The sequence below is a fragment of the Populus nigra genome, chromosome 15, assembly GCF_951802175.1.
Source record: "Populus nigra chromosome 15, ddPopNigr1.1, whole genome shotgun sequence".
Lineage (NCBI taxonomy): Eukaryota > Viridiplantae > Streptophyta > Magnoliopsida > Malpighiales > Salicaceae > Populus > Populus nigra.
Window position 1 is genome coordinate 6986247 of NC_084866.1, and position 71365 is coordinate 7057611.

Genomic DNA, 71365 nt, shown 5'->3' on the forward strand with positions numbered 1-71365 from the left:
GCTCCAAATTTCCTTGATGGCTTTCATCATGATTATCTGCAGCATCATGAAAGTCATCGTGATTATCAGCAGTATCAAAGAATCCATTGTCTTCTTTATGAGTAGTTTCGCCTGAATTGTTATCCAGTGTTTCATCTTGGATATTATTGTTGTTGTCTGTATCATTCCAATCAAGGGAGGCTTGTATTGCCTCAGTATGAGTATCATCCCACGACCAACTTTCTTCTTCATTGAAAACAACATCATGGCTGACAATCACCTTTTGAGAGAGTGGATCATACAAGCGGTAAGCTTTGGACTCTTCACTGATTCCTAACAGAACACATTTTACACTTTTGTTGTCCAGTTTGGTGCATTTGTTATCTGGAACATGAGTATAAAAAAGGCATCCAAATACACGGAAATGAGTGACAGAAGGTTTAGTGCCACTTCATGATTCTTCTGGTGTTTTATTTCGAATCGCTAGTGTGGGACTTCTGTTGAGTATGTGTGCTGCCCAGTTGACAGCCTCAGGCTAAAAAGTTTTTGGAACTCTTCTACTGGTGAGCAGACTTCGAACCATATTCATGATGGTTCGATTTTTCCTTTCAGCCACTCTGTTTTTCTGAGGAGTATAACTTGCTGTGAGTTGGCGATGTATCCCATTAACTGTGCAAAACTCAATAAACTCAGTAGATGTAAACTCCCCCCCTCGATCAGTTCACAAACCTTTGATACTAGTTCCAGTTTCCTTTTCAACCTTCATTTTAAAATGCTGAAACATTTTAAAAGCATCAGACTTTTCAGCCAAGAAGAAAACGTGACCTTTCGACTAAAGTCATCAATGAATGTTAACACATATCTCTTATGACTGTTAGAGATAGGATTAATTAGCCCACATATATCCGAATAAATGAGCTGAAGTGGGTGTGATGCTTTCCACATACTAGCTCGCAGGAAAGAGCTCCTATGTTGTTTTCCCAATATGCAATCTTCACATAACAAGTTTGAATATTGCAACTAGGGTAATCCATGCACCATTTGTTTCTGCTGTAAAGTTTTAAGACCTCCAAAGCTCAAATGGCCATAACGGCAGTGCCATAGATGATTTAAATCGAGTGTTGGTGTGAACTGCTGATTTTGAGTTTGAATCTTGGCCAGCAGAATGAACATTCTATTTAGAGACATTCTTGTCTAAAAAATAAGACCCCTCTCTGGATGATACACCTTGCATGTATTGTTACGAAACAAAATTCCCAGACCTTTCTCCTATAATGGACCAATGCTTAAGAGATTGTTTTTCAACTCAGGAATATAGAATACCTCTGTAATGATTTGTGAAATTTGATTGATTTGAAGATGAATTTTGCCTTTTCCCACCACACCAATGCTGGAATTGTTTCCCAGCTTTACAGACTTACGAAAGCTCTCATCTATCTTTGAGAAAAATTCCTTGTGACCACACATATGATTGTTGCAACCTGAATCTAGAAACCATGTTATTTCATCAGGTGCTTTCTCGACATGAGCCATGAGAAGCATCTCCATCGTGTGATTGTCAATCATCTTCATAATGTGGTCGTCTTCTGCATCTGCAGAAATTTCTGATCCTTCATAGTAACTGCATAGCTCCTTGTCCAGTCTCTTTTTAATAAATTTAGGAGCCATGAAAAACATCTCCATCATGTGATCGTTATCTTCAAGAATTTCTAGTGTTTCTGGTCCTTTACAGTAGCTGCATAGCTCCTTCTCCAGTCTTTCTTCAATAAATTCAGGAGCCATGAAAAACATCTCCATCGTGTGATCATCATCTTCAAGAATATCTGGTGCTTCACTGCATAAATTCTTGTTTTCTTCAAGAATATCTGGTGCTTCACTGCATAACTTCTTGTCTTCACTGTACAACTTCTCTCTCTCCTCAATTTCAGTATATGCCATAAGCAGCCGTGGTTCGTCGTTGTGGCCTCAGTGAAATTGACTTGTGACTCATTTCTTCTTCCTTTCCTTGGACATTCATATTGGAAATGTCCAAGGTCATGACAATAAAAACACTCAACAAGAGATTTGTCAATACCTTGTCTCTCACGCCCATATCCCCTGCCTCGGAAAGAACTTCTACCACGACTTGGTTTGCCAAAATTATTGTCATGTGTGATCTGTAATGCTTGTTCTTCAACAATATAGCCTTGTATATGTTGGGCATGAACCAATAGGCTACTTTGCAGTTCGTCAATAGACATTGCGTCTAAGTTTTTGGACTCTTCAATGGAACACACCGTGTAATTGAACTTTGAAGTCATAGAACGCATAATCTTTTCAATAACTGTGACATCAGACATCTTTTCGCCATTGAAACACATTTTGTTCGTGATGGTGAGGGTTCGAGCAAAGTAGTCAGAAACAATCCCTCTTTCCTTCATGTGAAGAGTAAGTCTTTGTGAAAGGCTTGCAATTGTGCTCGTTTAACCCTAGCATTACCTTGAAACTTCTTCTTCATAGAATCCCCTATTTCCTTTGAGGTCTCTTTATCCAATATCGTCTCAAGGATTTAACGATCGATGGCTTGGAAGAGATAATTTTTTGCTCGTAAGTCCTTCAACCTCCGTTCTGCCACCTCTTTCATTTGTTTATATGAGAGATCAACATTATCTGCTGCAGCAGAAATTCCAGTCTCAACTAAATGCCAGTATTCTTTGGAGCGAAGAAAATTCTCCATCAACATGCTTCAATGATCATAGTGCCCAACAAAACGAGGGATTGCTGGTTGAACAAAACTCCCCTCACTTGTCATTTTAGCTACGGCTAAAGAAAGAAAGAAAAAATATTGACATAGGTTTCTAGCTGCGGCTAAAAAGAACAACCGTGTGCTCTGATACCAAATGATAAACTTGGTTTACTGAAATTATAAATGGATAATTTATTAAGCATCATTGGTGGCTTTATATAGCCATACAGAAGGTATCAACTAACAGAAGTAATAGAAAAAGCAAATAACATGGGTTGTGGCCAAAGACCAGATCAACGCCCTGATATTTAGAGATTATTGCTAACAGAAAACATAAAAAACTGAAGACTAAGTCTTCTCAGGTGACATGAAGTGGGGTCCACGTGAAAAAATATACGGTTAGCATTAACCAGACGTTTTAAAACAACTTTTAATTTTAATTTTAACCGCGGCCACAGCAGCAGATCCAAACACCCTTTTAAGTACGAATGTTATTACCATTGTCAAATTGAATTTTATTTCATAAAATAGAGTATTAATGTTGGGATTCTTTTTCAATGAGATATGCCTATAAAAATTAAATAAAAATAAATTATTAAATTAAATTCTAAATGAAGTCAAATTGAAAGCGGCAAAAAGTTGAAAAGGACAAAAAAGAAAGAAAGAAGAAAGAATGCTCCACAGAAATCCACAGGAAACTGTGAAGTAGACAATGCACCTACAAATTACAATAATTTATCAAACACAATTCGATTTTTCTTCTAAAATAGAATTTTATTTGAATAGTAACTGGTCTTGGAGACTATTGCTATGTTATCCCTTTTTATAATAATATGGTAAGTGGTTGTTTTTTAAAATTATTTTTATTTAAATTAATAATTTTTTAAATTTTTTTAAATTTATTTTTAATATCAACATATTAAAATAAAAAAATTTAATTATTTTTTAAAAAATGTTTTTATACACAAAAACATATATTTAACAATGAGGACAACAAACCCCAATTATTCTCATCTCATCTCATCTCATCTCATTAATTAATTAATTAATTAATTAATTAATTAATTAATTAAAAAGGTGGTTACACTTTGAACTCATAGGAGTATAGTTATTAAACTTATTAAACCCGGACTGGTTTGGTGGGTCGACATGGGACCCGACCGATCCGGGAGCTGGACCGGTCCGGGTTTCTCAAAAGACCGATCAATGAAATGACCTGGTCAAACCCGATCGACCTGACGGGTCAACCCGTGACCCAGGCAAGACCAGGTTTTTTTTTTTTTTTAAATGTGATATTTAAAACCTATTAGTATATATACTCTATATTTCTAAGAAAAATATTATGTTTTTTTAATGTGGGATAAAAAAATTTTTGGTTTAAATACTTCAACTTAAAAGGATAACATAGTATTCTTTTAATGTGAGATTTGAAACCCATTAATATATATACTCTATGTTCACAAGAAAAAAATTATGTTTTTTCAATGTGGGATTGAAAACTCATTAGTATATATACTCTATGTTTCCAAGAAAAAAGTTATCTTTTTTCAATGTGGGATTTGAAACATATTAATATATATACTCTATGTTCCAAAGAAAAAAATTATCTTTTTTTAATGTGGGATTTGAAACCTATTAGTATATATACTCTATGTTCACAAGTTAAAAGCTATGTTTTTTCAATATGGGATAAGAAACTTTTTTGGTTTAAATACTTTAACTTAAAAACTTAACATAATATTTTTTTAATGTTGGAAAAAAAATTTTAATTTTTTTTTAAACTTCATTATTTACAATATGTATAACCTATATTTACATGAATTTTTTTTTAATTTTTTTATATAAAATATTAAAATTTTAATTTGTTTTTATTTTTCAAGCTAATATGAATTGACTTATAAAATTTAAAACTCAGCTTCTTAATCCGATGAACCCCGAACCAGGTTTAACAACTAGAAGCAGTTTAGGAAAATGGTAGATTGCAAATCCATTATCCAAAATGCGACCTGTGATAACAAACAGACGATTGTGTCCCTGCGACAACAACCCTGAGTCACCGATCCATTCCATTTTTTGTCCACATTCAACGACTAGCTCTGAAACGGCATCCCACGTGTCACTAGTTAATGCATCCAGCTCCTTAGCTCGATCGTAACGAAAAGGGGCAGAGGAGGAAGAAAATATAAAAATCCCAAGCGTCTCTCTTACGCTCCCTTATTTAAAAGAAAGAAAGAAAGGCCATTGTCCATTTTTAAACCTTTCTTCCTTCGCTACTGCTCCGCCTCCTATTATTCTCACTTTCTCCGATTCTTTTTATTACTCATTTGTTTTTCGAAAGCATGGCGGAGGAATTCGGAAGATCTGTTCAAGACGGGCTGAAACTGTCAAAAAGGATATACCTGGGGAAAGACAGGGCGGTGACGCCACCCAAGCCACCGTCCCACATGGATAAATCACCAGTGGCCTATTTGCCAACGGCACCGATGGTTTATGCAGTTATATCAAACCCAGGGATTGTGGATAACCCGGATATACCAAGTTACCAGCCGCACGTGCATGGCAGATGTGACCCCCCAGCATTGATTCCTCTCCAGATGAACCGGATTGAATTGGAAGCGGATTCTTATCTGGATACTGCTTTTGTTAAAATCAGTGGATCATGGAGGGTTCATTGTGTTATGGGAAGTGAAAGCTGTGATTGCCGTCTAGCCGTCCCTATGGGCGAGCAGGTGTGTTTGGATACCTGTAAAGGATTTATCTTTTTGTGTTCGTTTCTCTTATTGGTTGTTGTTGTTTAAACATATTGTTTATTTTTTCTGGGTGAATTAGTGTTAGTATTTTTTTTTTGTTATTATTTAAAGCATTAGGCATAAAGGGTGTGTATAAATCCTTGGCCAATGCTATTGTTTTGATCTCTCTCAATAACAATTTTTTTCATTATTATTATTATTATTATTATTTGGATAACAGGGCTCAATTCTAGGTGTTGAGATTGAGGCTTCTAGAAAGTTGTATTATACGGAATTGGTTGCTATTGAAGATAGAAAAGATTTGGAAAAGGAAGTTAGGATTGAAAATGGAGGCTTTCTGAAGCCACATACATTTACCATAACGATACCCAAAGTAAGTTCTAGCCCTTATAATATGGATTAAACATGATTTTCTTTTTTCTTTAACATATATATATATATAATTCATATTTTGTTTTATCTGTCAAGGTTGACGGGGGATCAACGCTTTCCATTAAAGTTAGATGGATGCAGAAATTACTGTACCACAATGGGGAGTTCTCCTTGATTGTGCCATTCAGTTTTCCAGAGTATGTAACTCCTCATGTAAAGAAGCTACCCAGAAAAGAAAAGATACAATTGAATGTAACCACTGGTACTGGAACTGAAATTGTGTGCAAGACAACTAGTCATCCTTTGAAGGTGCATCTTTGACTATAGTCGCTTGGTTTTGTAATGCTTTTTAGATTTTTAGTATTATGTTAAGGTTGACGTGATTTTTTTTTTTTAAATTTTTTTACAGGAATTGAGGCGTGAAGTTGGAAAATTGGGTTTCTCATATGAATCAGAAGTTCTCACTTGGACAAATATCGACTTTACTTTCTCATATGCTGTAAGATTGACTTTACTTTCTCATGTCATTCATGCCCATTTAGTTTACATTTCTGTTTACCAGAGAAGGAAAGTCCACTTCTTGGAATATAAGATGCCAACATTCTTGGGATATGTAATTCTTGTGTTTAAATGCTTATCAGGTCTCTTTTAGTCATATATTTGGTGGAGTGCTTTTGCAATCTCCATCTCTTCATGATGTTGATCAAAGAGATATGTTTTGTGCCTATCTTTTTCCTGGAGGTCATCATAGTAGGAAGGTTAGTACAGCATGTACTCAATCTCTTTTTAATTTTAACTTCTTTTCCTTTTCTTGCCCTGTCTTTTGACTGAATATGCACTGAGCTTTGAAGGTACTATCTGATAGGTGTTCAGAAAGGAGATAGTGTTTGTTGTTGATATAAGTGGAAGCATGGAAGGAGCACCCCTTGAGGGTACAAAGATCGCCTTATCTGCAGCACTCACAAACCTTGATTCCAAAGATTCGTTCAACATCATAGCTTTTAATGGAGAGACTTATCTTTTTTCGTCATCAATGGAATTGGCCTCTGAAGATACAGTTGAAAGGGCTGTTGAGTGGATGAGTATGAATTTAATTGCTGGTGGTGATACAAATATCCTGGTTCCTCTAAAACAGGTCATCTTTCATTAATGATTTTGTGATTATTCATCTGTGTCCATGCTTGTATGATATATATGTCTACATGCTCCTAAATACAGATCTTAACATTAAAATGCCTGCCATCTTGTTAAATTAAATGTTGAAAAAATCTAGTACATAGCATTTTGATGAACAGATAAAAATGATTAGTATCTTTTGGCCTCAATTCGCCATGCTAAATTAAATTACTGTAACAACCTTCCTTCGATGAATGGTGTGTTCAATTTTAGTTTTGCCATGATTTCAAGTGGTGTGAGAAGCACTAGATTTTGCTTGTTGTATCTTGATATATTTGAACTTGATATTTCTCTTTTTTTCAGAGTTGTTTATGTTCTAAAAATCTTTTGAAATCAATTTGTGGATATCAGAATGTGCACTTCCACAGCATTTGGGGTTGTAGTTTATGCATCAGTCTGGAAAAAAAAAAGTATAACCACTTTTCACTTGCTTCATGCTTCCAGGCAACAGAAATGCTATCAAAATCTGGAGGCTCAATTCCTTTCGTCTTCCTTGTTACTGATGGGGCTGTTGAAGATGAAAGACACATTTGTGATATAATGAAAAGTCATATAACAGGCGGAGGATCAATACATCCACGTTTTTGTACCTTTGGGATAGGTAATGGTTTCTTATGCTTCATTGGTGGGACTGATGGCATATTATCAGCTACTTTTTTAGTTTATTATTTTATTTTTATTGTTCCCCTTGTTTCTTCGGGGGGCTCCATAGATGCATTTATAATTTCTTAGGATGTCATACTCCATCTCTGCGGAAAAAAACTTCCAATTTTGACTAGATTTGATTTATGTATTCTGAGAATTTCATGTAATTACCTTGAGATTTTGGAACATTACAGGTTCATACTGCAATCATCATTTCCTGCGAATGCTTGCAATGATTAGCAGGGGTCAATATGATGCTGCCTACGACATAGGTCAGTTTTTATACACTGGAGTAGAGTATCCTATTCTTTTAAAATTTTCTTTATTATTATTATATATTTATTTTTTGGTGTGGGAATCTGGAGAGGCTGCTGCATAATTGAGTGATATGAAGTTTTGGCTGTTGCGTATATCTGACAATTCGTGGAGGGATAGGTTAAAAGGCTTAAAAATATCTTGGTGTGAATTAGCCTGATTGTTTTGTCACACCATTTGATATCTACATATGATATGAGATCTCAATAGTTGAAACTTTGGAGTTTATAGTTATAATATGGTGACAGATAGCCTTGTGGTTTTCCAATTTAGTATTGGAACTAACATAACATAGATCTTGCACGCGTAGAATAGAATGCCTCACCTGTGTTTTTGAACTTCAGAGTTTTGATGCTAAAAATAAATTATCTAGTAAATGACAACAGATATTTGGAAATTCATGTCTTCTCATGTTAACAGCACTGGTAAACTGTACTTTTTGCCTTTTTGTGGTCAGATTCAGTTGAGTCTCGAATGCAAAAGTTGTTGAGCAGAATCTCATCTACAATCATTGCAAATATAACCATCAAAGCCTTTGATGATCTTGATGAAGTTGAGGTATGCTTTGAATTAATTCCTTTAGGCTATGCTTAGCCTTACTGCCTTAAGACAGTTGAGGTATGATTCCATGTGCATGTACTTGTTGTTCCTTGTCCCTTTTTTTCTCATGAAGTGACATGACAGAGTCTCAAATTTTATCTTTTCTAAGACACTTTTCTTTTTTAAACACTTGAAGTTACTTTTTGATGATTATTCTGCTAAAAAATCTGAAAAACGTGTACATTATTCAATTGATTCCATATGATACTATTTATCAGTTTCTGTTTCATATTATATCCATGCATTCTTTGTCATCTATCGTGTATGATTAATTTCCTTTACTTTCTAGAAAATTATTCAATTGGATGGTATGGATTTTATTTCACCTGAACTTGTATAAACTCACGTATTCTTCTGCAATTTGTTATAGGTATACCCTTCTCGGATTCCAGACCTTTCTTCTGATAACCCATTGATTGTTTCAGGGAGATTTCAGGGAAACTTCCCTGACACTGTTGTAGCTACAGGTTTTTTTGGAGATTTAAGTAATTTTTCTTTAGACTTGAAAGTACAAAAGGCAAAGGACATACCTCTTCACAGTGTAAGGCTCAGGACAGTTATCCTGTTCTGTATTTCTTTCCTATGTGTTTGATATATAATTTTGTAATTCATAATGTTGACATGGTGCATGGCTCCTGTTTGCCTGTGCTTCTCTCTAGTTCAGCCAATGTTGTGCATGTAAAGTGCGTACTGTGGTAGTAGGTTAACTAGCTGGTGGTGACCCACGTATGAATCTAATTTGCTGCTTCTAGCGATGAAATGCTAATTTTCAACTCCATGAATGTTTTAACTTGTTTCTTTTTTGTAATTCCAAGATTTCACTTATCATAAATTTTTACTTATTTTTCCAATTGACTTTTTAATGTATTATTTTTATGATTACTGTGACTTGGAAACCTGATTAAACCTTTTTCATGGATTTTTTGTTCTTTTACCATCTCTCTCATTCAAGACTATTGTAGTTTGGTTCACCTGGAAACCTGTACATAACATCACTGTTTCACATGCAAATAACTGCTGTTTTGGATTTTGCATAGTCAATTCTTACAGAGTTTATGTTCTGCAACAGGTTTCTGCAAAGCAGCAAATAGATCTACTCACTGCGCAGGCATGGTTTTCAGAAAATAAACAGCTTGAGGAGAAGGTCTGTGTTTTTTCTTCTTCCTATTCTGCCTGAAAAATTCATTTAGTAATGCTATTCAAGTCTGGAGATTCTGGCCATTTTGTTTATAAACTAGTATGAAATTTGCCTTGCTCTGCTGATTACCTAACTGAAACTCATACGTCCTATGAACTTATCTTTTGGCAAGCTCCTTTTATTAACTTATCAAGCTTCCATTTGCTAGTTAAGGGGGGCTTATTGATGTCATTTCCTTATTGTCAGGTTGCCAAATTGAGTATACAAACTGGTGTTATCTCGGAATATACTTGTATGTCATTACTTGAGACTGATAGAGGAAATCAAGCGGCAGAATCACCTGGAGGGCATAAGGTATGTGCTAATTTGGTGTTATTGCAAGTGTGTTGATGCACTTGTCTACCTTAGGGATCGCATCATATTTCGTAAGTGAAGACACCAAGTTCAGTACTCCCAACTGCTCTTGCAAGTCCCGTGAATTACCTCTTCTTTTCCAGCTGTATTATTGCACATGACTTTTATTTCAGTTCACGTGATGAATGAGAATGCATTTAAATCTTTCTAGCTTCACCCATAGGCAGTCAGATGGCGCTACGAATCTCCTCTTAGCTAGCTGCTCATTGACTAAACTACTAACATATAAATTGTCGAAACTGCAGTTTATGGTTCTTGTCTTGCCCAGTTAACAGTGTTACATGGATGGTGTTCCTTTCATTCTTATTCATCTGATTTTTATTCAACTTTTATATCATCTAAGCGTTAGTGTCTTCCAAAATTCATGTAAACAGTTACCACGGCAAGTTAATCCTCGGAAGGTAGACTCTCAAGGCCGGAGAAGAATATTTCTAAGGAACCTTGGTTTTGGTTTTGGCAATTTGACTGCAACGGCTGAAAACCTTCGTCCAGGAGCTGAAGAGTCAAAGTTGCCCGAGGCAGCAGAAATTATCATTAAGGCAGCTTCCAATTGCTGTAGCATAATGTGTAATCAATGTTGCTGTATGTGCTGCGTCCAGTGTTGCTCCAAGATAAACAACCAATTCGCAATAGTCTTAACACAGCTCTGCACTGCTGTAGCGTGCTTTGGCTGCATCGAGTGCTGCTCAGAAATATGTTGCGGAGGACAAGAAACATGATCTGAATCTCTTTTGTGAACATTACATATTAAATTTATTTTACCACGGCATATAATGATAATTGTTGAAAGCATTAATATCCGTATTCTCTCCTGAACTGGCGTTTGGACCCCCTCCTTGCTCAGCTCGGGAAAGCGCGGGTAACAACGGCAAGGAAGCGGTCCATGTAGTTGCTACAGATAACAACGCCTCTTCCAAGGGCGGCGTGGAATGGTCGAGAGCGGACCTTTTTGAAGCCATAGCATCCACAGAATCAAATGTCCTTGGAATTGTGTCGGAAAGATAATGAGAGACGGTCTCTTGCTTCATTTTGTTAAATAGAATTCAACACTGAATCTTTTTGATGGACACAAAACCATAATTTGTGAATCCACCGCTCCTGTGTTGCCTATTGCCATCATGGAAAGAAGACAGTGTTCATCACCAAGCAGACAGTATTCGCAAAACAGGCTGCCTACAAACAGTACATGCCGGGCGGTCCTTGAATTTCATTTCCTCCTATATCTGCCTCTCTACAACTTTCGTTCGTTTATCTACCCAGCGATGCTTAGACCAGCAATACTGACCCCAACAAAGGAGAAAAAAGGGGGGACACATATTGAGTTCTGGATTTGCCACATGAAGTAATAATATAAAAAAAATACTGCTATTTTATATATTTTGTTCTCCAGTAAGGTTTTCTTCTACACATTCTTCCACTTGCAATTCCGATGCTTCCTTATCTTTTGAACCCACAAATCTCTGGTGAATTTTTTCCTGGATCTTGGTAACCCCCTTCTCTACAGGTCCTATCGCTTGATTTATGGTCAACACAACATCTTTGACAACCTGCTTTTTAAGAAGAGCGTAAAAATAAAATCCAACAATTCAAGAATTTTAGTATTGAGGAGGGTTTTTCGTGGAGAGAAACTTACGCTTTGACCGCCTTCAAGAACTATGTCTTGAACACTCTCAGATACACTTGTTCCAGGAGCAGCAACCTGAGTTTCTCTCTTTTCAAACACAGCTGATTTCTCCTGGTCACCTCCCCCAAACTTCATCTCTGCTTTGGTTGTCTCGGTGGTTACCCTTCCATACCCAGAAACAGGAATAAAACGATAAGGTTCCGCTGAAAATACATATATATGAGCCACAGCTGCAATTGCCATCTGCCAAGTAATCAAAGGGAAACCATATAGTTGTGGAAACAAAAACAAACAGGCAAGGAATATATCATTATGCTTCTCAGGTCAAGATGGCTCAACAATGAGTTTTGTGGGCACCAAGTCTTCAGTGGTAATACTCAAGTACAGATGCAACTACTGCTTGCAATAAATGAATGGTACGAGTTGCTAGCTAGAAAAATTGTTTCCAAAACCATAGCAACTTACTTCTATGCAAATCAAAAAGTCTTGCAACCCTGTTCGGAGTTTTTTCACGTTTGGCAGAACTCCAAGGGCCCAAAGGAGAGCAATACCCAGGCCTTGCCACCAGGTGGCAAACACAATAGCCTTGAAGCTGATGAACTTTGCCAGTGGCTTTATTGGTTTTAGTCGTTCGTGCGTTACATTGTAGAACTGCACGAGGCAATATAGTGCCCACATCTGGCTGAAGTTGAGTACCACTGCTATGTATGGATACCTGCAAGAAACCAGAGTGGATTAGCTGATCCAAAAACCATCAAGGACTCCATTCCTGAATATCTAACAAGGCATCATCTGATAGAATAGGAGAGGAAAATAATTTCTCAATCTAAGGTGCCGGGGTATAATCTCTTATTAAGAGCGTTTCACAAACAGAAGTCACACTGATATAAGTAGAAGAGACTTGCATTCACTTTGGGAACCTAAAAATACTAAGGATATCGATTTGCATTAGAACATCAGAAGATTGAAAAAAGAAGAAGAAAAAAGGAGGCAAGTTAACTAGAAGATGACACAAGTAGTACATACCCGTAGTACCACTTGAATTCCCCATCACCGAAAACCCCAAAGAGCTCCAACAAGAATGCTAAAAATGCACAAAATGTCTTCAGAATCATCTGAACTAACCACAAGATATTAGACTCCAAACAAAGTCGTCATGATCGGATCATATAAACAGAAAGGTGACGTCGGTAACTTACGTACTGTACAAGACCAAATCGCTCTATTGTAAGCAAGTCCCTTCCTATAGCATATGGCCTGAAGAAAAAGCTGGTAAAAGATCTACTCTGTACAGCTTGATTCCCATTCCTCCGCTCCAACAATGTTATGCCGAGCTGCCCTCGCGATTCATTTTCAAGGAGTTCTATTACACTCCTTTCCCCACCTAGCATGCAATTTGACAAAATGCAAGCTCACACAACAAGTAACATCGCACACCAGATCAAGATCAAGCCAGATGAGGACAAAGACAATATTTTTGTTGCAATTTCTGAAATTTGTTCACTTCCCTGAAGTGCTGTCTAATTATCAGAATGGACATAATGATAACTAGACAAATTATAGCAAACAGGGAGACGGAAAGCGCACTGACAGAAGCAAATATAGCAACCAAAATCTCTAAAACAGCACAGAAAATATAGAGAGCTTTACTAACCTAAACAAGCAACCAAATAGCTACCAAATGAGTACAAAGCAAATGCTTCATAGCAATTTCTTAAAATGTCACAAGCAACAGACATTCTTGGGTTCCATAATGATAAAATCTGCACAAGTAAATAACCATAGAATTATTATCCACCAATTAAGGGCACAAAAATCACTAAATATGTAAAATAAAGTAACCATGATGCATGCCTACTATATAAAGATAGAACCTTACTGATTGTGTTGCATAGACAGGAACCATGAAAATAACTGCAACAATCCACTTTTGTTCCTAAAAAAAAAAAGTTTATGAATTCATGATTTAAATCATCAACTTTGCAGAAAATGGGCAAATTAATTTAATTAAAGAACAAACCGCAGGATTAGTGTAAGATTTAAGATGCTGGAAAATGAGATAGATAGAAAGCAGCACTGCTACAATTGCAAAACATCCTCCAATAACAACAGCTGGCTGGTGCAAATCTCTGTAAGTATCTTCATATCCTGCTGCCATTTCTCTTGCATGTTCCATTCTCTAAATTACATACCCACTATTGAAGTTTAATGCATGTATATAAAAGAAGGAAAAATACTGGATAGGTTTCCAAATGGATTTATTAACATTATCTTGTCATTTTTTAAGCCCAAATAAATAAAAGAATGGAGTAAAGCAGGAAGAGAACGGAACAGAAGGCGTTGGTTGCGCGCGGGACTTTGTAAACGTTTGCTTTTAAAGTCGACACGTGCACTTTGTCTCTCACTTGGCACTTATGGTTATGACACGTTGTTTTTCTATTAAAGAGAAAATCACGATTAGCTTTAGTATTTTTTGTTTTTATTTTCTTAATTCTTTTAAAAATTACAAGTTTAGTGGTAAGGTAAGAGAGATGCCAAAGATAAAATTATTTCGGGTATGGAATATCTTGATTGATTGTGATTCATGTAGAATAAATTGATTTGATATATGTTTTGGATGTATAATGGTAGTAAGGAATATGAAATCTTATGCTAAATACAAGTTGGTAACATAGGCATATGAAAAATATATGTTGGATGAATAATGGTAGTAAGAAATGTGAAATTGTATGCAAAATGTACATTGGTAAAATAGAAAATAAGAAATATATGTCGGAAGAAAAATTGTTAACCCGGAAAATAAACTTTTACATAAATTGAAAATAATATAGATGAAAAAAAAATGAGATAATTAATGTACAAATTCAAATAAATTAGATTACTAAGAGGGGGTTTAAAAATAAGAAAAGAGTTATGAACAAATTATAAAAGGAGAGGAAAGAATGAGCTAATGTATAAGTAAAGAATAATGAGACTATAAATACCTTATCCTCTTCTCCAAGTGGCCAGCTGCACAAGGTAAGAAAGAAGGGAGAGATTTCAGATTTTTCTCCACCAAAATTAAGGGAAAAACATCAAAAGTTTTAGGATTATACAAACTTTAAACTACTAAGTAGAGAGAACACACATTGACAAAGAAATTATTGAGGAAACAAGTGAAGAAATTGTGAGAAAAAAAGGATGAGAGGGTTGACTGCATACAAGAAATTGTGAGGAAAAAAGCTAAAACTCTTCAACTAAATTAACTTCTCATTCAATCCTCATTCTCGATCTAATTAACAAGAGAAACTTCTTATAATTCATACACAAATATATAATCAAGTTTCATTCTCATAAATTTAATCATTTAAGCCTTACTTCAAGAATATTGTTTCAATTTATTCAATATGATTCAATTCGACCCCTCCTTGGTTTTTAACCCATACATGGAGTTTTATTATAACTTTAAATTACGTAAGATCAGTTCCTTTTGAAAGTTAATATCCCTATCTACAATTTTTATAAGAGACTTATCCTAAATTTTATCACTTTTAAGTCCTAATTCTCTCTCGAAATTAGATGACGAAACTGTCTAGTTTTCAATCTATGAGTTTAACAAGCAACTAAGCGTTTTCATTTATCCTCTTACCTTTCAAAACAAGCATTGACATTCCATATATCTTATAACACCATTAAAACACAGTCTCCTAAAAACCAATTAATCCAATTCACATTTTATTTGAGATAGTCAAAACTCTTCCAAAAAAAACAACTTATTATACCAATTCACATACAAGTAAACTTTTTACTTATCCAAAATACATCAAAGGATAAAACTCATATTTAATTAAGAACTCATATTTATAAAACTCATATTTAATTAAGAACTCATCATCATTAAATTATCAACTCCTCTAAATTATCACTTGAATAATTGTATACACATATTCACTAAATTTCACAAGCATTATCATAATTGTATTAAACTCCAATTTATTTCCCTTTTTGACCAGCCATAGAGCTCCATTGTACTCTATAATTTTATTCATTAGTCAGTCATTTTATTTTTAAAACTACACATTCCTACACAATTATCATGTCAATTTAAATGAATTGAGTTCAAACCCTTTTCTTCTTAGTTTTGGCCGAACTTTCATCACTTCTTAATCGTTTCAACAATGGTTGGCTCTACCCATAGCCAAAACACCTAGATTTATTTTTTTTATTTGATATTTTGAGTTATTCTAGCATTATTCCAACCCAGTTATATCACAACACAACAATTCCACAATATCCCCAAATGTTATTAAGAACCCTAATTCCCCAAATTAAAGATTTTAAATCAAAATCAATTAACCTCATAAGAGCATTTTTAATGGGAAATGCTATATTAAAGAGCCAAATTGATAAAATGACTTTTTGAATAGTGTAAATATAGCTTTTTTGATTATGTGCATTCCAATGGTAAAAAGCTATTTAGAAAAGCCAATTATATTTTAATATATTTCATGTTAAATTAATTTTAATATAATTATATAACTAATTTAGATATTTTATATATAATATAATTATGATGTTATTAATTATATAATTAATATGAGTAATTTATAAAAGTAATATAAAATTAATGAAGTAATATGAAAATTAAAAGATATAATTTAAAATTTATTTATATGAATATTTTTAATTTTTAGTTTTATATGTTACTGTTAAAAATTTAATTTTTTAAAAGTAAATTCAAATTCAAACTTTGAAAAAAACCGCCAACATTTTAAATTTTGATTTTCAATTTTTTTTTTAAAAAATTCAAGCTTTGAAAAAATGACTACCAACATTTTAAATTTTAAAATTTTAAATTTTGAAAAAATGACCGCCAACATTCTAAGATTTCAAAATTTAAAAAAATAATCCATCTATAAATATTCTCATATAACTTAACATTTTTTCTCATCATTTTTTCTCTCCAATCTTTATTATATTTCATTAAAATTCATCATGAATCATTCTAATTTTAATTTTTATGATGCTTTTGATTTTGATGATGACACTCATGTGTTCGCTTTTCAAGTTGCTACCGTTGTGGTTGCTGAAGAAGAATCGAATAATCAAGGGCGGAGAACAAAGTATTGTGGCTCTATTCTTGGTCACAATATTGTCAATCGTAATAGAAAGAAAGGTGAGTTAAGGTTATATAATGATTATTTTTCTGAAAATCCTAAATTCACTGAAAGTCAATTTCGAAGAAGATTTAGGATGAGTCGTCGTCTTTTTCTTCGGATCGCAAATGCAGTGAAAGCTCATAATCCATATTTCAAACAAAGGACAAATGCTCTTGGTGTTCTTGGTTTATCTTGCTTTCAAAAGGTAACTGCAGCTCATAGAATACTTGTATATGGTATTTCTACAGATCTTACTGATGAATATCTTCGAATTGGAGAAACCACTGCGATAGAAAGTCTTAGAGCTTTCGTCAAAGCAATTATAGAAGTTTTTGATGATTGGTATCTAAGGGCACCAAACAAGGCTGATATTTGTCGATTATTATCAATTGGATAGCAGCATGTATTTCCAGGAATGTTAGGGAGCATTGACTGTATGCATTGGAAATGGAAGAAATGCCCAATTGCATGGCACGAGATATATACTGGTCATTGTCGTGAACCAACTATAATTCTAGAAGCCGTGGCTTCACATGATCTTTGGTTATGACATGCCTTTTTTAGAATGCCTGGATCATTAAATGATATTAATGTTCTTGCTAAAGGTCGTACTACTCCTGTCAATTATACAATTAATGGGCATGAATATACAATGAGATACTATTTAGCAGATGAGATTTATCCTAATTGGTCAACCTTCGTTAAGACAATCCCAAGGCCATTAGGAGCAAAGAGAAAATATTTTGCAAGTAAGCAAGCATGTGCAAGAAAGGATGGGGAGCAGGTATTTGGGGTGCTCCAATCTCGTTTTGCAATTGTACGTGGACTTGTTCGATACTGGGATGAAGAAACGATTATAAATATTATGAAAGCTTGCATAATAATGCATAATATGATTATTGAGGATAAAGGAGCAATGAACCTTGGATTTGACCATGAATTTGAAGTCAATTCCTTTACATCAGTGTCACATGGTGAAATACCAGAACTATATGATTTTCTTCAAACTCATAATCGAATAAGGGATAGAGTAACTAGCTCTCAACTACAAGAAGATTTGGTTGAATTTATGGGAATAATATGGCAACAAGTAGAATCATTAGATTTGAACTTCTTATGTCATCATATGTTTCAAGTTTTTTATGTTTTTTTTTCCATTATGGTTGTTATCTTTTAAGTTAATTAATCATATTTATTGTTGTTAAGTGTTAGAAGAACTTAAAAAAAGTATTATGAATTGAGACCACTTTTATAACAATATATTTAAAATATCCAAGAAATTTCTACATATTTAATTAAAAATACATTACATTAAACAATAAATCAATCTAGTTAATTAAAAATTTAAACCCCTCTTTTGCATAATTTCTAACTTTCTATTTTAAAATACGTTACAGAAATTGGATCAAAATTAAAAATATTCATTTTCATAATTTGTTCTTCTTTCTCAATCCTGTCCAATTCTTGTTTCTCTTGATTTTGTTGAATCATCATAGCTTGTTGCTCTAACATAATTTTTCTATCTTGTTTCTTCTGATCCTCAATTTCAACTAGAGTTTCCCTGAATTGTTGTAAGAGATTTGTTATAGTTACCTCCCCAACTTTATCTTTTCTTATTTACGTTTAAGTCATTCATTTGCAGCCTTCTGACCAATTGGTCTATTTTGATAAATCAATGGTTCACTATCTTCTCCTAAACTAACATAATCAGGGGTAGATGGAGCTGATGAAGCCAGACTTGCATTGACATGACTTTTTTGTTTGTTGTTTGACCTTTGATGTTGACTTGCACACTCAAATTGTCATTTGGGTTCTTTTCTTAAGATAACCCAACAATGTTCTAGTTGAAATCGTTTGCCAACACAAAAAGCATACATTTGTCGAGCATCATTAATCTGGTAAAAAAATTAGAGAAATTAAATAATGTTAAAATATGTGTTAAACAATTTAACATGAAAATGAATATTAAAATTACCCTTGATTCTTCGGTCATTCCGCTTTGCTAATGATTTTCAATTTGAGTAACAAATCCAACAAATTTACCGACTTCTCTATTTATTTCTTGCCATCTACTTGAGATGCTTATTTGGGAACGATTATTCAAGTTCCCTCCATTCTCTATAAAGTAAGTATGTACTCAAGCCCATAACTGTTTTGTTTGTTGTTCAACTCCTGTATTGGATCTTTGCTTGTATTTAACCATGCAGAAATAAGTAAATAATCTTCCTCTAGTGAGAATTTTTTACTTCTTTATGGTTTTTTTTATTGTATGGACATTTAAATTTGAGTATGTTAAGTCATCAATTAATTGATTAGAATCACTTGGTTGAGAGAGAATATCTTCTGATTTACTCATAAAAAAGTTGGTAAAAGAGCTTGGAAAATTTGAATCCATCTACATTAAAAAAAAACTCAAGTTAAAACCTTATAATAGATTGTAAAAGAAGCTCACATTCAATATCTAGCAATTTTGTAGTTTCTATACATGTGAATTAATAATAAGCATTGCCTCCTACTTGTTCTAACATTACAATTTGACCATTTTTGGGAACTAAAAGAGGATTAATATACTGGTTTAATTGTATTTTCAACAAGACAAAGTATAATTGACCTCAATTAAAACAGACAATCAAAAATAAATTTTAAATATATCACTCTATATTTTTATCAATATTAGCTACCATTATTACTTCCTCTCAATTTTGTCAAAGATAACAACATAAATAAAAATTGTCTTCCTTAACCCATATCAAAAACATAAAATAACAAAGAAATAAAAATCATCACAAATATTAAATTAACAACAAAAGGTCTAAAAAATCAAGTGATATAAAAGAGAAAATAAAAAAAGCTTTTAAATAAGCATACCTTTTAATTTCAGCTAATTAACACAACCAACGTTATTAATTAACCGGAAAATAATTGATTCTTATTTTTCTAAATTTGAGAGAAGGGTAAAGCACAATACATATAGGTGCTTCTTTCTTCCTCGTACATATATGTGCACTCGCGTGCACAATTTCATTCAATTCTCACTGTCCTCACTTTGTACCTTTTAATTGTAGAGTAATATCTCCACCCGGTTCAAATGCATTTTAATATCAACTTTTAGCTGACCACATCGGTTTTCATCAATTTAAATCTCAATATTTTTTTTCCTCTTACCATACTTTCATTTAAATTTATTTGTATTTCTATGTTTTTTTTAATTATTTTTCAGTTATTTTTTATATTTTTTTTTAAGTTGATACACCAACAATTTATTTCGATCTCAAAATCATCCCCTTAATTCAAATGTTTAATTTACTTAATTTGTACACTTGTTTTTTTTTTTTTTTTCTACGAGTTGGGGCCATCCTCCCAACAAACCAACCAAGTGACCTATCAATTGTATTGGTCTTTTCTTGGTGGGTAGGTAGCCTATCTATGAATAATTCAATATTATGACGTCGTTTAATATCCATTCATGTCTATTAAAAAGTAGTTCAATGTACATTTAGGCTAAAACACCAAAAAGAAAAGGAAAGAAATTTCAATTTTCAGTACTGATCAGATCATGATTGATTGCAACTCTCCACCAGTAATACCCACTCGGTTGCATCATGCATGCATGTCTCCTTGATGGAGATGATAACACCCACTCGGTGGCATCATGCATGCATGTCTCCTTGATGGAGATGATAACACCCCCTCGGTCGCATCATGCATGCATGTCTCCTTGATGGAGAAGATGCTTTTGCTAGCACGTGTACGAGGAATTAAAAATAAAGAAAAGAAACCAGGACAATATATTCCTCTTTAGGTATTAAAAAAAAGAAGAAGATTAAACTGTTAGTGATAAATTTAATTTCGGATGTGTATAGTTTCTTTTAACTGATTATTTAGAAATGTAAATTCAGTTTTGATACTCCAAAAGTATTCTAAAAATTATTTATGGATATAAAAAAATAATAATAACTCCTTATTCTTTTTTTTCCCACTTACATCCCTTTACTATGTTAGAATCATTAGTAAACCCCTTTTTTTTAATACATGAAGTATGATTGGGGCCCCTCTATTAGGTTGTTTTTTTTTTTTTTAATATTTTAGATTACATTGTTTTTTTATCAACCCCAACAAACAGGGTAAATTGTCACATGGGTAATGACCTGGTTGATTTGAATAATTTTTTTTAATCAAGTTTTTGATTTAATCATAAGATAACAAAAATAAAACATGAAATGAAAAGAAAAACAATAGAATAAAATTTAAAAAAAAAACAAAAAAAAGCATCCACCAATACATAAAAGGGTGGTTGGGAAATAAGGGACAATCACTTTTTGAACCTAAAAAGTGAATTTTCAATTGCACATTAAACAGTAAACAAACCCTCAGTTACACATAATAAAAGGGTATTATTCTAGTGAAATTCACAATGTTTTTTAGTTGCTTTGGTAAGTATAGTTGTAATTAAAGATGAAACTAGTATTAAATGAAAGTGAAGGGGTGTAAAATGTTAAAGGTGGCATTTCTTATCCAAGGTAGATGTATTAAAATAAAAAAGAAATTAGGGGTGTTAATCCGAATAAGGGATTTATTAATAATTTAATATAATATACCTATTAAATTAATTGATGGCATTGAACTGCGTTTTCTACTACCCACCTGGGCGTGTTTACTAAAGGCCCAAAATGCCCTTCCCTTCCCTTCCCTTCCCTTCCCTTGCAACACACTCTATTTCTTATTTGGTACTTGGCAGCATCTCACCCAAAAAAAAAAAAAAACCTCGTAGATCCATCAGCATGCACCACAGCAAAATCTCCCATTTCCATTTCCACCTCCACTTTCCTCCTTTCACAATAGCTATTCCAAATTACCAATATTAATCATCATCATCATCATGGTAGAGACTATTCCATCTCCACTCGCCAGTCGTTTCAATTACCAGAGGCTTCACCTTAAACGCTGCGTTCCTGCTTTTTTGTCTTCTCACAAAATCCTCTTCACTCTCCTTTGGATCGCTGCCTTCGCTTCCGTCTTTCTATGGCAACGCAATGCCGTCCGTGGTGGTTTTGCCGCTTTCTGGCATGGACCCGTCCGCCCCATCCCCAAACTGCGTCCTGTGGCTTTCAATTTGACCGATTTTGGCGCCGTGGGTGATGGCGTTACTCTGAATACCGAGGCTTTTGAGAGGGCAGTTTCAGCAATCTCGAAATTGGCCAGGAGAGGTGGTGGCCAGCTTAATGTGCCTCCTGGGAAATGGTTAACGGCACCGTTTAATTTGACTAGTCATATGACTCTTTTTCTTGCTGAGGATGCTGTTATACTTGGAATCCAGGTTACTCACTTCCTAACTCCTTAATTTATTTGCATAACCATAAATTTTTAATCTCACATTACTCATTTTAATTTTTTTTTTTTGGAAAGTTTAATTATTATCTGTTGATGAAAATCTTTGGGTTTCTAGCTATATTAGGCTTGTAAATAAGGGATGACATATTTAAAAAAGAAAAATGAAAGCTAGTGATTTAGATTTGTAGACCAAAATACAAGGAAATGTTAGATTGCTGTGGTGGTGACCGGGGTTGTGGGAGTTGAGTGGTTTAATATCCAAAACGGGCTATTTTAAGTTTTTCTCACTTTCTCTGTAAGGTTTATTCGTATAATAGGTTAGCGGTGTATTATAAAACACTCAAGTTTAATTAGTAGGTTTTTCTTGTCGAATGTGGTTTAAGTAGGGTTAACACTGTTCAAGAGTAGTTGTTTAATGTATTATAATCCTTGATGATCAGCTTTTGGAGGGTGCTATTTCTATTTCTAGTTGAATGGAATTTATGTAGAAGGACTGTGGATTAGTTTGAGTTGCTTGAGTTGTATACTTGGAGGGATTTTTTTTTTCTTATTTATGGTTGCGCGTATACATGAGTGAAGAATCATGAAGCACCTGAACTTGTAATAGGGTCAAAGAAATAATTAGAACTTAACCTTTTAACTGTCTCAAACCAGCTATTAGAATTGACCACTATGAAAATGGGCTGGTGTTGTAGAAAGGACTTGGAATTGAATCTCGTTTACACTACTGATGGGTGGGCTGAGGGAGAGGATGTTACGCCTTGTTGTCTAAACATCTGTTTGGAATGGGATGAAGGGATTATATTTAGCAAGTTCTATAATTATAGTGACAATGCATAGCCATATCCCTAAGTTTGTTATTGAAGCTCATCGTCCTTGGGAAGACAATAGGTTGCAAATATGAACTTTAAATTCCTTTTTCAGAATTCAGATCAGCCATGAACAGGTACTGTGAAGTTTTGAAGCTACTGCCAGATGGTCTGCACTATCAATTTGACAGCTTGCCAATAGCTGGTCTCCCAAATAGTTGGAAACTTAGGCAAACCCAGTATAGTTTTTATCAGAAGTTGCTTATTTAACTAGTTTATTTAGTGCTTGCTTATTTAACTAGTTTATTTAGTGCCCATTTGTCTACGCGGTTTGCTGCGTTTCAAACTAAAAGCATCATTTTTTATGCTTTTTGGCTTGAACCGCAGTTTTCACCGTGCAGACAAACAGGCCCTTATTTTTAGAACTTTCAGTCATTTTATTTCATTTTTAGTGATTTAAAGTTATGGCTCATTTTAGATGCATCCCCTTTTCTGATATTTGACAGGATGAGAAGTATTGGCCTTTAATGCCTCCATTGCCTTCATATGGGTATGGGAGAGAGCATCCTGGACCTCGGTATGGAAGTTTAATCCACGGTCAAAACCTCAGAGATATTGTTATAACAGGTCAGCCGATTCAACCTCTATCCAAAGTATGCTCAGACCTTAGTTCTGGCTTTTAACTTTGAATGTGAAACTACTCATGCAATGAATATCAGATGCACAGATATAAAGAGTGATCATGGAGATGGGCCTACAAAATGTTGCAGAAAAAAACAAAGCGAAGCAATTAAAATAAAATTGGAGAGTACAAAATGTAAAAACAATCAACAGGGTAGATAATTAATTGTTGTGGATCTGACTATTGACCAATCATATTAACTGACTATTGGTCATTTTGAGTCATATTTAAGCAAAGATGATGCGTGCTATGACCATTTCCTGCAATATCTGGGCATCATCACATAATGTCATTGATTATGCTGCTTTTCCACAGCTTTTCCACCCAGAAGTGTCTTTTACAAAATAATAGTGGGTCTCTCTTTTTTCTCACAGTTGCATTTCTCTATGTAGAATTCTCAGGTACTTTAAGCTACAAGATAATTTGGATAGAACAGTCCCTTGGATGTTAGATAAATTTGTCTCCATTTATTCCATGCCTATGTTTGGTGCCTTAAAAATTCCTCCACAAAGTAAGATGTAGCAAATAAAGACCTTCAACTTAATTGTTCCCCATGTAATACCACTTAATCACATCGCCATTGATGAAATTATTAATTCTTACTATTCAAGCAATTTTGTCATATCTTGAATGAGATGCAATATACAAAGCCCAAAATCAAACTGATGGCACCACTGTAGGAACAGTTAATATGATTGTTTGGTAGCAACCAATTATATGAAATTATGCATGCTATTAGTTCCAGTTTGAACACTTCATATAACAACGATCCAGAAGGTAGTTTCTAGCTTTGTTGTTATCATAGTGAACATTGAGTTCATAAACATTTATTATTTGAAATTGTTTTTTCTTGACCGCGAATGGTCCTCATCAAACATTTCTGCTGATCAACAGGACACAATGGTACCATAGATGGACAGGGTCAAACATGGTGGAAGAAGTATCGCCAAAAGCTTCTCAACCACACTAGGGGTCCCCTTGTGCAGATAATGTGGTCAAGTGACATTGTGTTTATGAACATAACACTACGCAATTCCCCATTTTGGACACTTCATCCATATGACTGCAAGAATGTAACAATTAGGAATGTTACAATTCTGGCTCCCATTTTTGAAGCCCCAAATACTGATGGAATTGATCCTGGTAAATATTTCTGACAATTGTAGTTTTCTGCCACTGTAATTTGTTTTCCACAAACTGACCCTACCTTTGATGTCAACTTAACCTCTAGAGATGATCAGCCTACTTACTAATATTTTGCACCTTGGATGAGATGCACTGCTGAGTTTTAATTATTATATATCAATGAAATGAAAGGGCTTAGGTTGGAAAAAGGGGTAGGAAACAATTAGTGTTAAGGTTGGATGTTGGAAAAATGGTCCATTGAAGAGGATTTGTTCTTTGTGTGCCCGTGTTTTTCAACTCACTGTCAAGCTGGTCTTGGATGATAATCAATAATACATTTCAGATATTGAGGTAACAGCAAGACTGATTGCATGAAGCGAATTTTTTTGAACTTTGATATTAAACTTCGGATCTCAATATCATTCTACCTTTTTCTTTTTATTTCTCTCAAACTGACTTCTTTCTTGTGTGTAAGTGAGCTGGAGCCCCATTTACCATTGTAATAGTTAATTTTGTTTGTTTTTTTTGTCATCTTTTTTTCTTTATTGATGTAGGACTATGATATAACCCTGCATGTCAGTAACTTGGAGTACTTTATCTCATATTGACTGGCTAAACTTCAAACCCCTTGAAATCATGTAGGTTGTGCCATCAAAACATCAAAAATGTTTCTTTTTTGTTCAACTGAAATGCAGTTTTGAAGATTGTTCACAATTTGTTCTTGCCATACTGAATGATGTGAACTTCAATTTTTTTGGGATAAATAGATTCATGTGAGGATATGGTAATTGAAGACTGTTACATAAGTGTGGGGGATGATGCAATTGCAATAAAGAGCGGATGGGATCAGTATGGAATTGCATATGGACGACCTTCAACGAATATTCTCATCCGTAATCTTGTAGTTCGCTCTATGGTCAGGTAAATATCTTAATAATTTGCTTCTGACTTGATGCATATCTTTTCTATTCTTGTTCTTGTAAGCTCTAGAACTAGCATCCTTGTATGTCTTCTACAAATCTTTGGGCCCAAACATTATTCTACCATGTCTTCTCTAGGCATCTCCCCTTGAATGATTAGAACCTTTGAATGTGTAAATTATATATATATATATATATATATATATATATATATATATATATATATATAATTCCACCCATTTGATTAGAATATTATAGAGGAAATGTGCACAAGCGGAGGCGCATGATTTATTCTAAATTGTACTTTTTTTGTTTACAAATATTATATGTACATCGATAAATTTGCTTTTCTTCGGAACTTTACTACTAAGGTTGCATTTGGTATAAGGTGAAAAATTTGTAAGCGAAATGTTAAGGGAGTAAAATTTAAGGGGAAAGTGTGAAGGGTGTAAAAATTATTAAAAGATGCTTTAATGATGTTTAGTAAGAGTTGAAAAAATTATGGATAATGGTGGACCCTAATATATATAAAATTGATTTTAAATTAAATGTGATTACAAAAAATAAAATAAAAATAATAGCATACATTTTTGGTTTAAAATAGAAATGGAAGAATAAACAAGAATAAATTAATTTTAAATTAAAAAAGAGAGAAGGGCACAAAAACAAAGAATTTTCACCCAAGGTTTTACTTCACCATAGTTTTGAACATTTCAATGGAAGGAGGTTACCACAAGCAAACAAGGACCATTTCCATTAAAAAAGAAATATGATTTGAGGTGCTATTACTACTTTTTTTCAGCAAGTTGATGCAAGGGAACCATGCATTTTTTTGTTTCTATGTAGGAAAGCAACTGATGATTCCTTAATGCAATTGCCTATCTGGTAATCTTGAAGGAACTGTTGTGTTGTAGATTCTTGAATGAACCGTTGTGTTGTAGAATTAACCTTTGTGGCTTTCAGCCATGTTAAAACTTCACTCAAGAAACTGCTGTGTAGAATTGTAAACTCAGTCGTGGTTGCTAGGCAACATGCAGTTTGAATGATTTTGGACCCTAGCTGACTTGTGCATTTAGGCTTTTATTGCAATTACTTGTATCATATTATCATTTATTAGGTTCTCGGCACCATTTAGCTGTCTTAGTTTGCCATAAATGCATGTGTTTTTCTTTAGATCGCAACTGAGATCCACCCTGGCTGAATTTTGTATTAGTGCCGGCATATCAATTGGCAGTGAGATGTCAGGTGGGGTATCAAGTGTTACCGTGGAGAACCTCCTTGTGTGGAGCTCAAGGCGTGCAGTTCGGATCAAGACTGCCCCTGGAAGAGGTGCATATGTTCGAAATATAACCTACAGGAACCTGACATTTGACGATGTAAGAGTTGGAATTGTTATCAAGACAGACTACAATGAACACCCTGATGAGGGTTATGATCCAAAGGCTGTTCCAACACTCCAGGACATAAGCTTCAGGGGAATCCATGGCCAAGGAGTTCGTGTGCCTGTTCGCATACATGGGAGCGAAGAAATTCCAGTTAGGAATGTGACTTTTCAGGATATGTCAGTGGGGTTAACTTACAAGAAAAAGCATATATTCCAGTGCGCCTTTGTTCAAGGTCGTGTTATAGGGACGATCTTCCCTGCTCCATGTGAAAACCTTGATCGATATGATGAGCAAGGAAAGCTGGTTAAGCTCTCTGTCTCCCAAAACATAACAGACATAGATTATGATTTTTGACACGTCAACACATCTCAACTCCCCCTAACCTTTCTGAAGGCCAATGACATTGTATGACTGTATCAGACAAGCCATACAGATGACGTTGGAGCAGTTCAGCTTCTTCTATGGTGTTCTAATGCCACCATGTTTGCGCCAATTTTATAGCTTGCTTCATTTGTATATACAGATTTTCATACATTTCCAAGGTTTGTGAAATGCATAGCATTACAATTACAATTACAAGAAAAACTAAATCGTGTGGTTGTTCTACTGTATATGACAAGCACTGTGCATGTTCTCTCAATGATTTCAAAAGGTTTTTTTTTTTTTTTTTCATTTTGGTCAGTGAACCTTTTGTTTTTCACCGATTGTATCCTTTCATCTTTATTTATTTTCTTGGACGATCTCTTCTAATTGAATGTTCTTGAGGATTAAAGGTGTGAATTAGATTTCTAAACTTGATTAGATGCCAGTTTAATGACAGTTTTAATTTGTATTATAAAGACAAGTAAAAGATAAAAACAGCATGAGAACCAAAAACAATCAATGTGGCGTTTATGAAATTCACGCTAAAAAGTGCTCTTTTGTCGACTGCTATTTTTTTTTCCAGTAAGCTTAAGCATTTTAATTTTTAATGCAAAATTTTATTTTGTGCACCTTTCATTCATTGAGTTTAGCAAAATTTTATTGTGTGCACCTTTCATTGAGTTTAAAAGATAATAGAGATCACCAAAAATTTGAGGAGACAAAAATAATTGGTTGAATATATTTTGGTAACAAAAAAAATTAATTATGATGTCCAAGAATTGTATTTGATGAGTTATTAAGGTGCTTTCAAGCCTTTATATTGCTATAAAAAATAATAAGCATTCGAGAATCTTTTTTATTTATGTTAATTTTTTATTTTTTGAATGATTAAAGGTTGGCGGAGGATATAAATGTGTTTTTTTAGGTATTTAGGGTGTTTCTTAGATATTTTTAATTGAAAATAGAATTGAGAAAATAATTTTTTGAATCTTAAAAGTTGGATCGTAACTTTTTTCTTTAATGCTCGTTTTTTAACTAGTACATTGTCTTTTAATGATTGAAGATGTATGGTTATTTTATGCCAATCATAACTTCTACTTCTATCATGCATATAGAAGCTTTGGACTTGGTAATGATTGCTTTTATTTATCTCCCTTTTAGTTTAATAACTTTAAGTTTATATGACTATATGTTAATTCAAGTCTTTTTATTATAATATGAGCTTTTTATTTTAAGTTATATATATATATATATATACACTAAATTTTGAGTGGCCTCATAGTTTATTTGCACCTTTAATACAACTACTCCCATTGTTATGATTGGACCAAGACAATCTTAAAGTTATGTAAGGGCATCACATATCTTCTGGTTAATTGTACCTATAAAACTTGGAATAATATGTTGTCTAGGAGTTATTGAATACAATCCATAATGATTTGGTCGTTGAAGATGTTCATTCTTGTTTTAGCAATTCTAAGATTTCTTTAAAAACTCTTAAATAGATTTTATTTTTTTTTAAATTATCTTCAGAGTATACTTTTATATTAAATACCCCTTATATAGTTATAAGATATGAGAGATAAGAGATTTATTTATTTATAGAGATTACCCTAATAAAGATGAGTCTTTATTAGAATTATTTTTAAAATTAGCACATGCTTCAACTAGTTTATCTACCCACCCTATAATACTCTTTTTATAAAAACATCATTGATATATAAGAATAAATGGGTGCTACTTCAGGGTTTGCATCCATGCTAATTTTAGAAAAATTAGTTGATAACATATGAGTTTTATAAGGTTCTTCTTTAGAAATATAAGGAGATACAATAACAAGATAAAAGAATATATCTCGTGGTGATGAAAAGGACCTATTTTGCTGAACAAAAAAAAAAGGAGCATTCTTATGATCTACAATAATAATAATTATTAGTGATAAGACATCGTTAATATCAATAATAGTGGTAATAATGATGACAAATACTATTGGTGGGGAAGAACTTAGTTAGAGAGGACAAACAAGAGTTTTCAGTATCATCTTCATAATGGCAAATAGAGATGGAAGAGAAATCTCAAAAACTGGTACAAAAAATGTACAAAGAAAATAGGGTAAGATAAAAGTTGAAAAACAAATCAAAATGCAACAATTTTTTTTTATTGAAATAGTTACCCTAGGCCTAGTCATTAACCTTGAAATTAGAGTTTCATTATCTTTATCTTCTTCAATTATAAGAGGATTTTAAGGTTTAAAATGATTGGATGTCATTAGTGGTAGGTAAACACTAATAGTTTGATGAGTTGAACAAAAAAAAAAGCATGATCAATAATTTTCAGTAAACAATTCTCATTATTATCTACATTTTAGATGATCAATTTATTTGATCGATCCATTATTAACTTGACACCGAGGGGGTATTCAATCTAAAAATAAGATTATAGAGGACATTGCTTTCACCCAAAGTAAACATCTAAGTGTCAACTATACAAAAACATTAATTGTTCATAACCAAACAGGAAAAAAAGGTTGAACTCAATCGTGAACAATGAAAAAATATATGTCTAGGAGGAGTTCAAAATTGATTTAAGAAGATAGAAAACGATCAACCAAAGAAATTGAAATTCATGGTCGTTTAGGAGTGTTAGAAGACATGATCGACCATGAAAAGGTAATCAACTACAGAGATAAAGATTCATGTGATTACCTAGAAGATCAAGTTTACTCTGAATAACAATATGTGGTATATTATGCTGGTAGGAATTATAAATTAGTAAGAATATATAAGAAGGAGACGTGTTATAAGCATTACAAATTGTATTATGATTCATATTATAAGCTCCTGATCTATTATGAATAATTTGTATGGAGTTGGGAATTGTAGTTAACATATAATTTGAGCTTTATAGCAATATAAATAGGATATCTATTTATTGAAAAAGATAGTCAACCTCACATGTACAATTTATATCTTTAATTTTATTCAATCTATCTCCTTTTGATATTCTTTTATTTGTTTTCTTTTATAGGCACTCTTTTACCTTCCTATTTTATTTACTTTATTGTTCTTTTATTTGTTCACTTGCTATCATTTTATGTGGCATTAAGTGAGATAGATTTACCTATTTTAAGGTTTAAAATATTAAGAACTCGAACTCCATTTGATTTTGTGAGGTTGCTATCTGCCTCCACAGGATTAAGCTGAAACAAATGAAGAACACATAGCATAATTGATAAGAGAACTAATGATTGGCCAACTAATTAGTTAGAGATCGATAACATGATTATCTATCAGAGCAACACATATATGGAGTGATTAGTAAAAAGATTAAAAATTAAAGTGTTGTTTGGTTATCAAGATGAAAAGATTGGAAATAGAATGAAGGAATAAGTGTTCAATGAAGGAATCAAAATGATATTTTAATTCAAATAATGTATATGAAATACTAATAAGAAACTGAAATAAAATTTAAAATTTTTAATGGCTCATTTTTAAAATGAAATGAAATGATGAATAAAAAAATTTGATTTCATCAATATTGTTCGTAGTACAAATAATAAAGGTGATTATGGTGATGATGATGTTAGTAGAGGAGGAGTAGATGATTGGGTAGTGATAATAACAATAACAATAATCCCTAGCAACTTATAATTTAGTTTAAATTGCACTTGCCTATCAAATTTTAAAAAATAACAGTTTGCAACCTAATTCAAAGATAAATTTTAAATACGATGGAATGACTATAGTACCCCTATATATATTATAACAATCAAAGACACCAAACGATAAATTGATAGATCATTTCAGGTACTCTCTCTCTCTCTCTCTCTTTCCTTGACTATCCCTCTTTGACAAACACTGAAGAACTTGTGATTTCTCTCAAATTAAACAACAAAATTACAATTGAAATCAATTTCTTGCATGGATTCGTGATTCATCAAGGTTGTTAGTACTAGTGGTGGAATATGCACGTGTTTTGTCCTAAAAAACAACCAATGACAGATTAATTATTCAAAAATTTTTTTGTGATAAAATTGTGACTATTAGTGGATGTGAGGATATAAAAGATAGATAATGGGGGTTGTAAATAAATGGTCAGTTATTAGTGGTACTGCTTGTTCAGTTTTGAAGAGATGGAAAAAATTGATCATTGTTCCCCAAAACCTTAATTTCTTAATCTTTTTTTATAATGTGGATTATTATGCAATAAACCCAATTCAACCCCACTAAGATTTTAGAAAATATAATAGTTTGAACAAAACCTTGTTCTTCAATATTAATTTTCTACACAACCACCATTAAAAATAGCGGTTGAATACAATCATGTTTTTAAATATCAATTATATACACAACCGCTATTGAGAATAGTGGTTTAGTAGTGATGTTTTATCTTTTGCAAAATAATTAACTATATCAAAAGTCAACTCAAAATTTCATGAAGATCCAGTGGCTAAAAGATAAGATTCAAGATCTAATAGTTAAGGAGATAAGGTGGTGTGGCAGGAGAGAGAAATGAGGGAAGAAAAAAATAAGTCTCTAAGGACACACCGGAGATCCATTTTTGACACGTTTAGTATCGTTAGAAAAATCTTAGCGAGACGATTCTAGCTACACCTTGAAAGACCACTAAACGGGGTCATAATTAACCCCGGAAAACCACCCTAACATATCATGACCATGTTTGGCGGTCTTTCAAGGTGTAGTTAGAATCGTCTCGTTAAGATTTTTCTAACAGTATTGAGTGTATAAAAAAATGGAGCTCTAGAATGTCCCCGGTACCCCATTCTTTCTTGGCCAAGATCTTCATAAAAATTTGGATTGACTTCTATAGCTGTTAATTAATTAGATTGAGAAATGACTTTTGAAACAACTGTTATTCTCAATAGCAGTTGTATACAACCACTATTTCTAATAGTACTTGTGTTTAAATTGTGTTATTTTCAAAATATTTTTCTAACATATGTCAATTTTTCAAAACTTTTATTTGACCGTGTTAGAATTACAAAAGACTCAAATGTCTTTTCCATGGAGTTTTTTTCTCCTTAAATGAAATGAACTGAGAAAATCTGAAATAGGATATACTGAAACATCTCTAACAATTTTGGCCTATAATTGCTTAGGCAGAGAAGTAAAACCAACGTTGTCACATCTTCTATCATACCCTTTTTTTCTACATATGTTAGAAAAGTATTTTGAAATATGATGGCTTTTATTATTGATGTGGGATTCTCCTTATATTGACTAGGTCCTGCTTAAGTAGTTTTGATAACTACAGAAAGCGGTAGTTGTGAAGACCTTGGCACATCAATCTTGGAATCGATCATCGGTTTGTGACCAGTTGATATATTGGGACGCTGATTGGTACTGATTTCTATTATGTCACCATCTTGCCTCATTGAAGTTCTAGGATGGATCGTTCTTTCACTAATAGTGACATTCATCTTGCTGTTTTTATTGTAGTTAGCCAGCAAAATAAAATCTCCACTCTCAACCAACTTTATAATTGTTGCTCTGTCCTAAGGTACTTAAAAGGTTCAGTTTAGACCCTGAAAAGGATTTCGAGATTTCCATCTGGAGGTCAAGTTTAAAAACCCTAAAAATGATGAGATGAAATGGGATTTAAGACAATGAATCAAACATTAAATCATTATTTTAGCATGCAAGACTATCAAGTATAAAAAGGATTGAATTTGCCTTCACCAAAAATCTCAATACAACATAAAATTTAGCCTCCGTATATTTTATTCAAACATTGAGCTGGTAAAATTGTCATATTTGTAAAAGTATTGCCGTGTAAATTTGTAAGGGTGTAGCCATCTGCAGGTGAGGACTTGCATGTTTAGCCTAAATTGCAAGAATCCTAGTTGAGAAGATGGAGCTTCTTATGTAAGGTGAGCTTGAAACATCTGCTACAGATCTTGCAACTTTTGATCTACACTTTTCTTTGCGTTCATTTATTGTAATTTGACTCATCCGACACTCCACGCTGTAAAATGCTCTCTCCCTTGCAAACATGTAAAAGACAGGTTAATTTCAAGTTTGTATTCCAGTCTTGAAATGAACTAAAAGAAAAGTCTTGGCTAAGTATGCAACAACAATTTCAAGGCACTTTACAATATCAGCATCCACTAGAAGAGACTTCAAAATTTTTGGCTGTACATGTAAATGTCATTTTTTTCAAAATTGACAGTTTGGTAAGGATTTTGAAAAATATCATAGTTTGAACAAAACTGTATTTTTTTTATAATACCATTATTGGAAATAATAGTTGAATACAATCTTGTTTTTTAATTTCAATTCTATACACAACTGCTATAGCAGTTATGTAGTGATGTTTTCTCTTTTGCAAAATAATTAATTATATCAAAAGTCAACTCAAAATTTTATGAATATCCAATGGTTAAAAGATAAGATTCAAGATCTTATAGTTTAGGATATAGGGTGATGTGGCAGGAGAGAGAAATGGGTGAAGAAAAAAATAAGTCACCAAGGACACGTTGGAGATCCGTTTTCGACATGTTAGTACCATTAGAAAAATCTTGATGAGACAATTCTAGCTATACCTTGAAAGACCACTAAACAAGGTCATAATTAACCCTGAAAAACCCCCCATAACAAATCATGACCATGTTTGGTGGTATTTCAAGGTGTGGTTAGAATCGTCTCGTTAAGATCTTTTCTAACAGTACTGGATATGTAAAAAACGAAGCTTTGGTGTGCCCCCGATGATCCATCTTTTATTGGCCAATAGATATTCATAACAAATTGGATTGACTTCTGCGGCTATTAATTAATTTGATTAAGAAATGACTTTTGAAATAACCGTTATTCTCAATAGAAATTGTGTATAACCACTATTCTCAATAGTGATTGTGTTCAAACTATGTTATTTTCCAAATACTTTTCTAATATATGTCAATTTTTCAAAACTGTTATTAAAGTGTGTTAGAATTACAAAAGACCTAAATGTCTTTTTGATGGAGTGTTTTTTTTTTTTTTGCGTCAATGACATTAATTGAGAAAATCTGAAGTAGGATATACTGAAACATGTCTGACAACTTTGGCTTGTAATTGCCTAAGCAGAGAAGTAAAACCCATGTTGTCACATCTTTTATCATGCCATGTTTCTCCACATTTATCTCCATCGTAATATATCAGACTTTGTTTGTTATTGCGGTCGAATCATGTTTTTAAATCTCTTTAGCTTCAGATAATTTTTTTTTATGTCATTGGATCATTTTAATGTGCCAATATAAAAAATAAATCTTAAAAAATAATAATATTATTTTGATGCATTTTCAAACAAAAAACACTTTGAAAAACAATATTTACCATACTTTTAAACTGACCCTTAGTAAATGAATGATTAGGGCCATAAATTGTCACATATGTATAGTCCTTGAAGCTCTCTATATGTATTTCCTTGAAATGAAACCACAATCAAATCTCTCAAAAGTTTTACTAGAATTAACTAGAACTGGATTTGATCTATAATTTGCATACCCAACCAAAACTTCATACCCCCATCACTATTAAAAGACTTGTGAAAGGCTACAACAATACCTAATCCAACCCCACCAATGGACTTCTTGGACTCAGGGGCGGAGCTAGGATTATTTGTTAAGGGGGGCCAAAATTAATATAATAAGATATAATATATTTTTTAATTTATTATATATGAGTTGTAAAACAAAACCTATATAATTTAGTTTTATTCAAGTAACTTACTACAAACATATAATGACCTTTATATAAGGTAAAATGTTTGGAGCAATACCAAATTGAGTCAAAGCAATGAAGTTAATTTCATCTTCATAATGTATCCATCACTTTAATGTTGTTGGTCTTTATACCTATCAAATATAAACATATAAAGTATATAAGAAACATTAGCTAAAACGAAACATTATTTATGTTTGATAAACTTTGAAATAAAGCAAAAAATAATATAGAATGATTCTTACATATTTATTTTAATTGTGCTCATCGTTCTTTCATAGAATAGAAATCATCGATTATCATATCAATTATGAATCTTTCAACAATTTCTTTTTCTATATAGACAATCAAATAATTTGCAAGAAAATCATCCTCCAGCCGATTGAGAAGTCTTTGCTTCCACCCCTGCTTGGACTAGTATTACCATCCGTGAACCGATCCTAGTTGCCCAAAACCAATAATCCCAACAACCTTCTGATCATCAGATTTGTTCTTTTTCCTAGCATCATTAAATTAAATAAATCAACAAGAATAAAGTTGGAAATATTAGGATGGTTTTGGTCTACAAATGACTTGATATCTGATGAGTTTCAAAATTCAAGATATTTTGGAATAAGGCTGATATGTTGGATAAATAATTAGTCTTTTATTTCAAGTAATCCGATCTATTCTCCCTAACCTAGGTATCTAGCAGCTTGATTGATTGATAATTGGTAATTTGTATTAGGTGATAATTGGTATGCCAAGGTGACCAATAGTTGTGGTAGGAGCAGGTGGTGCTAGGTAAGCTAGATTACCGATAGCTATAGTGGTAGTAGATGGTGCTTGATAAGCCATGTGACCAGTAGCTAGTACCTGTAAAAGGTCTCATTTGATGGACGTTGGGACTCTTTGATGGTAAAGTCAGTAACTTAAGAGAGAGAGAGAAAGTGTAATGATATTTTAAAGAGATGGACCTTGAAACTCTAAAAATATGTATGTTGAAAATATTGAGAATGAAGAGATTGTGAACCTTGAGTTTGAAGGATTCATAGTGTATTTATAACTTATGAGTCTTGTCTTTTTTGTAGAGAGGAGAGACTAAAATATAATTTCATCATTGTGATATTTTGAGTTGTATTATACTCAAAATAATACATATTAGATTAGTATAACATATTAAAAGACTTGTCAAGGGTTCTAGAATTTGTTTTCAAGAGAGTGTTAGTGTAAAACCTCTAGGCGAAAAATTATAAATTGACTAGTTTCATGTAAAACAAAAAGAAAAAAATTCATAACTCTCGATCGGGTTATCAGAAAATTCTGAAAATTTGCGAGGAGCCTTCTAATATGATGCCTTAGCTTGGGTTAGAATTTCATATTTTTTGAGAAATTCAGAAAATTTGACGAAAAATCACAATTTGACTAGTCTTACGTTATTGGGCGTAATTTTAAATCTGGCCATCAGATTGAGCTGAAATTTTATGAGGAACCTTAAAATATATTGAATAAAATCTGGTTAAAATTTTAGGATGAACAGAGCTTGGTAGTACTAGCAAAGAATAAGGACTGTCAAATGGAAGCAAAAAGGCTCATTAAGGGTAAAATGGTAATTTGCAATTAAAACTAAAACAAGGCAGCCCCTTTTCTATTATGAACAGCCGACTGGGCAGCAAAAAAAGTGGAAAGAAAAAAACAATAAGAGAAGAACGTGAGAAATCAAGAGAAAAATAAGAAAAAGTGAGAGAGAGCTTTGAAACTTGTAAGATTGAAAGACTTAGAACATTAAATTAAGAAAGAATCAAGTGAAGGAAGATATAAGAAAGGTGAGGAGGGCTGCCCACACTAGGAGGAGAAGAAAAGTTGGGAGAACTTAGCTTGGTAAGCATGAAAAATTTAGATTCTTACTTGAATGAAGTGTTTTTGGGTTTATTTGAGTAAGTTATTAAACAATGACAATAAAATTTGATTTAATTTCTTATATTCTTGTTTTTTGTTAAATTAGGGTTCTTATGAGAATTTGGGGGTTTTGAGAAAAGTAGTAAACATGATGGAATTGAGGTAGAATAGTATAGAAATAGTGAATGTAAGTAGCAATTAAGAAAGAAATTGAATAATTTTGAAGAAAAGAACTTGTAATTAAGGATGAGGAAATATAGGGATGAAGTTTTGATTGTTTTATGTTTAAGAAATGATGTTCTTTATCTTATATCAAGTATTCAAAATATGAACAAGTGAAGAAACATAATGAGAATGTGAAAAGAAGGAATAAATAAACGGTGAAATAGTTCATGGGAGAATTCTTGAAGTGAATTAAAAGAAGAAAATTGATTAAAACTATATGTTGAAAATGAAGTGATAAATGAATGAAAATTTTGGTGTAAACCCCAATTAAATAAAAAAAATATTACATGCTTCAAATTTAGGCACGTAGGAGAAATAATAATGTAGTGCAATTTGATTTATTCAGGAGTTGTTTCGGGAGCAGGGCATCAGGCAGGAGGAGCTGGGCCATCACGAGCAGACGGTAGGTGATTCATCTCTTTCTTTAAAATTCAAAGTTTCATTATTAGTTATGAGTTGTTTATGACATGTTGATATGAAAGAAGTAGAAGAAGAAACTATTGGTATTATAATGGGGATGTCGGGTGGTTAGTATAGAATTACCGGTTAGTATGGAATTACCGGTTGGTTAGTATGAATTACCGGTTCGTATAGAATTACCGGTTAGTATGAAATTACCGGTTGGTGTAGAATTATCGGTTGGTTAGCATGAATTACTGGTTCGTATGGAGTTACTGGTTAGAGTGGCTATTATAGAGAATAACCGGATGTTGAGTAATTCGTATGGAATTACCGGTTCGTATGGAGTTACTGGTTAGAGTGGCTATTATAGAGAATAACCGGATGTTGAGTAATTTGTATGGAATTACCGGTTATATTGGCTATTGATAGAGAAAAGCCGGATGTTGGGTAATTCATATGGAATTACCGGTTATATATTGGCTATTGATAGAGAAAAGCCGATGTTGGGTAATTCGTATGGAATTACCGGTTTGATTATTGGCTATTTAAGAGGGTTAGTTGAGTTTGAGGTAAAATTTGTGAATTACCAAATTAAAAAAAAATTAAGCAATGAGTATTGGTTACAAAGGTCTTATAAGTATAAGATTAATAAATTATAAATGGGTTATTAATGTTGATATATTTTGAAGACTTGTGAACATAATAGCTTTATCATTTTTAATGTGTTATCTTTCTTATTTCTTATTAATGTTATGTATACAAGTTGTTCACGAGGTGATGCGGAGCGTTAGATATAGGCTTCGTGTTTTAATCTGTTTATTTTGTGGGATGTAATATATTTGCTTTATATGTAATTTGTATTATATGTAGATTGTAATATATGTGTCATGAAGATGTTTGCTTTTGGTACTTATATATTTAAAAAGTATGAGTAAGGAATTAATATTATTAAACTACTCGAAAAGAATATTTAGTAATTATAATCATGCATGTTTAAAAGATGGATGCATGCTAATGTGATAATTAGTTCAATATGAATCTTTTGAATTTATAATTGTTTGTAATTAATGTTTTATATGTTGATGATGTAAGGTTGAGAAAATACAATGAAGTATAGCTATTTGGAATATTGTATGATGAGATGAGATATGATCCAGGATGGTTGGATCAAAATGGAAGTTTTGAGTATTGTGATTGAATGAAGTATAGTCGATAACTTGGTAACATCAAAAAACAAAGGAAACTCTGCCGAAATTTTTTTTTTTTAAAATCCCACAATCCTAGACATATTATTCAATACTTGATATTAGTAAAGAAATGGTTGAGATTTCATGATATCATAATTTGAGGGTGTTACAGTTAGGCTTAGGGCTTATGCCCTCGAGCCTTTGAGGGTGACGAGGTGCATGCTCAGCACCCCCAAGAAATTAGGTGTTGGCATGCCCAACACCTTAATTAAATAACTCCTGTTATGCTTGGATTTAATAATGGATGATGACATGCCCCGACACCCAAAATAATAAGGCTTGCTTGCTGGGTGTGTTACTCCCAACAAGCAAGGTTAGGTGTAACAACACACCTAAAATAGGCTCAAGCCACCATGCTCAAGTTCATGTATTTTAGTAGCAATTGGGTTAGAATGTGGTAGTTGTGCCTAAGAAAAATGTTTTTAAAACTTTTTAGGAGTTTTTATTTTTGTACCTACCTGGAAAAGGTGTAGGGTATAACTACTACTTAATTTATTAGTTATTTAAAATTCCAATTTATTTATTTAGTAAAGGGTGGAGATGACCATGTTGCTCTAGAATTATACAATAATGATTATGATACAAAAAAGACTAAAGCAATTGAATTATTTTCTAATTATTATAATTGATCTATCCAAAATAGATATTACTAGTTACAATTTTTTTTTCACTGCTTTAGGGGTGAGCAAAAAACCGATAAACCGAAAAAATAAAAAAAAATTAACTGAAAAAACTCAATCGAAAAAAAACCGATTAAGCTGATTAGAATATTTAGAAAAAATTCTGGTTTGGTTTAGTTTAGGTTTTGTAATGCAAAAACCAATTAACTCAAACTGAACTGAACCGGTTCAACCAACATTTAAACCCACTATAAAAGGAAACCCTAAAACTAAACTTCACAGTTCACAATCCTTCAACTCTCAACCGCCCCCTCTCCCAAATGTCTTTCAATCCTTCACAATTCACAATTCTTCTCTAATTCTCTCATTATTCTTTGATTCTCGGGTAGATGCTACGCTCCTTGGTAGTCAGTCTCCACCCCTAACCCCATTCCTTCTAGCTCAGGAATTTCTATTTTGAATTTGAGTTTCTACCTTTCCCTGTTCTCGCGTAAGCTATTTCATGCGATATCTTTCACAAAGGGACATGGATTTGAGCTGGTGAATCTTTTCTTCCCTTGTAGGAACTTGGTCTTTCTAATACATCAATCAATATGGTAGATAGATCAGATAAAAGATCAGCTGCTACTCTTGCTGTGTTTGTCGACTTCAAAGCTTCTTCACCTTTTGCGCTTAGCACTTTCACCCGATAGTATCGATTTTTCCAATTTTTTCCTTAATTAACCAAATCAAACCAAACCAAACCGAAAATAATCGGTTTGAACTGGTTTTGATTCTAAATTACAAAAAAACAAAATTCAATGTGGTTGGTTTTTTAAGTAAAAACCAAACCAAACTCGAAAATGTTTATCCTTAGCTGCTTGTAGGTGGAACCCATTTCCATAATTATTATAGTTGATCTATCTAAAACAGATACCACAGTTAAATATCATGATTATAGTTCATCTTGGGATCTGGCCCACGAATAACCTATTAAACAATTCCAAGTGAATTTATAACCGTCTAGGTTTGGGTACGTGTACACATATGGAGAGGGATCGGTTATTACCACCGCCACCAATGGGCTCATTGAATTGCATGCCCACGTTAGGCTTGTACAATGGCACTCTTCCATTCTTCTCTGTTAGGGGAAATTTTGGGATTGTTTTTTTTTGCAAATCTTAACAACTCCATTGAGGTCATAATAATAATAATAATAATAATAAATCATTATGTTAAACCACTGAATAGTCTAGAAAAAAGAAATGGAAAAATTACCCTCACACTTATGTAGTTTATTTATTTATTTATTTTATCTCTATTATTTTAAAAATTACTATCTACATCATTATTCAACTCAAAAAATTAAAAAAATAGTTTACCCTAAACTTAATATAAGCACAAACACACAAGCAATATATCAATTTCATTTTTCAATCTCTTTCCCTTCCTTCTTCCCTTCTTTCTTTCAATCAACAATCAATAGATTGTTTTAATTAAAACAAAAAAACACAAAAATTGCATATACATCCCATAACAAAAAAATAGGTATAATTTGTTCTTTAATATTGCTGGGTTCACTAGACAGGAAGACTTCTTATACCATGAATGAAACCAATCTATTTGCTTTTCGCACTCAGGAATTTTGAAACCCTAAATTTGTTGATTCTTTTGTCAAATTTTGAACAAAACTACAGAAGCCTTGATGGGAGAAGAGCTGGGCATGATATTATTTATTTCAGAAGCCTTGAAGGTGGGGGATCTCTGGCGTAATTTAATTGGACATTGACAAATATGGTTAGCTATATATATAAATGGATCTTTCGAAATGGAGCAAAAGACAGGAATTGAGGATCGGAGGGTGTGTTTAGGCTGCAAGGTTCAGAACACTTGCACAGTTTGATTTTCTCCATTTTTAGTTTCACACTTTGTTAAGCATACATTAAATATCAAGTGAAAGAAAATTAACTGGATATATAGTCTCCTTGGAATTTCATGGCCATGTAAAATAGAGTTAGATTTGTTTACTTGCTAATAAGAAAAACAGTGATGTTGTGCATGCATGGTTGGCTTTGTTCCCAGCTTTCATGGAACCAGCTTTAAACAATTCAAACCATGCGCTTATTATGAAATAGATCATCCCACGAACCACAACACCACTTCGAGGGTATATTCGGGTTGGTTGCCCTCTTCGAAACAGTCGAATCCACCAAGCTAAGCAAGCAGGTATGTAGTCATTTATTTAATGAGATGAAGAGCTTTCAATGCTTTCTTAAGTGTAGTATTTTCTTTCAACTTCATCATTAGCTGGGTATTGGCTGAAGACCAAGTGCTTGCTTTCCTGTGCAAATCTATGGAAGCTGCGATTGAGTGCTTCTGGAAAATCTATTTTGGACCCTTTTTTTTTTTTCTGTCATATGCCTAGAGGCTAGAAGTTCTATCATATTTGTGTTAATAAAAATAATAAATGATGTGGATCTCTTAATTATTTGGTCAAGCAATTTTTAATGAAGTAGATAACAATATGAAAAACTGAAAATAAAATTTGATAGAACTCTGACTTAGAGATAACCCTATATGTAAGAATAAAAAGGTATGAAAAAAGATTTGAACCCTAAGATAATTTTGTATTTAAGAACCCTAAGTATGTGAATGATACTACAAAACCAGTTAATCTTTGATAAGTCAGTGTACATACGATCTTTGTCCTTGCAAAGAAATGTTGTTTTGCCGCAAACAAAGAAAAGAAAAAAAAATGTTTAATCTTCAACTTGCTACCTAAACAACAGTTTGTCACTAATTGATCTCACCACACAATGACATAATTAGTAAAAACAATTACAAAAAACTTGACTTTCTTAGGCTGTGGATAATTTTGACACTAAAAAAATCTACTTCACCTTCTTCTCTCATTCTAAATAAATTTATAGAACATTCTTCACCTGAAAAGCCGATATTTTCAGTTTAATTGTACCCAAATCTCCACCAAACTCAACATTATGGTCCCAGTACCTATAATTACCTCTCTAGCCAAAGTTATCACCATATATTTCCCCTCCAAACTGACGATTCTGCTAGTGTGCAAAATGTTCCCTGTGTCTCATGAATATATTTTCAAAATCAACACTAATCGTGTCATTATCAGCCACAAACTCATCCACATCAGTGTTAACTTGCCTAAGAGCTCTCCTAATTCTTTTCGCTCAAGCTTATTTTGAACCTCATCATAATCATTAATACGTTTTCTCTCCAACCTATCTCCAAATTTATTAGCCATCTAATTCATCCGTTGATTCATAATGTATAACTAAGTTACAATTTCATTATCTCCTTTTTGTGATGCCATGTTGTTGCTTGCCTTCGATATTATGCTAAAAAAAAATTCTCACTCTCTCACATGTTTACACTCCTTTTATATTTCACTCAAATATATTTACTATGTCTTTTTCCTCTCGTCTCACTTTTTTTTTGTCACTTGCAAAATTGATTTCAACAGTGCAAAAAATACTCAAACGACTAAAGACTGAAGAAATAGGTCCCTTATTGAAGTGGGCCTAAAAAACCTTTTGTAAATATTTGAGTTTAATAAAAAACAATTAGATCTTATGTTATGATTTTTTTAGCCACTATTTTTATCTTATTGGACCAAGTAATATCCCATTAATTCATTTTTTTTATCCCATTAATTCATAATAATATCTATTGAGCCATTTACATAAATTTTTTTATCACAAATCCGATTTAAATGCACAAAACTTTTAGTTTCCATAAGCCCCGACTGCATCAACAGTGCAATGAATAGTTAAATCATCCCAAGTTTTTTTTAGCTTTGTTAGTAAATAGTAATGGAACGGTAATTCTACAAATATAGAGAGATCACATAATGTGTTTTGAGTAAAGAAAGAAAGAAAGAAAGAGATCTCATGGGCTTTGTTAATTTTTTCTTGAATTTTTTAAAACAAGCTGGAGTGGGTTTATGTTCTTAGTTTTAGTCAGGATTCATTAATTAATTTAAAATGCCTGTTTCCTGTGAATGTTTATTTCAAAAATATTTTTAATCCTCGACGTCCTGAGCTCCGCTTAAACATGAGAGAAATGTTAATTTTATTTAGAATTAAGAATGGATATTTATCTTCGTACAAACGAACCACAGATCTATGTAGAGTTCGTGATAGAGATTCCCATCAACCGTATTGAAGGCAAGCTGATTAAAATTGATTTCAGGAAGTTCCACCATAGCTCTACCATTTTTCGTTCTTGATAAATGAAAAATGATTTCCAAGATCTTAGGGTGTTGAGTGAACTTCTAGCTGTTCTGGAGGCATGCCTCGTACGTATGCTACAAGAAAAGCCTCTTCTCTTGAGCTGTACTTCGATTTGAAGTATTCTCTTAATGAAATTTTGAGATTTCAAAAGAAAGAAGGAAATACAGAGTGTTTTTCTCTGTCCAATTTTGTAACTGATGGAGGGAAAAGAAAACAGATTATAATTTGTAACGGGCTTTGATTTACAATATCATTGCTATTGTAAAGACAATCCACTTGCACCATGTTTCGCGGTGGTAATTAAGGAGTTCATCATCGTACTCATGATTGATTTGGCTGACTTGAAACTGGATAGGTTTTGTCCTCTGCAGCTATCCTCAGGTTGAAATTAAAGGCTAGCGCGCTGGAAGTGTTGCTCAAAACTCTCAGGACAGAATGTCAAGTCTTATCTAAAATACCTAACGAGTCTTGTAAAACCTTGAACAATGGATCTCCAAATATAGAAAATTTAGGTGATAGAGGTGTCCAATCTTAGTTGTTCGTATAATTTTAGACATGGAGTTTCCTATATAAGCATTGTTCTTCAGCTTTACTGGCTTCAGTGCGAAGATAGCCTGTGCACGAACACGCTTAATCTTGTCTTCTTCTTTTCATTTTGCTCTTCAAACTGTTCTTGTTTTATAATTCATCCAGAATCAGAGATGAAGCTGTCAGGTTCTCAGATTGAAATTCTTCTTATTGCGAGTTTAGCATTGCTATGCTCAAGCTCAGCAATAACTGTTGATTATGATTCCAATGCTGTTATCATCAATGGTGAACGGAAAATCATTTTCGCAGGAGCAATTCACTATCCGCGTAGCACGCCTGAGGTATCAGAAACATTATCTTTCAATATGACAATATCGTGAGCCTGAAAGCAACCTAGCTTGTTTGCTTGTTGCGTTTTTTGTTGTGTTTTTTTTTTTCTTGTCTTCTCAAATAAGAAAGTTAAAATGCTAGGCTCATTTTTCCTGTTATACAGATGTGGCCAGAGCTATTCCAGAAGGCTAAGGAAGGTGGCATTGATGCTATTGAAACTTATATCTTCTGGGACCGCCATGAGCCTGTCCGCCGGCAGGTTTGAACTGCTCATGTGCACGTAGTGCTTTATTTTTTCAGCTCAAGCGATTTGATTCCCCGACCTAATTCACCTTCTCTGTTTAAATTGTGCCGAGCCAGTATTATTTCTCTGGGAATCAGGACATTGTAAAATTCTTTAAGCTCGCTCAAGAAGCTGGACTTCACGTCATTCTCCGGATTGGTCCGTATGTTTGTGCTGAATGGTCATACGGGTATGTACCCTTTTTAGTGCTGGACAACTGCAAGTTTTAAAGCAAACTAACTCTGTGCATCTATTTCAAAACTGATGATGTCTGATCTCTCTTTATCAGAGGCTTCCCCATGTGGCTACACAACATTCCAGGGATTGAATTGAGAACGGATAATGAGATTTACAAGGTTTCCATTACTTGGAAATAATTGATTTTTCTTCTCTGTTGCAGTGTTTCTGTTCTGCTCTCTTAATTTCTCTTTATGAACAGAATGAGATGCAAATTTTTACCACCAAGATCGTGGACGTGTGCAAAGAAGCAAAGTTGTTTGCACCACAGGGAGGGCCTATAATTTTAGCACAGGTTTGGCCGCATTTTCTCTCTTGTCGTTTACATAAAGTAGCATTCACATCGGTATGCTGACATTTCTGCTGGGAGATACATAACAGATTGAGAATGAATATGGAAACGTTATGGGACCTTATGGAGACGCAGGGAGAAGGTACGTCAATTGGTGTGCACAGATGGCAGTAGGACAGAACGTTGGAGTCCCATGGATTATGTGCCAGCAGTCTAATGCTCCACAACCCATGGTATCCATTTCTGCTTTGTTTTCCTTGTTCCGTTTTGGTAGTGTAGCTTACGTTAACACCATTTCATATTCTGATTTGGCATTGAAGATTTCTGCTGTATGCTGCCCCACAGATAAATACATGCAATGGATTTTACTGCGACCAGTTCAAGCCAAACAACCCAAAGAGTCCCAAAATGTGGACAGAAAACTGGAGTGGATGGTTTGTTTTCTTCCCGAAGTTTTACGTTGTTTTCCTAATCTCGCAGACTCAAATCTTAAATTAGCAAGCTTAAAACCGTGATGCTGTCCTTCTAGGTTCAAGCTTTGGGGTGGCAGAGATCCATATAGAACTGCTGAAGATTTGGCCTTTTCAGTGGCTCGCTTTATCCAAAATGGCGGAGTCTTGAACAGCTATTATATGGTTAATTGCATACCATATGACATTAATTAATATTCTCGGGTTTATTCACATATTTATTCACATATTTTGATCTTTTCCTTGACTAATTCAGTATCATGGAGGAACGAATTTTGGACGCACAGCAGGAGGTCCATACATTACAACATCATATGACTACAATGCTCCCCTGGATGAATACGGTAAGCGTTTTTTAAACCGAGGAAAATCTGCACGCACATGATGAAATAATGATGTTTTAAATTCATTGCATATCAATACGATTGGGGGCACTTTGAGATGATGTTGTGCAAAATTATCATTTCCAGGTAATTTGAATCAGCCCAAGTGGGGTCATCTCAAGCAACTTCACGAAGCTATCAAACAGGGGGAGAGAATTCTCACTAATGGCACCGTGACATCCAAGAATTTCTGGGGCGGGGTCGATGTAAGTTAATGTTGATTCCAAAGGAAAGAGGTAACATGAATTTATCGTGTTCTTTTGATTAATGAGAATTCTCTTCTCAATGTTCAGCAAACCGAATACACCAACCAAGGCACTGGAGAGAGATTCTGTTTCTTGAGCAATACAAACATGGAGGAAGCCAATGTAGACTTGGGACAAGATGGGAAGTACTCCTTGCCTGCTTGGTCTGTTACTATTCTTCAAGATTGCAACAAAGAAATTTACAACACTGCAAAGGTTAATACCCAGACCTCAATAATGGTCAAGAAGCTACATGAAGAGGATAAACCAGTTCAACTTTCCTGGACGTGGGCACCAGAACCCATGAAAGGCGTACTCCAAGGAAAGGGTAGATTTAGAGCCACCGAGCTTCTTGAGCAGAAAGAAACAACTGTTGATACTACTGACTATTTGTGGTACATGACTAGGTAATAAGCTTAAAAGCTGGAAATTATCCAGCAACCGTTTCATTGTCTTGGGCTGCATATTTCCAGGTCATGACATGGAAGACTAATCCTTTGATGCAGTGTTAACCTTAACGAGACAACACTGAAGAAGTGGACTAATGTGACCCTGCGAGTTGGCACAAGAGGCCATGCACTTCATGCTTACGTTAACAAGAAGGAGATAGGTAATTCCAATTTGATAGAAATGACTTAAATCTGCGGGACGACTAAAAATTATTGTCAATTATCGTACTAGTTTTAATTAGCTAAACTTGAATCTCCTCTGTTGACGAAATTCAGGAACCCAGTTTTCCAAGCAAGCCAACGCTCAACAATCAGTCAAGGGAGATGATTACAGTTTTCTATTTGAGAAGCCAGTTACTCTCACTTCTGGGACTAACACCATAAGCTTACTCAGTGCCACTGTTGGATTGGCTGTATGTTCTCTATTCGTTTACCAACCACATTTTTCATAATCTACTCTTGCTAATATTACCTTTTCTTCTCCATTTGCTCACATTTTCAATTTTACCTCTTTTCTTCTGGGAAGAATTATGGTCAATATTATGATAAAAAACCTGTTGGCATTGCTGAAGGCCCCGTCCAGTTGGTAGCAAATGGGAAACCTTTTATGGACTTGACATCATATCAGTGGTCTTACAAGGTACGCCCCGCAAAAATCCTGCAGAAAATAACAATTAATGGGTGTTTATTCAAACTTATGATTATCACTTCATTCTTTATATGAAGATTGGGTTGAGCGGTGAGGCCAAAAGATACAATGATCCACATTCACCACATGCCAGTAAATTTACTGCCAGTGATAACCTTCCTACCGGAAGAGCCATGACATGGTACAAGGTAAATTAATACGTTCTAATCCTTGAAACCTCGGTGAAAATATTTTGTGAAATGTTCAGGTATGGGTTTAGAACTTATGTTTCTAATTAAGTTATCACTGTGTGTGTCCAGACCACATTTGCCAGTCCTTCAGGTACTGAACCAGTAGTGGTAGACTTGCTAGGCATGGGCAAAGGGCATGCCTGGGTGAATGGAAAAAGCCTTGGTCGCTTCTGGCCTACGCAAATTGCCGATGCCAAAGGATGCCCTGACACTTGTGACTACCGTGGATCTTATAATGGTGATAAATGTGTGACGAACTGCGGCAATCCTTCTCAAAGATGGTACCATATCCCAAGGTCATACCTTAATAAGGATGGCCAAAACACCTTGATCTTGTTTGAGGAAGTGGGCGGGAACCCTACAAATGTGTCGTTCCAGATTGTTGCTGTCGAGACAATATGTGGAAATGCATATGAAGGAAGCACATTAGAATTGTCATGCGAAGGTGGCAGAACCATCTCAGACATTGAATTCGCCAGCTATGGAGACCCTGAGGGAACATGCGGCGCATTCATGAAGGGCTCCTTCTACGCCACTCGCAGTGCGGCAGTAGTGGAAAAGGTAGCAAAAACGCTGGTAGTATTCTTTAGGGATATAATTTTTCACATATCTTATTTATTGACTCAAATTATGATCCTTAACTTGCAGGCATGTGTTGGGAAACAGAGCTGTGGAATTCTTGTATCAGGTGAAACATTTGGATTAACGAAGCGTTCTGACATTGCCAATAGGCTGGCGGTGCAAGCTGTCTGCACTGGGTACATTGACAACGATCTCGAGTCCCTGAAGAATAAGAATAACAACTCAAAACAATGAAGGCGTTCTATATGCATATCTTTCTTACGCCTTTGACTCATTAGCAAAATCATATCTTTGTACACAATTCATTTATTACAGTATATAAAAGTAGCTTCTCTTTGTGTGATCTTCAACTTTGATCATTATGAAGGCAAGATTCATATTAATTTCTTCTTTAATTATTATATTTTCAAGCTAGAAACATAACTGAGCATAAATGCGATTAAGATAGAGACCAAAGATATACGGAATGGCAAAAGGAAAGAAGAAAAAAAAACGTAAATAAAACTTGATCTCCTGGGAGGCAATTTCACCATACATAACTAAGTATAAATGAGTTTTAACAGTTTAATTGACACGACTCCTAGTTTCCAGGGATTAGCACAGGCCTAGCATGATATTTTTATTTTCAAAATGAACTCAAAAACCATTCAAGGAGTTTCTGTCAAGTTAGCATTATATCTTGGTTAAACTGGGTTTAAATAGTTAGATGGATATGTCTTCTAATTTTAAGAACCGATGTTGTAAACATAACGTGATGTTTTTATTTAAAAACAAGATTAATACCAAGTCTACGAGTCTCGTCAAAGTAGGATTGATGTGGGTTGAGCATATTATTTTGATCATCTTTTTTCTTTAAATGATAATAAATGGTCAAGAAATTTAAGTAGATAAAAAATAGTTAAAAAAATACAAAGTAAAAATTTAAAAAAAAAATCATTGAGCTATACGAACATCTATCAATAGTAATTCCTTGTGAATAAATTTAGAAAATAATTTAAACAATAAGTAGCATATGTGAAATGAATTTAGGAGAAACACATAGTTAAATAGTTAAAGTAACTTTTTTCTAGGAAAATGATATGGTAAGGATGATTTTTATTTCCATAAATTCAACCAATCCCTTACTTAGATTTATGAAACCAATATATTTTTTAAAATTCTTAATTTCCTTAATTTTGGAGGTCTTCACATTTTATTTAATTTTGAAGGTCTTATTTTATGTTGGGTGTAACAATCCCTTTGAAAAAATCAAATTTAAGACCAACCCATTTTGCTTTCAGTAATATTGGTTGCTTTCACTAATGCAAGTCTAAGATCGAGTAACTAAAAACCCAAATAAGAAGAGAAAAATAATAAAGATGAGAGGAAAATAAATTCAGTTAGGAGAAAAGTTAGACAAATAATTGAGTTTAATAAGCCAAGAATTGAGTTGAAGAAGGTAAAAAAAATACAAGAATGATTTAGGTTGTAATTGAAAAAGTAATTAAGGAAAAAGCATTTAATTTGGCTTTAATTAAAATAATGGAAGAACCAAGGACTAAATTGTAGATAAAAGCCAAATTAGAAGGTTCAATTATGGATAAAAGTGAAAAGAAAATCCAAAATTAAAACCTATTGAATGAAAATTAAAAACTTTAAAACATAATGGTTGTAATGAAAAAAAAACTTTCAAAACTCAATTAAAGTTTCTAAAAAACTGATGTTGTCTTAACCCTATAAGTATTCATCTTCCTAAATTCAATCCTCAAATCACATAAAAACAATCAAACTTGTTACAAATCTTCATCAATTCAAGCCCCTCAATTTAAGCCAATTCAATCCCACAAATCAATCTCTAAATTCCAACTCAATTAATCACAACTCATAATTCCAGCATTTCCTCTCTCCATTAAGTGAAATGTATGCAGGAGATAGGGTGTGTGCCCCTTTTAGGAAAGTTGTTGCGATGTTGCGGTCGCACAAATTAATTACCCTAGCTTAAAACAGACAAGATAGTATAGAGCAAGCAAGGGGTTGATCCCACGAGGAAGTTTCAAGTCAGATTTTTATGTTGTACGTTATGTAATCGGGGGGATTTGGTTTGTGATTATCTAAACTATGGCAGCAATTAAACTAGCAAACAAAATCAATTAAAACCGAAACTTATCAAGAAAACAAACATTGGTCGCAAGCACACATCCACCAACGGAAATTAGAACCAATCCTTGAAACGAAAATTGCAGTTTATGTTCTGAAATTTTATCTTTTCTTAACGTTGATTAATTAACGGATCCGTCGTATAACTAATCCTAACCAATAAACAATCAAAGTATCCGCACTAATGATTCAATTTAATGGTAGCTTTAAGAACTAGATAATTTCATCAAGATTAACATACAAGCTGTCCGCAGCTTGTGTCACTTTGTTCAAATGTTCTCTCTAAGTTCAATAACGTAGTTCCGCTACAATTATCAAGCTTAGTTGCTTCACAAGTTCATATATCACAACTCCGGTTTTGATATTAAACTTAGCAATAGATTGTTCACAACAATAACTTAGAGTCCGCTCTAGCAATCATCAACAACAATCATAGGAAATATGAATAGGAAAAAAATCATACTCATTCATAACATAAACTTAAAATAAAAGGAAGAATAAATCTCATGGTTCTTGAAATCCGAAGGTTTGTTGTGTTCCTGCAACCAAGAAAAGAGCTTAGCCTTGCATAACTATTGAACAACTACTTCTAAAGAATGAAAAGAGTATAATTTTTGGGTTTATAGAGGAGAGAATTTGTGTTTATTCTCTGCTGGCTGCTGCCTCCTTCTGCTCTCCCTCTTTTCTGCTGGCTGCTGCCTCTTCTCTCTTTCTTTTTATATGCTAAGAAACCCTAGTCTCTATTTTACAAAATAGTCCTTCCTTAAGTTGGCAGTTTACATTCAAGTACTTCAATAACTATTTTCCCTAAAAAGAAGAAATAGTCTTGCATGAAATCTTCAAGCTCTGACTTAGAGGAGCTAAATTGCTGATATAAAAAGTTGGATGTTGGTTAAGATGCTTCGGAATGTAATTTGGACTCGTTTCTTCACGAAACCTGTTTGCTGGCAGAATTCAGTTGTCATCTTTGAAAAATCATATCTCCCTCATATGACATCTTGTTTTGCTGATATTTGTAGCGTGGATAGGTATGTGAATTAGGAATCCAAGAAAATTGAGTTTGCATCAATTGGACTTCTGTAGCTCCAGATATTAAATTTTGTATAGCCAAAGGTCAACATTGGCAGAATGCGAGATTTGACTTTGCAGGATGTGGTTTCCATGATCTTTCTCTTTTTATTTTTCTTGCATTACATATACAGAAAGGTATTGATGTTAGCTTTTTATTGCCACTGGAATCACTTCATTTCGATCTCTAGAACTCACGCTCTGCACAAAACATCGACTAAACATTAAATCTGCCAATTACCTCCAATTTACTCCTTTTTGCATCTTTCATCCAAAAGTACCTTCAAAACATAAAACAAAGAATATCAAGACGTTTTATATATAAAACATGGACAAAACATTAGGTAGATGTGGGTGAAACTATCGAATAATATAGTTACATCAAAAGTAAAATGCTAAGATAGCTAGATATTGGCTACCCAAAGTGGTGCAATCTCTTACTCAAATTCCATTACCAGGGAATGTACAAGTATCTTGTGTGGCACAAATTCTATCAAATAGTGTCCGTTCATGGTGGATCATGGTGAGAGAAAGGTGAGAGGTGCTGACTTGGGGTAACTTCAAGTCTGAATTTGAAAGAAGGTATTATTCTCGATAACATCATTGAGATAAAGAACATGCGTTCTTGTCACCAGGATAAGGTAACATGACAATGTTGTACTATAAGAGGCGATTCTAGAACCTCTCTATGTTTGCTACTACTATGGTGCCGATTATATAGCATCATATTGATAGACTAAGAGACTAAGAGATAGACTCCGACATGAGCTCAGAAAAGGATTGATTGCCTTACAACCCAAAACTGTAAGGGAGTTAGTAAAGGCAGCTCAATCTCCAAAGGTTGTGTTGTAATAGAAAAATAAGGTGATTGTTATGGGGAACAAATGAGACTTGGAAAAATAAAAGACATGATGTATTCTATTAAGAAACCACCTTTACCTAAGAAAGAAAAGAGTGGGTTATTTTCTGGACAGTTCAACAAAAAAAGGAGCAACTTTGCTAGTTGTGAGTTCTTAGGAAAATCAATACAATCTGGTGGTGGAGGATTCTCTAGAAAATCTATAAGCCTAAAGACTAATTCAGCTGGGGGTTCTATAATACAAAGAGTGTCACCTTTTTCTTTGTATGGAAAGTGCAACTAGAAGTATCCTAGAGATTGTTCAATAAGAATGGACAGGTGTTACACTAAATACAACAGCCTTATTAGCATACCCAAATATGTGCATATGACTTAAGAAGCAAGACAAATATATAAACAAGCAAATAAGAAACTACATTATAATTTCACGAGTAACAAATGAATTTGTACGCAAAATAGACATTCTTGCAAAAGAAAGCATATGCAAAGGTTATAAAAAAAAATTAATATAACACCTAAATATGTCAATTATAATGTTATTATACTGTTAGAATTGAGAAATAACAAAAGCAAAACAAGTTTGAATTAATAATGTGAATTAGACTCGTTACGACAAATTTCAATCCCAAATTTAGTTCTTATAGCAAAAAAAACTCCAAATGACCTCAAATTGTATACGAGGTGTGATTAGAACCTTAAAATGCAACATATAAAATTGGAGAATTTTCTAAATTTATTTTACCTAAAATTCCCTTATGATACGAAACTAACTTTTTACGTAAGTTTTAATCCTGACTTTCATTACTATAGCAAACAATCTTCAAATGACTTCAAATTTTATATAGGGTGCGAGTACGACTCCTAGAAATAGTATATATTTGAGAATTTTATGAATTTTTTTGGTTCAAATTCTTTTTTATTTGTGTACTGTGACAGATTCAATAAAAGTGATTTTTGGACATTCCTTTCCCCTCTTTCTTTTTTTTTCTTTTTATGCTACTAATATATTATGAGACTGAAACAAATTAAAATAATTTCTTTTTTCTAAAGAACTCTAAATTCATAGTTTTATTATGAAACAAACAAAGCTAGAATGACATCAAACAATCACAAAAGGATAAATTTTGATGAGTGAAAAGGGTTATAGATATAAACCCTAAATTCATAGTTTTATTACAAAAATAAGTCTAATAATATTTGTCATTCAAAGAGATTTACAAGTCCTTTAAATATGTTAGAAAAAACCTATCTTTCTATTAAAAAAATCAGAATCCAAAAGCATAAAGAAAAATTACATAATAGCCATAACAACATAATAAATCAAGAAAAATAATAAAATTGCAAGCCTAATTTCAAAATACTCAAACAACTAAAGACTGAAGAAATAGGTCCCTTATTGAAGTGGGCCTAAAAAAACCTTTTGTAAATATTTGAGTTTAATAAAAAACAATTAGATCTTATGTTATGATTTTTTTAGCCACTATTTTTATCTTATTGGACCAAGTAATATCCCATTAATTCATTTTTTTTATCCCATTAATTCATAATAATATCTATTGAGCCATTTACATAAATTTTTTTATCACAAATCCGATTTAAATGCACAAAACTTTTAGTTTCCATAAGCCCCGACTGCATCAACAGTGCAATGAATAGTTAAATCATCCCAAGTTTTTTTTAGCTTTGTTAGTAAATAGTAATGGAACGGTAATTCTACAAATATAGAGAGATCACATAATGTGTTTTGAGTAAAGAAAGAAAGAAAGAAAGAGATCTCATGGGCTTTGTTAATTTTTTCTTGAATTTTTTAAAACAAGCTGGAGTGGGTTTATGTTCTTAGTTTTAGTCAGGATTCATTAATTAATTTAAAATGCCTGTTTCCTGTGAATGTTTATTTCAAAAATATTTTTAATCCTCGACGTCCTGAGCTCCGCTTAAACATGAGAGAAATGTTAATTTTATTTAGAATTAAGAATGGATATTTATCTTCGTACAAACGAACCACAGATCTATGTAGAGTTCGTGATAGAGATTCCCATCAACCGTATTGAAGGCAAGCTGATTAAAATTGATTTCAGGAAGTTCCACCATAGCTCTACCATTTTTCGTTCTTGATAAATGAAAAATGATTTCCAAGATCTTAGGGTGTTGAGTGAACTTCTAGCTGTTCTGGAGGCATGCCTCGTACGTATGCTACAAGAAAAGCCTCTTCTCTTGAGCTGTACTTCGATTTGAAGTATTCTCTTAATGAAATTTTGAGATTTCAAAAGAAAGAAGGAAATACAGAGTGTTTTTCTCTGTCCAATTTTGTAACTGATGGAGGGAAAAGAAAACAGATTATAATTTGTAACGGGCTTTGATTTACAATATCATTGCTATTGTAAAGACAATCCACTTGCACCATGTTTCGCGGTGGTAATTAAGGAGTTCATCATCGTACTCATGATTGATTTGGCTGACTTGAAACTGGATAGGTTTTGTCCTCTGCAGCTATCCTCAGGTTGAAATTAAAGGCTAGCGCGCTGGAAGTGTTGCTCAAAACTCTCAGGACAGAATGTCAAGTCTTATCTAAAATACCTAACGAGTCTTGTAAAACCTTGAACAATGGATCTCCAAATATAGAAAATTTAGGTGATAGAGGTGTCCAATCTTAGTTGTTCGTATAATTTTAGACATGGAGTTTCCTATATAAGCATTGTTCTTCAGCTTTACTGGCTTCAGTGCGAAGATAGCCTGTGCACGAACACGCTTAATCTTGTCTTCTTCTTTTCATTTTGCTCTTCAAACTGTTCTTGTTTTATAATTCATCCAGAATCAGAGATGAAGCTGTCAGGTTCTCAGATTGAAATTCTTCTTATTGCGAGTTTAGCATTGCTATGCTCAAGCTCAGCAATAACTGTTGATTATGATTCCAATGCTGTTATCATCAATGGTGAACGGAAAATCATTTTCGCAGGAGCAATTCACTATCCGCGTAGCACGCCTGAGGTATCAGAAACATTATCTTTCAATATGACAATATCGTGAGCCTGAAAGCAACCTAGCTTGTTTGCTTGTTGCGTTTTTTGTTGTGTTTTTTTTTTTCTTGTCTTCTCAAATAAGAAAGTTAAAATGCTAGGCTCATTTTTCCTGTTATACAGATGTGGCCAGAGCTATTCCAGAAGGCTAAGGAAGGTGGCATTGATGCTATTGAAACTTATATCTTCTGGGACCGCCATGAGCCTGTCCGCCGGCAGGTTTGAACTGCTCATGTGCACGTAGTGCTTTATTTTTTCAGCTCAAGCGATTTGATTCCCCGACCTAATTCACCTTCTCTGTTTAAATTGTGCCGAGCCAGTATTATTTCTCTGGGAATCAGGACATTGTAAAATTCTTTAAGCTCGCTCAAGAAGCTGGACTTCACGTCATTCTCCGGATTGGTCCGTATGTTTGTGCTGAATGGTCATACGGGTATGTACCCTTTTTAGTGCTGGACAACTGCAAGTTTTAAAGCAAACTAACTCTGTGCATCTATTTCAAAACTGATGATGTCTGATCTCTCTTTATCAGAGGCTTCCCCATGTGGCTACACAACATTCCAGGGATTGAATTGAGAACGGATAATGAGATTTACAAGGTTTCCATTACTTGGAAATAATTGATTTTTCTTCTCTGTTGCAGTGTTTCTGTTCTGCTCTCTTAATTTCTCTTTATGAACAGAATGAGATGCAAATTTTTACCACCAAGATCGTGGACGTGTGCAAAGAAGCAAAGTTGTTTGCACCACAGGGAGGGCCTATAATTTTAGCACAGGTTTGGCCGCATTTTCTCTCTTGTCGTTTACATAAAGTAGCATTCACATCGGTATGCTGACATTTCTGCTGGGAGATACATAACAGATTGAGAATGAATATGGAAACGTTATGGGACCTTATGGAGACGCAGGGAGAAGGTACGTCAATTGGTGTGCACAGATGGCAGTAGGACAGAACGTTGGAGTCCCATGGATTATGTGCCAGCAGTCTAATGCTCCACAACCCATGGTATCCATTTCTGCTTTGTTTTCCTTGTTCCGTTTTGGTAGTGTAGCTTACGTTAACACCATTTCATATTCTGATTTGGCATTGAAGATTTCTGCTGTATGCTGCCCCACAGATAAATACATGCAATGGATTTTACTGCGACCAGTTCAAGCCAAACAACCCAAAGAGTCCCAAAATGTGGACAGAAAACTGGAGTGGATGGTTTGTTTTCTTCCCGAAGTTTTACGTTGTTTTCCTAATCTCGCAGACTCAAATCTTAAATTAGCAAGCTTAAAACCGTGATGCTGTCCTTCTAGGTTCAAGCTTTGGGGTGGCAGAGATCCATATAGAACTGCTGAAGATTTGGCCTTTTCAGTGGCTCGCTTTATCCAAAATGGCGGAGTCTTGAACAGCTATTATATGGTTAATTGCATACCATATGACATTAATTAATATTCTCGGGTTTATTCACATATTTATTCACATATTTTGATCTTTTCCTTGACTAATTCAGTATCATGGAGGAACGAATTTTGGACGCACAGCAGGAGGTCCATACATTACAACATCATATGACTACAATGCTCCCCTGGATGAATACGGTAAGCGTTTTTTAAACCGAGGAAAATCTGCACGCACATGATGAAATAATGATGTTTTAAATTCATTGCATATCAATACGATTGGGGGCACTTTGAGATGATGTTGTGCAAAATTATCATTTCCAGGTAATTTGAATCAGCCCAAGTGGGGTCATCTCAAGCAACTTCACGAAGCTATCAAACAGGGGGAGAGAATTCTCACTAATGGCACCGTGACATCCAAGAATTTCTGGGGCGGGGTCGATGTAAGTTAATGTTGATTCCAAAGGAAAGAGGTAACATGAATTTATCGTGTTCTTTTGATTAATGAGAATTCTCTTCTCAATGTTCAGCAAACCGAATACACCAACCAAGGCACTGGAGAGAGATTCTGTTTCTTGAGCAATACAAACATGGAGGAAGCCAATGTAGACTTGGGACAAGATGGGAAGTACTCCTTGCCTGCTTGGTCTGTTACTATTCTTCAAGATTGCAACAAAGAAATTTACAACACTGCAAAGGTTAATACCCAGACCTCAATAATGGTCAAGAAGCTACATGAAGAGGATAAACCAGTTCAACTTTCCTGGACGTGGGCACCAGAACCCATGAAAGGCGTACTCCAAGGAAAGGGTAGATTTAGAGCCACCGAGCTTCTTGAGCAGAAAGAAACAACTGTTGATACTACTGACTATTTGTGGTACATGACTAGGTAATAAGCTTAAAAGCTGGAAATTATCCAGCAACCGTTTCATTGTCTTGGGCTGCATATTTCCAGGTCATGACATGGAAGACTAATCCTTTGATGCAGTGTTAACCTTAACGAGACAACACTGAAGAAGTGGACTAATGTGACCCTGCGAGTTGGCACAAGAGGCCATGCACTTCATGCTTACGTTAACAAGAAGGAGATAGGTAATTCCAATTTGATAGAAATGACTTAAATCTGCGGGACGACTAAAAATTATTGTCAATTATCGTACTAGTTTTAATTAGCTAAACTTGAATCTCCTCTGTTGACGAAATTCAGGAACCCAGTTTTCCAAGCAAGCCAACGCTCAACAATCAGTCAAGGGAGATGATTACAGTTTTCTATTTGAGAAGCCAGTTACTCTCACTTCTGGGACTAACACCATAAGCTTACTCAGTGCCACTGTTGGATTGGCTGTATGTTCTCTATTCGTTTACCAACCACATTTTTCATAATCTACTCTTGCTAATATTACCTTTTCTTCTCCATTTGCTCACATTTTCAATTTTACCTCTTTTCTTCTGGGAAGAATTATGGTCAATATTATGATAAAAAACCTGTTGGCATTGCTGAAGGCCCCGTCCAGTTGGTAGCAAATGGGAAACCTTTTATGGACTTGACATCATATCAGTGGTCTTACAAGGTACGCCCCGCAAAAATCCTGCAGAAAATAACAATTAATGGGTGTTTATTCAAACTTATGATTATCACTTCATTCTTTATATGAAGATTGGGTTGAGCGGTGAGGCCAAAAGATACAATGATCCACATTCACCACATGCCAGTAAATTTACTGCCAGTGATAACCTTCCTACCGGAAGAGCCATGACATGGTACAAGGTAAATTAATACGTTCTAATCCTTGAAACCTCGGTGAAAATATTTTGTGAAATGTTCAGGTATGGGTTTAGAACTTATGTTTCTAATTAAGTTATCACTGTGTGTGTCCAGACCACATTTGCCAGTCCTTCAGGTACTGAACCAGTAGTGGTAGACTTGCTAGGCATGGGCAAAGGGCATGCCTGGGTGAATGGAAAAAGCCTTGGTCGCTTCTGGCCTACGCAAATTGCCGATGCCAAAGGATGCCCTGACACTTGTGACTACCGTGGATCTTATAATGGTGATAAATGTGTGACGAACTGCGGCAATCCTTCTCAAAGATGGTACCATATCCCAAGGTCATACCTTAATAAGGATGGCCAAAACACCTTGATCTTGTTTGAGGAAGTGGGCGGGAACCCTACAAATGTGTCGTTCCAGATTGTTGCTGTCGAGACAATATGTGGAAATGCATATGAAGGAAGCACATTAGAATTGTCATGCGAAGGTGGCAGAACCATCTCAGACATTGAATTCGCCAGCTATGGAGACCCTGAGGGAACATGCGGCGCATTCATGAAGGGCTCCTTCTACGCCACTCGCAGTGCGGCAGTAGTGGAAAAGGTAGCAAAAACGCTGGTAGTATTCTTTAGGGATATAATTTTTCACATATCTTATTTATTGACTCAAATTATGATCCTTAACTTGCAGGCATGTGTTGGGAAACAGAGCTGTGGAATTCTTGTATCAGGTGAAACATTTGGATTAACGAAGCGTTCTGACATTGCCAATAGGCTGGCGGTGCAAGCTGTCTGCACTGGGTACATTGACAACGATCTCGAGTCCCTGAAGAATAAGAATAACAACTCAAAACAATGAAGGCGTTCTATATGCATATCTTTCTTACGCCTTTGACTCATTAGCAAAATCATATCTTTGTACACAATTCATTTATTACAGTATATAAAAGTAGCTTCTCTTTGTGTGATCTTCAACTTTGATCATTATGAAGGCAAGATTCATATTAATTTCTTCTTTAATTATTATATTTTCAAGCTAGAAACATAACTGAGCATAAATGCGATTAAGATAGAGACCAAAGATATACGGAATGGCAAAAGGAAAGAAGAAAAAAAAACGTAAATAAAACTTGATCTCCTGGGAGGCAATTTCACCATACATAACTAAGTATAAATGAGTTTTAACAGTTTAATTGACACGACTCCTAGTTTCCAGGGATTAGCACAGGCCTAGCATGATATTTTTATTTTCAAAATGAACTCAAAAACCATTCAAGGAGTTTCTGTCAAGTTAGCATTATATCTTGGTTAAACTGGGTTTAAATAGTTAGATGGATATGTCTTCTAATTTTAAGAACCGATGTTGTAAACATAACGTGATGTTTTTATTTAAAAACAAGATTAATACCAAGTCTACGAGTCTCGTCAAAGTAGGATTGATGTGGGTTGAGCATATTATTTTGATCATCTTTTTTCTTTAAATGATAATAAATGGTCAAGAAATTTAAGTAGATAAAAAATAGTTAAAAAAATACAAAGTAAAAATTTAAAAAAAAAATCATTGAGCTATACGAACATCTATCAATAGTAATTCCTTGTGAATAAATTTAGAAAATAATTTAAACAATAAGTAGCATATGTGAAATGAATTTAGGAGAAACACATAGTTAAATAGTTAAAGTAACTTTTTTCTAGGAAAATGATATGGTAAGGATGATTTTTATTTCCATAAATTCAACCAATCCCTTACTTAGATTTATGAAACCAATATATTTTTTAAAATTCTTAATTTCCTTAATTTTGGAGGTCTTCACATTTTATTTAATTTTGAAGGTCTTATTTTATGTTGGGTGTAACAATCCCTTTGAAAAAATCAAATTTAAGACCAACCCATTTTGCTTTCAGTAATATTGGTTGCTTTCACTAATGCAAGTCTAAGATCGAGTAACTAAAAACCCAAATAAGAAGAGAAAAATAATAAAGATGAGAGGAAAATAAATTCAGTTAGGAGAAAAGTTAGACAAATAATTGAGTTTAATAAGCCAAGAATTGAGTTGAAGAAGGTAAAAAAAATACAAGAATGATTTAGGTTGTAATTGAAAAAGTAATTAAGGAAAAAGCATTTAATTTGGCTTTAATTAAAATAATGGAAGAACCAAGGACTAAATTGTAGATAAAAGCCAAATTAGAAGGTTCAATTATGGATAAAAGTGAAAAGAAAATCCAAAATTAAAACCTATTGAATGAAAATTAAAAACTTTAAAACATAATGGTTGTAATGAAAAAAAAACTTTCAAAACTCAATTAAAGTTTCTAAAAAACTGATGTTGTCTTAACCCTATAAGTATTCATCTTCCTAAATTCAATCCTCAAATCACATAAAAACAATCAAACTTGTTACAAATCTTCATCAATTCAAGCCCCTCAATTTAAGCCAATTCAATCCCACAAATCAATCTCTAAATTCCAACTCAATTAATCACAACTCATAATTCCAGCATTTCCTCTCTCCATTAAGTGAAATGTATGCAGGAGATAGGGTGTGTGCCCCTTTTAGGAAAGTTGTTGCGATGTTGCGGTCGCACAAATTAATTACCCTAGCTTAAAACAGACAAGATAGTATAGAGCAAGCAAGGGGTTGATCCCACGAGGAAGTTTCAAGTCAGATTTTTATGTTGTACGTTATGTAATCGGGGGGATTTGGTTTGTGATTATCTAAACTATGGCAGCAATTAAACTAGCAAACAAAATCAATTAAAACCGAAACTTATCAAGAAAACAAACATTGGTCGCAAGCACACATCCACCAACGGAAATTAGAACCAATCCTTGAAACGAAAATTGCAGTTTATGTTCTGAAATTTTATCTTTTCTTAACGTTGATTAATTAACGGATCCGTCGTATAACTAATCCTAACCAATAAACAATCAAAGTATCCGCACTAATGATTCAATTTAATGGTAGCTTTAAGAACTAGATAATTTCATCAAGATTAACATACAAGCTGTCCGCAGCTTGTGTCACTTTGTTCAAATGTTCTCTCTAAGTTCAATAACGTAGTTCCGCTACAATTATCAAGCTTAGTTGCTTCACAAGTTCATATATCACAACTCCGGTTTTGATATTAAACTTAGCAATAGATTGTTCACAACAATAACTTAGAGTCCGCTCTAGCAATCATCAACAACAATCATAGGAAATATGAATAGGAAAAAAATCATACTCATTCATAACATAAACTTAAAATAAAAGGAAGAATAAATCTCATGGTTCTTGAAATCCGAAGGTTTGTTGTGTTCCTGCAACCAAGAAAAGAGCTTAGCCTTGCATAACTATTGAACAACTACTTCTAAAGAATGAAAAGAGTATAATTTTTGGGTTTATAGAGGAGAGAATTTGTGTTTATTCTCTGCTGGCTGCTGCCTCCTTCTGCTCTCCCTCTTTTCTGCTGGCTGCTGCCTCTTCTCTCTTTCTTTTTATATGCTAAGAAACCCTAGTCTCTATTTTACAAAATAGTCCTTCCTTAAGTTGGCAGTTTACATTCAAGTACTTCAATAACTATTTTCCCTAAAAAGAAGAAATAGTCTTGCATGAAATCTTCAAGCTCTGACTTAGAGGAGCTAAATTGCTGATATAAAAAGTTGGATGTTGGTTAAGATGCTTCGGAATGTAATTTGGACTCGTTTCTTCACGAAACCTGTTTGCTGGCAGAATTCAGTTGTCATCTTTGAAAAATCATATCTCCCTCATATGAGATCTTGTTTTGCTGATATTTGTAGCGTGGATAGGTATGTGAATTAGGAATCCAAGAAAATTGAGTTTGCATCAATTGGACTTATGTAGCTCCAGATATTAAATTTTGTATAGCCAAAGGTCAACATTGGCAGAATGCGAGATTTGACTTTGCAGGATGTGGTTTCCATGATCTTTCTCTTTTTATTTTTCTTGCATTACATATACAGAAAGGTATTGATGTTAGCTTTTTATTGCCACTGGAATCACTTCATTTTGATCTCTAGAACTCACGCTCTGCACAAAACATCGACTAAACATTAAATCTGCCAATTACCTCCAATTTACTCCTTTTTGCATCTTTCATCCAAAAGTACCTTCAAAACATAAAACAAAGAATATCAAGACGTTTTATATATAAAACATGGACAAAACATTAGGTAGATGTGGGTGAAACTATCGAATAATATAGTTACATCAAAAGTAAAATGCTAAGATAGCTAGATATTGGCTACCCAAAGTGGTGCAATCTCTTACTCAAATTCCAATACCAGGGAATGTACAAGTATCTTGTGTGGCACAAATTCTATCAAATAGTGTCCGTTCATGGTGGATCATGGTGAGAGAAAGGTGAGAGGTGCTGACTTGGGGTAACTTCAAGTCTGAATTTGAAAGAAGGTATTATTCTCGATAACATCATTGAGATAAAGAACATGCGTTCTTGTCACCAGGATAAGGTAACATGACAATGTTGTACTATAAGAGGCGATTCTAGAACCTCTCTATGTTTGCTACTACTATGGTGCCGACTATATAGCATCATATTGATAGACTAAGAGACTAAGAGATAGACTCCGACATGAGCTCAGAAAAGGATTGATTGCCTTACAACCCAAAACTGTAAGGGAGTTAGTAAAGGCAGCTCAATCTCCAAAGGTTGTGTTGTAATAGAAAAATAAGGTGATTGTTATGGGGAACAAATGAGACTTGGAAAAATAAAAGACATGATGTATTCTATTAAGAAACCACCTTTACCTAAGAAAGAAAAGAGTGGGTTATTTTCTGGACAGTTCAACAAAAAAAGGAGCAACTTTGCTAGTTGTGAGTTCTTAGGAAAATCAATACAATCTGGTGGTGGAGGATTCTCTAGAAAATCTATAAGCCTAAAGACTAATTCAGCTGGGGGTTCTATAATACAAAGAGTGTCACCTTTTTCTTTGTATGGAAAGTGCAACTAGAAGTATCCTAGAGATTGTTCAATAAGAATGGACAGGTGTTACACTAAATACAACAGCCTTATTAGCATACCCAAATATGTGCATATGACTTAAGAAGCAAGACAAATATATAAACAAGCAAATAAGAAACTACATTATAATTTCACGAGTAACAAATGAATTTGTACGCAAAATAGACATTCTTGCAAAAGAAAGCATATGCAAAGGTTATAAAAAAAAATTAAAATAACACCTAAATATGTCAATTATAATGTTATTATACTGTTAGAATTGAGAAATAACAAAAGCAAAACAAGTTTGAATTAATAATGTGAATTAGACTCGTTACGACAAATTTCAATCCCAAATTTAGTTCTTATAGCAAAAAAAACTCCAAATGACCTCAAATTGTATACGAGGTGTGATTAGAACCTTAAAATGCAACATATAAAATTGGAGAATTTTCTAAATTTATTTTACCTAAAATTCCCTTATGATACGAAACTAACTTTTTACGTAAGTTTTAATCCTGACTTTCATTACTATAGCAAACAATCTTCAAATGACTTCAAATTTTATATAGGGTGCGAGTACGACTCCTAGAAATAGTATATATTTGAGAATTTTATGAATTTTTTTGGTTCAAATTCTTTTTTATTTGTGTACTGTGACAGATTCAATAAAAGTGATTTTTGGACATTCCTTTCCCCTCTTTCTTTTTTTTTCTTTTTATGCTACTAATATATTATGAGACTGAAACAAATTAAAATAATTTCTTTTTTCTAAAGAACTCTAAATTCATAGTTTTATTATGAAACAAACAAAGCTAGAATGACATCAAACAATCACAAAAGGATAAATTTTGATGAGTGAAAAGGGTTATAGATATAAACCCTAAATTCATAGTTTTATTACAAAAATAAGTCTAATAATATTTGTCATTCAAAGAGATTTACAAGTCCTTTAAATATGTTAGAAAAAACCTATCTTTCTATTAAAAAAATCAGAATCCAAAAGCATAAAGAAAAATTACATAATAGCCATAACAACATAATAAATCAAGAAAAATAATAAAATTGCAAGCCTAATTTCAAAATACTCAAACAACTAAAGACTGAAGAAATAGGTCCCTTATTGAAGTGGGCCTAAAAAAACCTTTTGTAAATATTTGAGTTTAATAAAAAACAATTAGATCTTATGTTATGATTTTTTTAGCCACTATTTTTATCTTATTGGACCAAGTAATATCCCATTAATTCATTTTTTTTATCCCATTAATTCATAATAATATCTATTGAGCCATTTACATAAATTTTTTTATCACAAATCCGATTTAAATGCACAAAACTTTTAGTTTCCATAAGCCCCGACTGCATCAACAGTGCAATGAATAGTTAAATCATCCCAAGTTTTTTTTAGCTTTGTTAGTAAATAGTAATGGAACGGTAATTCTACAAATATAGAGAGATCACATAATGTGTTTTGAGTAAAGAAAGAAAGAAAGAAAGAGATCTCATGGGCTTTGTTAATTTTTTCTTGAATTTTTTAAAACAAGCTGGAGTGGGTTTATGTTCTTAGTTTTAGTCAGGATTCATTAATTAATTTAAAATGCCTGTTTCCTGTGAATGTTTATTTCAAAAATATTTTTAATCCTCGACGTCCTGAGCTCCGCTTAAACATGAGAGAAATGTTAATTTTATTTAGAATTAAGAATGGATATTTATCTTCGTACAAACGAACCACAGATCTATGTAGAGTTCGTGATAGAGATTCCCATCAACCGTATTGAAGGCAAGCTGATTAAAATTGATTTCAGGAAGTTCCACCATAGCTCTACCATTTTTCGTTCTTGATAAATGAAAAATGATTTCCAAGATCTTAGGGTGTTGAGTGAACTTCTAGCTGTTCTGGAGGCATGCCTCGTACGTATGCTACAAGAAAAGCCTCTTCTCTTGAGCTGTACTTCGATTTGAAGTATTCTCTTAATGAAATTTTGAGATTTCAAAAGAAAGAAGGAAATACAGAGTGTTTTTCTCTGTCCAATTTTGTAACTGATGGAGGGAAAAGAAAACAGATTATAATTTGTAACGGGCTTTGATTTACAATATCATTGCTATTGTAAAGACAATCCACTTGCACCATGTTTCGCGGTGGTAATTAAGGAGTTCATCATCGTACTCATGATTGATTTGGCTGACTTGAAACTGGATAGGTTTTGTCCTCTGCAGCTATCCTCAGGTTGAAATTAAAGGCTAGCGCGCTGGAAGTGTTGCTCAAAACTCTCAGGACAGAATGTCAAGTCTTATCTAAAATACCTAACGAGTCTTGTAAAACCTTGAACAATGGATCTCCAAATATAGAAAATTTAGGTGATAGAGGTGTCCAATCTTAGTTGTTCGTATAATTTTAGACATGGAGTTTCCTATATAAGCATTGTTCTTCAGCTTTACTGGCTTCAGTGCGAAGATAGCCTGTGCACGAACACGCTTAATCTTGTCTTCTTCTTTTCATTTTGCTCTTCAAACTGTTCTTGTTTTATAATTCATCCAGAATCAGAGATGAAGCTGTCAGGTTCTCAGATTGAAATTCTTCTTATTGCGAGTTTAGCATTGCTATGCTCAAGCTCAGCAATAACTGTTGATTATGATTCCAATGCTGTTATCATCAATGGTGAACGGAAAATCATTTTCGCAGGAGCAATTCACTATCCGCGTAGCACGCCTGAGGTATCAGAAACATTATCTTTCAATATGACAATATCGTGAGCCTGAAAGCAACCTAGCTTGTTTGCTTGTTGCGTTTTTTGTTGTGTTTTTTTTTTTCTTGTCTTCTCAAATAAGAAAGTTAAAATGCTAGGCTCATTTTTCCTGTTATACAGATGTGGCCAGAGCTATTCCAGAAGGCTAAGGAAGGTGGCATTGATGCTATTGAAACTTATATCTTCTGGGACCGCCATGAGCCTGTCCGCCGGCAGGTTTGAACTGCTCATGTGCACGTAGTGCTTTATTTTTTCAGCTCAAGCGATTTGATTCCCCGACCTAATTCACCTTCTCTGTTTAAATTGTGCCGAGCCAGTATTATTTCTCTGGGAATCAGGACATTGTAAAATTCTTTAAGCTCGCTCAAGAAGCTGGACTTCACGTCATTCTCCGGATTGGTCCGTATGTTTGTGCTGAATGGTCATACGGGTATGTACCCTTTTTAGTGCTGGACAACTGCAAGTTTTAAAGCAAACTAACTCTGTGCATCTATTTCAAAACTGATGATGTCTGATCTCTCTTTATCAGAGGCTTCCCCATGTGGCTACACAACATTCCAGGGATTGAATTGAGAACGGATAATGAGATTTACAAGGTTTCCATTACTTGGAAATAATTGATTTTTCTTCTCTGTTGCAGTGTTTCTGTTCTGCTCTCTTAATTTCTCTTTATGAACAGAATGAGATGCAAATTTTTACCACCAAGATCGTGGACGTGTGCAAAGAAGCAAAGTTGTTTGCACCACAGGGAGGGCCTATAATTTTAGCACAGGTTTGGCCGCATTTTCTCTCTTGTCGTTTACATAAAGTAGCATTCACATCGGTATGCTGACATTTCTGCTGGGAGATACATAACAGATTGAGAATGAATATGGAAACGTTATGGGACCTTATGGAGACGCAGGGAGAAGGTACGTCAATTGGTGTGCACAGATGGCAGTAGGACAGAACGTTGGAGTCCCATGGATTATGTGCCAGCAGTCTAATGCTCCACAACCCATGGTATCCATTTCTGCTTTGTTTTCCTTGTTCCGTTTTGGTAGTGTAGCTTACGTTAACACCATTTCATATTCTGATTTGGCATTGAAGATTTCTGCTGTATGCTGCCCCACAGATAAATACATGCAATGGATTTTACTGCGACCAGTTCAAGCCAAACAACCCAAAGAGTCCCAAAATGTGGACAGAAAACTGGAGTGGATGGTTTGTTTTCTTCCCGAAGTTTTACGTTGTTTTCCTAATCTCGCAGACTCAAATCTTAAATTAGCAAGCTTAAAACCGTGATGCTGTCCTTCTAGGTTCAAGCTTTGGGGTGGCAGAGATCCATATAGAACTGCTGAAGATTTGGCCTTTTCAGTGGCTCGCTTTATCCAAAATGGCGGAGTCTTGAACAGCTATTATATGGTTAATTGCATACCATATGACATTAATTAATATTCTCGGGTTTATTCACATATTTATTCACATATTTTGATCTTTTCCTTGACTAATTCAGTATCATGGAGGAACGAATTTTGGACGCACAGCAGGAGGTCCATACATTACAACATCATATGACTACAATGCTCCCCTGGATGAATACGGTAAGTGTCACGGGGTTAAATTTTTCGCAACGAAATTCAACCCAATGCGGCAGTCTAGTCCCGACTAGACTCAGCCTTGCCTCACTCTTTTCGCTCGTGTTTCCCTACGACTATGTGTTTCGCTCACCCAAAGAGGTTCTCACAATAGCTTCGTCGCAAACAAGGAAACCAACACAAGCAAGCACAACAAGATTACAAGAATCCCTCTCAACCTTTATTTATCTCATCAACAAAGGAATACACAAAAGAGTGTGTGTGCTATGCACAAAATCGCATGCTACCACAACAGAGGCTTGGCAAGCCTATTTATAGACATACATGAGCTGCAGGCTCCCCCCCATTATCCCCCATTTTCGGGACCTAGTGGAGCACTTCCTCCATCCCATGATCCCATGTTTTCAGGACATAGTGGAGCACTACCTCTTACCCATGATCCCATGTTTCCAGGACTTAGTGGCATGGAGAACACCCCAGTTATGCTCCCACGTTTTGCCTCCCATGAAGCTGCCACTTCCCCCATTTCCTGGCTGTCTACTTGGCAGTCCCAACTGCCTGTTCTGCTGCGTCAGCTGCTGACTTAGAAGGTCCAGTATCTAAGCCCCCACATCCATGCCAAGTCGTAGCTCAAAGACTCGCATAGATCATTGCACGCTGCTTGCCGAATTCATTTCTGCCTATGCAAGGCTGCCGCTGTCCATCGCTGCCGAATTCTAGGCAGTGTGCCTTCGTTGGCGCGTCCCCGCGCCTAGAGCCCTAACAAACCACCCCCACTAGAAGAGTCCGACGCCCTCGTCGGAATAGATGTGAGGTAGTCTTGTATTTGGTCCTCAAATTGCCATAAATCTGTATCCTTTTCCCACGAAACCTCCTCATTTTTCTTCCATTTTATCAAGAATTCTGTCCGCCGATTCTTTCGATGTTGGCCGAGTCTACGATGGTCCATAATCTTGACAATGCCATCGTCAAATTGTTTATGAATCGTAGGAGGAGCTCGTTGCGACTTACTTCTTTTCGGATCCTCATGATCTTCATAAAAAGGCCGCAAGTAACTTACGTGAAAAGTAGGATGAAGCTTCAGCCGTTCGGGCAGCTTCAATCTATATGCCACAGCCCCTACCTTTTCAATGACCTCAAAAGGCCCGTCATACCTTGGCACCAACCCTCGGTGCTTCGTCGTCCCCACAATTTTCTTCCAAATTTGCGGAGTTAACTTGAGCAACACCTTGTCACCCACACTAAATTCCAGCAATCTTCGCTTTTGATTGGCATATTTGAGCATTCTTTTCCTTGCCTTACGCAAGCTATCTTGGGCTTGCTCAAACAGTTCCTGCCGTTCCATCGCAAACCTGTACGCCGCTGGACTCTTCCCACCCGATATCTGCACTGCAATCTCCGCAGGAGTTTGGGGTTGGGCTCCCAAAACTAGCTCAAACGGACTTGCTTCCGTTGCCGAGGATTTTTGAAGATTATAGCAAAACTGCGCACTATCCAGCAACTCCAGCCAGTTTCGCTGCGTCGCTGTCACGTAGTGTCTCAAATATTCCTCCAGCAAAGCATTTATCCTTTCCGTTTGTCCATCAGTTTGCGGGTGATTGGCAGTCGAAAACTTCAGCCTTGTTCCCATCATGTTGAACAATGCTGTCCAGAATCTGCCTGTGAATCTCACATCACGATCACTTACAATGTCTGAAGGTACTCCAAAGTATTTCACCACGTTGCGGTAGAATAATTCAGCGGCCACTTCGGCTGTACACACCGTCGGGGCAGCGACAAACACCGCATACTTAGTGAATCTGTCCACAACAACCATGATTGTGTTCATGCCATCCACCTTTGGAAAACCAACAACGAAGTCCATTGAGACCGATACCCAAGGCCTTTCTGGAATCGGCAGCGGCTGTAACAAGCCTGCCTCACGCTGCCGTAACGTCTTGTCTTGTTGGCACACTAGACAAGTCCTGACATAAAGTTCTACATCTTCCTCCATCTTCGGCCAATAATAAGTCTGCGACAGGAGAGCAACCATCCTTTCTCTACCTGGATGTCCAGCCCACTGCGGATCATGAGTCTCCATCAATAAGTGTTTCCGCAGCTCTCCCTTTGGCACGAAGATTCGACCCCCCTTTGCATAGAGCAAGTCTTGTTCCAACCAATACCTCCGTATTGTCCCTTCTTGTACAAGCTCAACCAATTTCTTGTACGCTGCATCCTCCCCCGCAGCTTGACGAAGTCGACACAGCATGTCCGACTCCACCTGAACAATAGCAAGAACAGTAGCGATTACTTCGCGTCTGCTAAGTGCATCCGCAACCTGATTGTGGCTTCCTGGTTTGTGCTTCCATACAAAATCATATTCGGCCAAGAATTCCTGCCACCGAGCTTGTCGCTGCGACAATTTCTTCTGCGTCCAGAAGAATGTGTTGGCAACATTGTCAGTCTTGACAACAAATTTCGGCCCCAACAGATATACTCTCCATATGCCAAGGCAGTGCACTACTGCCGTCATTTCTTTCTCATGCGTCGAGTAATTCTGTTCCGCATCATTTAGCTTCCGACTCTCGAAAGCAACCGGATGTCCATCCTGCACCAGTACTCCACCAATAGCCCTATCCGAAGCATCCGTATGCACTTCAAATGGCTTCTCAAAATCAGGCAGCCCCAAGACTGGAGCTGACGCTACCGCTGTCTTCAGCTTCTCAAAAGCTTGCTGACAGTCAACCGTCCATTCCCATCTCCGACTCTTCTTGAGAAGATCCGAGAGAGGAGTTGTCTTCTTGCTATAACCCTCAATGAATCGTCTGTAGTAGTTTGCAAGCCCTAAAAATGATCTCAATTCCGGGACACATTTTGGTGCTGTCCATTCAACAATGGCTTGAATCTTCCTTGGATCCATCTTCACTTGTCCTTCCCCAATCAAGTGGCCTAGGAACATAATTTCAGCTTTTGCAAACTCACACTTTTCTCTCTTTACATACAATTCATATTCTCTCAACCTACTTAGGACTTTAGAGAGATGAGTTACATGATCTTCAATGCCTCTACTATAGATTACAATGTCATCTAAGTAGACTACAACAAAATTGTCTAAGAAATCATATAACACGTCATTCATTAGATTACAAAATGTTGCTGGAGCATTTGTTAGGCCAAATGGCATAACTAGAAACTCATAGGAGCCATACCTTGTCACACAAGTAGTTTTATGCTCATCACCATCAGCAACCCGCACTTGCCAATACCCCGATCGCAAGTCCAATTTTGTAAAGATTGAGGCTCCACACAATCTGTCCATCAAATCCTGAATTAGAGGAACAGGATATTTGTTTTTGATTGTTA

At 34.5% G+C, this 71365-nt stretch overlaps 6 protein-coding genes and 1 pseudogene across 6 annotated transcripts in view; 5 read left to right on the forward strand and 2 right to left on the reverse strand.

The window, feature by feature from the left end:
• The first annotated feature begins 4898 nt into the window (after positions 1-4898).
• Positions 4899-10914, forward strand: LOC133674591 (uncharacterized). Its single transcript, XM_062095790.1, has 13 exons — positions 4899-5433; positions 5675-5827; positions 5923-6135; positions 6236-6325; positions 6468-6584; positions 6692-6961; positions 7447-7603; positions 7842-7919; positions 8420-8520; positions 8933-9103; positions 9632-9706; positions 9947-10054; positions 10489-10914. The coding sequence occupies exons 1-13, from the start codon at positions 5044-5046 to the stop codon at positions 10831-10833; spliced, it is 2268 nt and encodes a 755-aa protein (XP_061951774.1). The 5' UTR covers positions 4899-5043; the 3' UTR covers positions 10834-10914.
• A 356-nt stretch (positions 10915-11270) lies between these two features.
• On the reverse strand, positions 11271-13896 carry LOC133674592 (protein LAZ1 homolog 2). Its single transcript, XM_062095791.1, has 8 exons — positions 13759-13896; positions 13618-13674; positions 13393-13501; positions 12938-13122; positions 12765-12853; positions 12204-12453; positions 11748-11981; positions 11271-11661 (listed from the first exon to the last, which is right to left on the reverse strand). The coding sequence occupies exons 1-8, from the start codon at positions 13894-13896 to the stop codon at positions 11485-11487; spliced, it is 1239 nt and encodes a 412-aa protein (XP_061951775.1). The 3' UTR covers positions 11271-11484.
• Positions 13897-21595: 7699 nt separating this feature from the next.
• Positions 21596-27768, forward strand: LOC133674945 (probable polygalacturonase). The gene is made up of 5 exons (XM_062096251.1): positions 21596-22193; positions 23523-23643; positions 24593-24841; positions 25591-25744; positions 26957-27768. Exons 1-5 carry the CDS (start codon positions 21756-21758, stop codon positions 27480-27482), a joined length of 1488 nt encoding a protein of 495 aa, XP_061952235.1. The 5' UTR covers positions 21596-21755; the 3' UTR covers positions 27483-27768.
• Positions 27769-33334: 5566 nt separating this feature from the next.
• On the reverse strand, positions 33335-35715 carry LOC133674690 (uncharacterized; annotated as a pseudogene).
• A 7965-nt stretch (positions 35716-43680) lies between these two features.
• LOC133674691 (beta-galactosidase 7-like) lies at positions 43681-48837 on the forward strand. The gene is made up of 18 exons (XM_062095901.1): positions 43681-43759; positions 44519-44694; positions 44847-44942; positions 45044-45156; positions 45256-45322; positions 45406-45498; positions 45585-45728; positions 45841-45929; positions 46025-46130; positions 46222-46309; positions 46436-46554; positions 46642-47000; positions 47100-47203; positions 47319-47455; positions 47569-47682; positions 47769-47879; positions 47991-48482; positions 48570-48837. Exons 1-18 carry the CDS (start codon positions 43681-43683, stop codon positions 48735-48737), a joined length of 2655 nt encoding a protein of 884 aa, XP_061951885.1. The 3' UTR covers positions 48738-48837.
• A 5703-nt stretch (positions 48838-54540) lies between these two features.
• Positions 54541-59697, forward strand: LOC133674692 (beta-galactosidase 7-like). The gene is made up of 18 exons (XM_062095902.1): positions 54541-54619; positions 55379-55554; positions 55707-55802; positions 55904-56016; positions 56116-56182; positions 56266-56358; positions 56445-56588; positions 56701-56789; positions 56885-56990; positions 57082-57169; positions 57296-57414; positions 57502-57860; positions 57960-58063; positions 58179-58315; positions 58429-58542; positions 58629-58739; positions 58851-59342; positions 59430-59697. Exons 1-18 carry the CDS (start codon positions 54541-54543, stop codon positions 59595-59597), a joined length of 2655 nt encoding a protein of 884 aa, XP_061951886.1. The 3' UTR covers positions 59598-59697.
• A 6869-nt stretch (positions 59698-66566) lies between these two features.
• The window catches only part of LOC133674250 (beta-galactosidase 7-like), a 10081-nt gene continuing 5282 nt past the window's right edge, over positions 66567-71365 (forward strand). Inside the window, exons 1-8 of the mRNA XM_062095280.1 lie at positions 66567-66662; positions 66764-66876; positions 66976-67042; positions 67126-67218; positions 67305-67448; positions 67561-67649; positions 67745-67850; positions 67942-68029. Of these exons, the coding sequence (XP_061951264.1) occupies positions 66567-66662; positions 66764-66876; positions 66976-67042; positions 67126-67218; positions 67305-67448; positions 67561-67649; positions 67745-67850; positions 67942-68029 (796 nt within the window). The remainder of the gene's footprint in view (positions 66663-66763; positions 66877-66975; positions 67043-67125; positions 67219-67304; positions 67449-67560; positions 67650-67744; positions 67851-67941; positions 68030-71365) is intronic.

What these genes read in the sequence shown, in the direction of transcription:
- LOC133674945 (XM_062096251.1), top strand. Translation starts at nt 21,756, where the DNA reads ATGGTAGAGACTATTCCATCTCCACTCGCCAGTCGTTTCAATTACCAG. An exon ending in CTGTTATACTTGGAATCCAG is followed by an intron (nt 22,194 to 23,522) that starts GTTACTCACTTC and finishes GATATTTGACAG; the next exon opens with GATGAGAAGTATTGGCCTTT. An exon ending in TACTGATGGAATTGATCCTG is followed by an intron (nt 24,842 to 25,590) that starts GTAAATATTTCT and finishes TGGGATAAATAG; the next exon opens with ATTCATGTGAGGATATGGTA.
- LOC133674692 (XM_062095902.1), top strand. Translation starts at nt 54,541, where the DNA reads ATGGATATTTATCTTCGTACAAACGAACCACAGATCTATGTAGAGTTC. An exon ending in GGCCTATAATTTTAGCACAG is followed by an intron (nt 56,359 to 56,444) that starts GTTTGGCCGCAT and finishes GATACATAACAG; the next exon opens with ATTGAGAATGAATATGGAAA. An exon ending in CTAATGCTCCACAACCCATG is followed by an intron (nt 56,589 to 56,700) that starts GTATCCATTTCT and finishes GCTGCCCCACAG; the next exon opens with ATAAATACATGCAATGGATT.
- LOC133674691 (XM_062095901.1), top strand. Translation starts at nt 43,681, where the DNA reads ATGGATATTTATCTTCGTACAAACGAACCACAGATCTATGTAGAGTTC. An exon ending in TCTTGAACAGCTATTATATG is followed by an intron (nt 46,131 to 46,221) that starts GTTAATTGCATA and finishes TGACTAATTCAG; the next exon opens with TATCATGGAGGAACGAATTT. An exon ending in TGCTCCCCTGGATGAATACG is followed by an intron (nt 46,310 to 46,435) that starts GTAAGCGTTTTT and finishes TATCATTTCCAG; the next exon opens with GTAATTTGAATCAGCCCAAG.
- LOC133674591 (XM_062095790.1), top strand. Translation starts at nt 5,044, where the DNA reads ATGGCGGAGGAATTCGGAAGATCTGTTCAAGACGGGCTGAAACTGTCA. An exon ending in TGATGCTGCCTACGACATAG is followed by an intron (nt 7,920 to 8,419) that starts GTCAGTTTTTAT and finishes TTTTGTGGTCAG; the next exon opens with ATTCAGTTGAGTCTCGAATG. An exon ending in ATAAACAGCTTGAGGAGAAG is followed by an intron (nt 9,707 to 9,946) that starts GTCTGTGTTTTT and finishes CCTTATTGTCAG; the next exon opens with GTTGCCAAATTGAGTATACA.
- LOC133674592 (XM_062095791.1), bottom strand. Translation starts at nt 13,896, where the DNA reads ATGGCAGCAGGATATGAAGATACTTACAGAGATTTGCACCAGCCAGCT. An exon ending in CTATTTGGTTGCTTGTTTAG is followed by an intron (nt 13,123 to 13,392) that starts GTTAGTAAAGCT and finishes ATTGCATGCTAG; the next exon opens with GTGGGGAAAGGAGTGTAATA. An exon ending in TTCTTGAAGGCGGTCAAAGC is followed by an intron (nt 11,662 to 11,747) that starts GTAAGTTTCTCT and finishes CTTAAAAAGCAG; the next exon opens with GTTGTCAAAGATGTTGTGTT.